We start from the raw sequence: 72,089 nt of genomic DNA on the forward strand, positions 1-72,089 counted from the left end.
TATTCTTCCATGTTATAGCAGTCTAACTTTAAGCTGTCCCACCGTAGGCAGCCTCGTTTTTACTCTCAGCTTCATTCATAAATCATCGGCGTTGTCATATATCGTATATTGCGATATTTTGGCAGGACAGTATCGTGATATAAAATTTTGGAGATCACCCCAGCCTGTTTCTGATGCCATTTAAATGATCCAATGCAGTCGTGTTAACGTATCATTTTGATTTTTTGTTGCTGTAGTTTTGTTTGCTCGTTTTGAGGTGAGAAGTCTTCATACGCTCCTTGTCTCACCTACTCACATTGATTGCATCTCTTCTTTCGATGCTTTTTAAATCATATTTTATTACCATGTGTCATTTTTTTATCACTCTGCCTCTGTGTTTTAAATGAACTCTTCTCCTCTGGTCTCCCAGGCGGTCCGGTGCGAGCTCCAGCTGTTCGTCTTACTACAGCACGTCTGCAGCCAAGGCTCAGCTCCTGTCGCAGATGAAGGACTTCACTGAGAGCAGAGAGAGGGACGAGGATGACGAGCTGACTTACAAGGTAACACACGCAACTACTATCCAACTGCGTGAACGGCAATTCGGGGATCGTGTTATTTTTTTAAACTTTTACTGTATCTTTCAGCACCCCAACTTCAGTATCTCTCAGTCAAAGTTAATAATGTTGTCGGATAGATGATGTGAGATTGACAGAAATGTGTTGCCCGCTGTTTTGTTTTTGAGGTGTGTTAACAGTTTTCCTTCTGTTGTGTAGAAGCAGCTGATGGAGAGCCTGCGTAAGAAGCTGGGGGTGCTGAGAGAAGCTCAGAGGGGCCTACAGGACGACATCAGAGCCAACACACAGCTGGGAGAGGAGGTGGGGAGACGCTTCATCTGCTAATTCAGTCATCTGTTCATTTAGTCAGTCAGTCAGTCAGTTGCTTTCACTCCTGCCATTGTGTCTCCACTTGAATTAAAGCAGATGTTACATTACGAAGGATGCAAAATGGCTGCTGTGACGCTGAGTGAAAGTGAAGGAGTCATTTCAAACCGCTCACTTCATTCACTCATGCCTTATATCATATTTATTCACTCACTCGCTCACTCATTCACTCAGTCTTTTAATCACTTGCACTATTTTGTTACCCCAATTAAATTCACATAATTTCCTTGCTATTGATGGAGAAAAACTACTTTGTCATCAAGAGAAAGCAAGGGATTCAATCATTCCCTCACTTTCTCAATCACTCACTCATTCTTTCTTGCATGCTGACTCGCCCCCACTTGCGCCATTTTGCATACCCAATTCAGTTTTAGCCGAATGTCTATTGAGGGATGCAAAATTGCCATTGGGTCATCAAGAGAAGCGTTCACTCACTCTCTCACTTTGTCACTTTCTCTTGCATGCTGACTCACTTCCACTTGCACCATTTTGTGTACCCAATTCAATTTTAAACCAAATGCTTGTCTATTGAGGGACACAAATTGCTATTTTTTCAAGTGAAAGCAAAGGATTCACTCACTCACACTCTCTTGCATGCTGACTCACTCCACTTGCACCAATTTGTGTATCCAATTAGATTTAAACCAAATGCTTTGCTACTGAGGGATGCAAAATGGTTGCTTTTTCATCAAGTGAAAGCAAAGGATTCACTCATTCACCCACTCACTTATTTGCATGATTACTCGCTTACGCTTGCGCCACTTCGTGTACCGAATTCAAATTTAACCAAGTGCTTGCTATTTAGGGATGCCAAACGTGCCGTCAAGAGGCTTCACCCATTCCCTCACTCAGTTACATCGGTCTCTCCCTTGAAGTGCGTTCGTCTCGTCTCTGACTCTGTGTGTCCGTCTGTGTCTCCAGGTGGAGAGCATGGTGGTGGCGGTGTGTAAGCCCAATGAGATGGACAAGTTCCGCATGTTCATCGGGGATCTGGACAAGGTGGTCAGCCTGCTGCTGTCGCTGTCCGGGAGGCTGCTGAGGGTGGAGACCTCGCTGGACACGCTGGACCCAGACACGGCGCACCATGAGAGGGTGAGGGACGGGGAGAGAGGGGAGGGTCGATGGGTAGGAACAAAGAAAAGACTTGAATTCTCAAACACCTTTATTTTGACCAGTCCAGCTAAAAAAACAGAGACAAATCGTGATCATGTCAAAAGAGACATTAGTCAATCAGGATAACACTGATGCAAGATGTTAAAAAAAGTAAACAACTGTACTGCACTTTAAAAGAAAAGAGAGTTAACTAAGGAATGAAGAAAAGAGGGAAGGAAGGACAGACAAGAGGAAGGGAAGGAACAAAGGAAGGATAGAGGGAGGAGGGGCAGAGGAACTTTGATTTAAATTATCATTTAAGTCCTCGCAGTCAAGTAAAAAACTCATGAACAGGTAGTTCAAAGTATCAGATGGTGCTGCATTCCCAATAGGAAGCAGTAGCACAAGACAATCAAATGGGACAAAAAAAAAGCACACACTATAATATAATAATCAGGTGTGTTCAGGCTCTGTTAAAACCCCTTGAGTGCTATTTTTGTGCCTGCATGTGCTTCCTTGTTTGAGTAGCTTGCACTTGAACATTTGAAATGACCAAAGATAAAGGAAATATAACACAAATATAGCAAAAAATCAGTAAGGGAATTTCCACTGGTGATGAATTCAGTCTGATTTTACCAATCCATTGACGTATTCGTTCAATCGGTCAACCCTACTCCCTAGATAAAGGGTGAGGAACAGGGAAGAGAGGGAAGAGCTAGGGAAGGATGGAAGAAAGGAGGGAGGGAATGAAAGAGGGAAGAAAGAAGGGAAGGAAGGAAATGGAAGAAAGAGGGAGGAAGGGAAGGAGGTAGAGAGGAGGAAAGACAGTCATGAGGGGAAAACACCGAGCAAGATATGCTGGATTCAGACACAGCGCAGCACAAGAGAGTGAGAAACAAGGAGAGGTGGGGAAGGGTGGAGGGAAGGAAGGATAGAGGATGGGAGGGGAGGGATGAAGTGATGCGAGGGTGAAGGAAGGATGGATCTCACAGGATCTGCTGAAAGAAAGAGGGAAAAGTCTGAAAGGAAGATTCAAGGAAATGAGAGGCACACAAAACAGAAACCCTTGTTTGAATGTAGTCGGAAACATCAACTCTCTCTCTCTCTCTCTCTCTCTCTCTCTCTCTTTGTTTGGCTGCAGCTCCCCCTGCTGGAGAAGAAGCGGCAGCTCATGCGGCAGCTGTCGGAGGCCCAGGACCTGAAGGACCACGTCGACCGCAGAGAGCAGGCTGTGGGACGGGTGCTGGCCCGCTGCCTCTCCCCCGAGCAGCACCGGGACTACAGGTGAGCGATGACGGTTCAGAGCAGCGCACACAGAGATCCTAGCTGTGCAGTACAGTCAGTAGATGTTTTTTCCCCACTTTTTTTTTAAAGGGAAACGACTTGAAACACATTGAATTATATTACATTACATTGAAAAATTTGGGTGTACTACAAAGATTCACAAAAATTAAGACAAAGACAACAACAAAGAAAGAAGAATCTCAACTTTTACTGGTCAAATAAGTTCGCACATACAAGGAATTTGACATAAGACAGCACAAAAACCATAAAAGGAAGTATATAGAAAACTTTAAGAACAGAAATTTAATTGAGCTAGTAAGTTTGCATCTAGAAAGAATTTGGCTCTTTTGCTCACATAGATGTAACATAATAAAAGAAATGATGAAAGTAATATATAGTATAATCTAAAAATAGAAATTTAGGAAATATATATCTTTATGATACAATATGAGAACGAAGAGTTACGAAGTTGGACTTTGTGTGGAACCCAGGATCATTAAAATATCAGTACTTGTGTCACATTGGGCTTAAGAAACACCTAAAATATCAAATCTGTAATTGTGACTTATAAAAAGTATGAATCTGCAGAGAAAAGGCTGCATTTCGCTGTTTGATACACATCTGACACACCCTGAAGTTGTATAATGACCCGTACCACGCACTGAGTTACACTTTTATTACCAGACACGTCTAATACGTTTACTGCCGTTGTTTCCCTGCAGCCACTTTGTGAAGATGAAGGCGGCCCTGCTGGTGGAGCAGAGGCAGCTGGAGGACAAGATCCGGCTGGGAGAGGAGCAGCTGCGGGGGCTGAGGGAGAGCCTGGGGCTGGGGCTGGGCCTGGGCCTGGGCATGGGCATGTCTATGGGATACGGACATTATTAAACAACAGAAGAAGAAGAAGCGGGGCTGTAGCCGAGACCACCGTCGAGTCGAGTCCAAGTCAATTCTAAGACCAGAGCAAATTGAGTCCTATTCGAGAACCAAGACCAAAAACAGTGTCCTTGTCTTTCCAAATATAAAAGTGATGCTTAAGGAGTTTCTGAAGAATCAACAGATGTAAATCTATTGGCAGGAACTCTATTCTAAACCTTTCAACATCCAACTAATCGTCGAATAGAAGTTCAAGGACCGTTACATAGTAGGTTTCTGCAGGTTTCTACCAGGTGGAGGAAAACCGTATCTTTGAAAAGTTTTAGATAGGTGGGGAAAAAGTCGAGTCAACATGCAGTAGTGGCCGAGACTGAGACAAATCCGAATCACAACGGAAGAAAGAAGAAAGTCGAGTGCAAACACACACACACACACACACACACACACTAATGATGCCTTTGCAAACACTACATTTTGAGAGACTTTGAGTTTCCTCCCAGCTCCGCTCTGAAGAGTAAAGCATGATTGTGCGCACGGACTTTATCACACCTCGGCTTTCTGATTGGACAGAGGGAGGATTGGAGAGACGGGAAAGGGGAGAGTCAGATTCAAATCGCCAAGTAGCCTACAATAAATATTCCAGAATTTGTCCTGGTGGCAAATGGTGCAGAAACACATCATCTACAAGAGAGCTGAGAGCAAGTTTAGAGTCGGGGATGGAGATGATCGATGCCCTCCTTTTGACAAAGAAGGCGGAGAAGAGGACGTTACCCCAAATTTTGGAGCGCTCGAAGTAAAAGGAACACTAAAAGACTGAAACCGGAGCGTGTCTAAGTGTTCAAATTGAAGAACTGCAGTCAATTCCTTCACTTTTCAAAAGGCTCCTAAGTTAATTAATGAGTATAACTACTTTTTTGGGGGGGGGTGGACAACTCCAATCCCCCCCCCCAGCTTCAGATTATGTTCCTGACACACGTACTGTAAAACTGCATTGATCTCTTCTATCTAAATATCAGTATCACACTACATTGCCAAAGACGACGTTGATGTGTTTTTTGATAAGTGTGTCACTTATGTTGTGTTTTGTTTTTTAATTTAAGTCTCCCGGTTCAGAGAATCTAGGAGAGTGTTTTTTTTTCGGTGCTTCACACTAAGAAACTGTATTTTCCGTTAATATCACTGAAGTCAGTATTGTGAAACGGCTGCATTCTGCAATACACACACATTATCTAGACGCTGCCATTATATCACCATACGACTCTGTATTCTCTATTACTGTAAGTGTCTATAGCTGTAACATGTTTTACTGTGTGGGAGTTTGAGACTCCGCCCACTCATTATACTGACGTGATGCCATTGTGTATAGGAGACGCTTGTGTTTATAATGTATACGTCGTGTATATAGTGATTTTTGACTTGTGAAAATGACTGGAATCGGTTGTAAAAGATGCATGGAAAGACCGGGAAGGTTTAATTTTGTATATATTTTTGAAAGGGGAGGGGGGAAACCAGTTCTGCCGTTTGTTTCCTTTAACTTTCTCCTGTAATTCCCACTTGTCATTTCAGCCATGCAGTAAACGTTTCCTGACCAATCCATTGATTACGCATTGTAAATTGCCAAAAACACACAGGTGACAGTAGAGACGCAGGATTTGAACGACGGGGCAGAGTGTTGCTGTTCAGGTTAATTATCCACCGTTACGCCCCTCCATTAAAACTGCAAGTGTCTGGGATCTTGTTTCTACTCTTACTTTACTGCCTTGATGTTGTGTGATTTGTGGCCAAAGACTCCTGAGCTTTAACTGGACTCCTAAAACAAGTTTTTTTTTAGGAGTTTGAGCACTACTTGTGTAAAGCAAGTTAAAAAAAAAAAAACCAATAAACAAAAAAAAAACTATAGCTCAAGAAGAGATGGAAGAGATTTGGATGTGTATATTTTAGCTGTTGAAATATGGAATTGCTGGAGTGTAAAGAAAATGTGTTACGAGTAGCTCTGCAAAACACACACACACACACACACACACACACACACACACAGTCAACGCCTTTCTCACTTCTTACTTTATCAGTTTCACTGGTTAACTGTTGATCAAGTAAACCTCTACTTTTACTAAAAATATCCATGAAGCCTGTACATGTTTTCATAACCAGCATACAGATCACAAACCGCAGACTAAACAGCAACAACCTGGATAAACGATTAACAAAGTTCATCAAAAGCTTCAATATTTTTATCCCAATTTTGTAAGTCTGTTTGTTCCCCAGTGACTTCTGCTGTTTTTATTTCTGTACCAAACAACCTTTGACCTTAAACCAAGACGTCCATGTATACTTTTGTTGATTTATTTTGCATTGTATATATTCAGTATATTCTTGTACTATAACAGCCATTTTTAAAACAGACTGGAATCTTATTGGCTGACAACAAAAAGCTGGCTTGGGGGACCAGTAAGAGAGTATATTTCTTCTGTTCATGTTTTCCTATGTAATGTTGATTTATTACAGAACCTTTTTTTTTAAAATGCATTACAAAAGCCTTTTTTTTTTTTTTTTTGTAACTGCAAAAACACTCGTGTGAGGAAAAAAGTACCATAAATAATAATAATAGTATTTTAAACTACCTTAACGTCTCGTGTCGTGATTTGTAGCCTCTTGGGTGAACGGTGCCTTTGTGCTGCTTTAGTGTCCGGTGCCGTAATTTATTCCCTTCTGGGGGGGGGGGGGGGGGGGGGGGGGGGGGGGGGGGGGGGGGGGGGGGGGGGGAACTGTTGTTTGAATGTGGCGGGACGGTTGAGTAAATACGGTCGAGGCCAAATTGGGGGGTGACGGATGAGGAGTGGGGTGCAGAAAGTGCCGAGTCGTTCGGCGGCTCTGCAGGGGACGGAGAGCCGGGTGAAGTGATGAAGAGACTCGTTTAAGAGTTGAAGGTCGGAGCGACTCCTTTTAGTGTTGGTGTTAATTTCCCCGAGGGCAGGGGTTCTTAAAACCTGCTGTCAAGCTCCGAGAGCAAGAGTCGTTAAAACATGCTGATGTTCCTGTCATGTGGCGACTGATCTGCAGCAGGTCAGCGACCCTTTTAAGGCCCCAAACCACAGATTAAGTAACAATAATTGTATCCCATAGCCTAAGATACAGTTTATCCATTACTCTGATATGGAGAAGTGAGGAATCGAGTCACAGTTTTAATCACTTGAGACTTGACTTGATGCATGAAGAGAAGACTTGAGACTTGACTTGACTTGGGTTCTGGTGACTTGGGACTCGACTCTGACTTGTACTCTGATGACTTGAAAAGGTTTCTAAAGTCTTGACTTGAGATCTTGTGTTTGTGTAAATGACTCAGATTGAAAGTGATGAGATTTGTTCCAGCGGACGACTGAATTTAAATTCTGTTTTCTGAATTTGTATGGAATGATTGAATTTATTGAAGTTGAAACTGATTATAGAAATCAAACTCATGATGCTCTTACCAAGTTTTTATCCTATTAAAACCATATTGCATTGAAAAGTCCTAGATATTTAGTTTTCTTTAAGATATTAAATTGATACTGGACTCTTGATTTGTTCTGACTTGACTTGCTGTTCTACATTTAGACTTGGGACTTGACTTGAGACTTGAGAAAAAACAAATAAGTGCCCGTTCCCAAGCCTCTGCTGGAGGCAAAAACACAGAATGATTGATCTGTGACACCAAATGTTGATTATATTTCCCGTTTTCATGTTATTTTACTTGATTAATTATTGGAAGGGAGCCCAGGACACTTCAAATCTGCATTATTCCATAAGAAACTGACATTTTTCATGAATATCAAAAAAATAAGACAGTTTCTGTACATTAGAGAGATATTTTTTCACATCCCAGCCTAAAACCACTTCACACACCCCCGGGGAGTGACTGTGTTTTGTTAGGACGATAACACATGTGGATCTTTCGACAGAGTGGTACTTTTAAGGGAGTCCGGAGCTCGTTTTAGAGCTGCAGCAGTTAAACAGAAAGTCGTTTATAAAATCAGATGGAGCGAACAGTCAGTTCAGCAGGCTGGGAAATGTTCAGAGTCGTGTCGGAGGGGGGAGTGTGTGTGTGTGTGTGTGTGTGTGTGTGTGTGTGTGTGTGTGTTGGGGAGGTTCAGAGAGCGGGGAGGGGGAGAAATGATAAAGAAAACAGCTGTCGTAAAAGTGAAGAATCTGCGTTTTAGAGGAGTGAGGGAGCGCATTCTTCAGCCTGACCCAGATCTGAGAACAGAGAGCTGGGAGTGTAAGGAGAGACGGGAAGAGAGAGGGATGGGAGACCAAACACGGGGGCGCGAGGAAGAGAAGAAGAAGAACAAGAACAAGGAGAAGAAGAGTTGACCCAGATCTAAGAACAGAGAGATAGGAATGTAAGGAGACATGGACAGAGAGAGCGAGAGAGAGAGAGAGAGAGAAAAAGAAAGAAAGAAAGCAAGAGAGAGTGAAAAATGTGCGAGAGAAACATGAGGGTGTGAAAAAAAAAGGATGGAGAGATTGTCCAAGAGGAGGACCAGAGGGCTAGGAAGGAAGGAAGGACGAAATAAAGAAAGAAAGAAATTGATGAATGAATGAATGAATGATCACCCAAGTATCACCCGCTCATGGGAGGTAAGGTCGACAAATATTTATGTTAGGAGGAGAGAGAGAGAGAGAGAGAGAGAGAGAGAGAGAGAGAGAGAGAGAGAGAGAGAGAGAGAGAGAGAGAGAGATGAATGGGAGGGAGGTGTGCAGAGAGAGGGATGACAGAAGGGGAAGTCAGGAGGAAGAGGAGGAAAAGAGGCGGCTAATTAATCAGAGTGACAGACATAAACCAGGAACCAGGATCCTCTAACACACACACACACACACACACACACACACACACACACACACACACTGTAAACCTGGTGGTCCTCTCTCTCTCTTTCATTTCCACATCAGACCACAAGGTGTCGCTCTTTAGCCATTTCAACTGTGAATCTGGTTCTACTCAACTTTCTGCAAATCAACAATCTTCACACTTGGAGGGTTTCTATTTTCTTAAAGGTGCAGCATGTGTAGCATTTTTAAACATCAATATATCATTATCAAATGAATTGTGATCCCTTGGTATAATTACTGTAAACAAATGAGACCATGATGGAGACGATTGGTCACCTCTATCATCATTTTCAAACATTTTTTACATTTTGTGTACTGTCCCTGCCAAATAAATCTTAAAAAAAATAAAATAATAAATTGTAAGGAAGATGATCAGCCTCTATGAGCCTCTACTCTGCATCCTCCACTGTTTCTCCACCTGGTGGATCTGGAGGGAAATCTGCTGGATCGCTGACATGCTACACATAGCACCTTTAAGATTTACCTTCAACAACAGCTTCTTCAACAGATTGTGCAGAATAATTTATGCAACAAAAAGCAGCTTTTTGGACTGTGTAACTGTATGAACGTGAAACAGATTGTTGCTGAATATACAGTATATTCAGAGTATCACACGGCCAAATCTTTTACATTATAAACTGATGACTACACTGCAGTGTAAATGGACAGAAAAGTTGATCTCTATAATAGAGGATGGCCGATAAATCGACCTGCTCCACTGACCCAGTTGGAGAGATTACCATAGCTCATGACTCGACTGATTTTCCTGGCATGGAAAACGCATCCTGCCGTTCAGCTGCGTCAATGCAGCTATACAGACCGGAGGTTAAGTGACTTTGCCTTTAAAATAAAACTGTAACGTTTGCCGCTTTAGAAAACGAGAATGATTAGCTATTATGGTACACAGAACAACAAAAGTGGTACATATAATAATACTCAGTGGACTTTTAGATTAGATATGGAATGAAGCTAAGACTGTAAAATAAACGCAAAAAATGTAGTTTTGTTAAAGATTATTTCCGTCAATACTGGTTTTATTTTGAAAGTTCTGACCGGAAGTCTCATTTTTATTCCGGCCAGCTTGACAGTGGTCTGACGTCTGCAGAATAACTGGCAACTTTACAACACAAAAACAACGCGCAGAGTGGATTACTTTACGCTATTTACCTAATGTATGTGTCCAAACAATAGTAGTTTCCATTATGGCAGGCTTTAGAATAGCTCCTGGGTTTTAAAAATCGTCGTTTCGGAGGGAGAATGACGCAGGATTTCCAAGGAGCAGTCGATGTGGAGTGAAGTTTACATTGGCTACTGTTGACATAAGCAGCCTACAGTAAGACGACGGTGAGGCAAATCCAAGTCACAAGATAAGACTTCTGCAGTGCTTAGCTAACGCCTGGACGGCTGCTTTTTCAGAGGTAACCTCGGGCCTTATTTCCTTCTTTCTCTGTGAATTGTTTTAAAATATTACTCGGTTGAACGCCAATACCGCCGTCGTAGCTTAACTAACGGTTATTTTGTGAGTTTGTTTGACAGGTATCGTCTTGCTCGCACGAGAATAATAGCTAACGACTCAAGCTAGGCTAATAATCAGCTTTCAACGGCTGCAATACGCTACGTACCTTGAAGTAGTAAGTAGGTTTTCATCTGGTGTGGATGGTTTCAGTGGTTACAACAGCGGCACTATATTAATAGCAGTTCTGCAGAATAAGAGCGGAACTAGTTGCTAAACTTCCCTGTAACTGGAGTTGAGCTGTCATTACTGTCAGAGGAGTTGGAGCTTGTTTTGGTGACTGGACCAGCTGCGGTCAGGTCTGTCCGCCGGGAGGCTGTTTCACAAGAGCCCGCTGTCATTTAACGTTACCAGAAATTATTTTCATCAATACAGGGGGAGACAACTAGTCTTTCCCTTTAGTCGCTGTTGCTGAAGCCACGCTACCTTTTGGTGACAATGTTTAAATATTGGACGAGCTTGTATCGGAAATACACGTCCGAAATTAGAGGTAACGTTACAGTAAAACCAGTGCTCAACTCCAGCCAGCTCAACCTGCTATAGAGGTAAATCCAGATGCTGCTTCACAAAATGATTCCCCTTTTACTTTGCAAACAGGATTCAGAAGGATGGACAACTCCGGATACTGCACGGGGAGTTTCGACGGCCTTCATCACCCCAGTGATGATGATGATGATGAGATGGTGGACATTGCTGGAGCCACCCTGGACTTCTCCACCACGGACGACGTCCCTCCCCTCAGCTCAGGTAAGCCAGCTGCTACCAGGTGTTTTGGGGTTCCAGTTCACTTAGCATGAGTTCAGTAAGTGGATTTGCTTAATTCAAATATTGTGGTGGAAAAAAAAACTTTTGGGATGAGCAGGTTCTCTTATCCAACCTGTGCAAACAAGTGAGTATGAATGCTGTAACGTTATGAAAAGAATTTAGAAGGATCATACTACTGAAATGTCACAGAAAAACTATCCCAGTGCCTACAGGAATAGTGTAGGAACAGTATAGTGACACCATAGGAGATAAAAAAAAATACCATATAATTGCCTTTAAGGTCATTGTAGCTTCACTATTGAGTAGCACAGACACACTGTAAGTCCCTATAGGAATATTATAGGCATTTTGTTTTCGTTGCGCTACATTTGCTTATTAAAAAAAGCATGAAAAGGCTGTCTGCAGGTTGACAGAATGTCTGCAGGTCCTTAAAAAGTCGGATAAAGTCCTAAGTTACCTAAATTTAAGGCGTAAAAAAGTATTAAAATGTATTAAATCCAGTCGTTACGGTATTATTTTTTTCACCATGCAATGACAGGTTTCTTTAAGCTGCATGTCCACTCTTAGGTTAATAGAGAACAGGGTTAGGGGTTCAATATGCATTGTATCTGTTTTGCTAACCACAATTGGACTTCATATCCATAAACAACTAATTAACAGTTGTCATTTATAGTTTCAGAACTTTCAAGCGTCCAGTGTGTCTATATATTTGTTGTTTCTAATGAAAAAGGCCTGCTTCAGGCTAGGTGTTTGTGGCGTAATTGCTAAATATAGAAATGGAGCAGGGAGTAGAAAATGATGGATTGCTGGATTGGTGGAAATTGAGTTCATTGAGCCTGTAGTTGCTTAGTTGTTGATCCCAGCTGTTCAGCATTAAGCTTCTCAAAGGATTCTGCATGCAGTGTTTTTGTGATGGACATGCACCGTTTTCATTGATGTACGTTGTGATTCACATGCAAGTGGAACAATTTACATTAATGGCAGAGAGGAAGGTGTGATAACATGTGAGAGGCGTTGAATTTCAGAGTCCAATGTGTGTCCGTTAGTTGTCAGAGGTAGCTGTCTACTGATAAGATATATCTTTACTATTGCAGGGTTCTGTGTGTGTGTGTGTGTGTCACATGCTTTCAATGAATTGCTTGCGGTCACACATCTTTGAATCATCAGTTACTCCACTCTCTCTCTCTCTTTCTCTCTCTCTCTCTCTCTCTCTTTCTTTCTTTCTTTCTCTTCCTCTCTCTTTCTTTCTTTCTTTCTTTCTTTCTCTTCCTCTCTCTCTCTCTCTCTCTCTCTCTCAGTCACACACACACACACACTGGGGGAACATACTGTATCAAACTGATTTAAAGTACTTTGGCATGACCTGACATCAAATCAGTTACTGCACTGCGACATAAAAACAACCATTAAAGTGAGTAATGGCATTAGAGAGTAGCATTTGTACGAGTAGCCTGGTAAGTTCCTCTTATGTGACATCTGTACTGGAGCTGCCCGGTTACTGCCGATGTCATTGTGATGTCACAGTGACGCTCTTGTCAAATGTCAAACTCCTAATGGCAGGAGTTTTCAGTCCATTAAAAACAGTGATGAAAATGATTTGCAGTCCCCAGAGAAGAGCCGTGTCTGACCAGTTTGTGCTTGTGTCATCATGATGTCACTGTAATACATCTTTTATTATTCCAATGAACTGCTGGACTTACAGTATATACAGACTTATATACTGTATATAGAGTGATATGTAGTCTACTACTTATGTGTTCTGCACTTGATGAGAGCCATTTCCCCTGCAAAAATTGAATTATGTCACTATGTGAGTTGTGACATATCTCCCGGCACCAAGACCAATTCCTGCATATTTGTTGTACTTGTTGTACTACCCACTTTAAGAATTCACATGTTATTTCTGTGCCCCAGGACAGTTCAGTCAGTGTTTGTGAACTTGCACCGCTCTTTCCCAAAGCTAGAAATCAGAGAGAGAAACCCTAGTTCATATTCTAGCATTGCTAACAGGTATGAACCAGAATTTAAACCTCATTTGGGTGCAAGAACTCACTCAGAAATAGTATAGGTCAACAACGTCAGTGCCCCATTCAGCCTTTGTTTTGAAAGCCGGGATGCCAGAGTTCCTGGCAAAGTAACCATTGAGTCACTGATATTGGTCAACAACCCTATTGACCCCCCACAGATATATTATGGTCATTTTGTGCTATGTGGCAATAAGAATCTTACTTATTGCCCCCTTAAGTGTTTCTGATTGCTTAATCTAAATAGGAAGTCTTTGCTAAGGCCTGAATGAAAAGAGCACAGTCTATCAGTTGATTAAAAGAACATTATTAAACTATCTTTCATTACTGCACTGCCTCGTGACAGCTATTGTATATTATATATTGTCTTAATGTAATTTTGATGCGTCTCTCTTCCCTCATCTAAACAGAAAGAGACCTCCACCAAGGCCTAATACAACAACAGAACATGTTTCCATTAGGTTTAAGCTTTTTCGGTGTCCTTAAAACATCACAAAAGTCCAAATGATTTCTTAAATGGAAGAGCTGTGTCAAATGCTACCAATAACCATGGCCTGGATACTCCTGATGTCACTAGTCTAACCAAGACATATCTGCCTCGGTTCCTGATAAGACATTACCATACTTCCACTGCATTAAAAGCGGATTGAATAAGGTTTAAATTGCAAAGGAAAAAGCAGCGTCTGATGCTGCCCAGTCATTATGACATCACTGAACTGCATCCTCTATCCTAATATGATCAAAACAACATCTCTGCCAAAACATAATAGAATTACCTCCAGGTCGATTCAGTACATTAAAAAATATGACTAAAAATGATTCGGATTTCCTAGAACGGAGCGCTGTCAGATGTTAATATGAGCTGCCTGGTTACTAGTGATGTCGCTGTGACGTCATCACCCTGATTTTCGTGTTCTGCACTAGTCTAAACAGAGAGATAAGACTCTGCCAGGAGGGAGAGTGTCTGGCGAGGGGGATTTTTCTCTCAACGGATATTGCTGCTGTCGAGTGAAAACCGTTTATTTCCACTGTGTCAGCTGTTCAGGAATAAAGAAACGCAGCCTTGTCTTTTTAAAAAAAAATTTACAACCATGTATTTTAGAAATTATACGGTGGGTTTTGAAAGGAAATCAGAAGCCCGACGGTCATGCAATTTTTTTTCATCCCACAAAGGACTGTGTAATGCTCAGTAAAAACACAAGAATCAGCACAACTGGAGGTACGAGGTTTCCACCTGACAATAGCTCTATGCTTCTTGGCCCTAGACTGATTAGATAGTTGTATGTAAACCTCAAGGGAAATCAGCAGTTGTTCAGTTGCAGTTTTACCTTCCACCCTTGCAGAGTCCACCTTTCAGATTATGAATAACGGCACAAAACCTCTGCAGTGGTTATCTGTGATGGCAGATGTTGCTTAACTCAAAAAGCTAATTTTCCTACAAGAGGTCAATGTGCATATAACTAAAATTTAGACGGGAAAATACACTTAAACTTGTGACAAGAGTTAGCAACCTTTTGTGTTCATTTAGATGAATAGACTCTTAGCTTGCAATTTATTTCCTGCCTTTTTAGCATTTCAACTTCCTCCCTTTCTATTCCTCTGTGTGTGTGTGTGTGTGTGTGGGGTGGGTGGGGGGGTGGAAAGTATTGTTGGGTCTCCTAACTGCTCATTAGCGCACGCTGACAACCACTTGAACTTGGTCAACCATGAACAAATGGAGAGTTTACAGAAGTTGCCAAGTTACCGTTCACAAGAGCCATCGTTTTACTGCAGTTGTAATCGTTTCAACTTGTATAACCTGTTGCCTGGGGACGCGGCAGCCTAATGCTTAGAGAGGAGAGTTTGTGCCTGGAGGGTTGCTGGTTCAAATACATGAAGAGTGAACAAGACTCGCCGATCCCTCCATCAGCATCTACTGTACCAACAAGGTGCTCTTGAGCAAGGCACATAACCCCCAGCTGCTCCAATGGCAGTGCTCACTTGCCAACTGAGTCCCTGTAATGTAAAATGCAACATAGGCAGCCAATTTGGCCGAAAATAATGATAAACATTACACATTTTTTATACTTTTTATTCCTATAATGGAAGGTTGAAGGTGCCACATGTAGTATTTTGTGTTTATCAAAACGAAGACCAGATTCTTCTTCAAATCCATCGCTTCCTGATGCAAAGAGCAAGTTTCTACTTGAAGGAGAAGGATAAGAATCGACATCAGCCCTTGATAACAGCAAATATGCATTCAGATTAGGTAGAATATGCAGGTAGGAGTAGTGGAACTGGAATAAAGTTGTGTATTAACTTTAAAAGCAAAAAGTGGTTCCTGCCATAAAGCAATCCCAGCAGATTTCCTGGTAAATCTGACTCAGTGGCACACAATGTAAAATGCAGTGTAGAGGCTGCCAATCTTTTTATTGATGGGCTCATTTGTTTACAGTAGTTATTCTGATGTCTCAAAATGAATGTGGTCATAGTTTATTGATGCTAAAATGCTACACGCAGCTCCTTTAAGCTATCCATGTTGATTCACCCCATCGTTAATATTGCCCAACTCATTTTCTGAAAATATTTGTATTAGTCCACATGTACAAGTGTTGGCTGTTGACACCACTTGACCCCTCTCTGTCATAACGCTCTACAGTCAAGAGGAAACCGAGAGTGACTGATAATTATCTGCAGAACTGGCCGTTGATGTTTCAGGAACTGGTTTTCTGCAAAACAAGCTGTGGAACATGCAGCACTATATGGCCCATAACTCATTCTATTTAATGCATAAAGACCGCCAGATGGAAGTCTACTAGGGCAGAAATGTTGTCTTTGCATGGAGTAAAATGTGGTTTGGAATATAGTCTAGGTTCTATGCTTTCTTGTAATTGGATACCACTTAACCCATCAACTGAAGTCCTTCTCCACCAAATAAAATGTCCTTTTAACCCTATTTGAGCCGGTTTGCAGCCTGATGCTGTTTCAACAGGGAGCTGCTCGAAGTCTAGATTGAAATCAGCATTGTCTTTCAAATCACTTCTTAAAGCTCACTTTATAAACTTGCTTTTATGTAATGATCTTTTATTAATTTCTCTTGATCTCCCTTTTTTTACAAGTTGCTTTTATGTTTCCTGGATTGCTTATACCGCTCTTTACCTTTTACTGTTTCTTTTTTATTTATCTCCTCCTTTGGAATGTGCTTTATGACTGTGGTTTGGAAAGTGCTATACAAATGAAGATGATTGTTGTTGTTACAGTTGCGATCATTCTTACTGTTGTCGGTGTTGTTTTTATTACTGTTAGACTCTCTTTAGCCTGGCTGTTGCACCTTAACTGGTGACAGCAGGATGTAATGATTGACCAGCAGTGAGTCACATAGCGTTGGGCACAGTTTGACTCTGTGGAGGATTGTTTTATACGGCCGTGTTTACTTCACGAGGTCATGTGTGGCGATTGTGTGAAACAGGAAACAGAGGAGGAAGGGATGAAAGGGGGAGGTGAGAAAATAGAAAAAGAGATGATTGAATGGACAAATGTATAAAGAGAAGGGTGACTCGAGCATGAATGAATCACAAAAGCCGATGAAAAGAGACGTTTTTCAGCGCTAGAAAGGTCAGTGGATTTGAGGGGGGTCAACGAGAAGGCCAACAAGCTGTGAATTGAACGGGGAAAATACAGTTATAACTGCTATTTCCTTGTGTGATTTTGAAAAAACGCTGGTTTGTGCAGAAATTGGGTTGAGGAAAAATCATGGAGAGACATTTTGAAAGCTGCAATATTTCATCTGTAAAATTCATCACAACAGCCGTCCATTGACTGCAACTTGGCCTTTCTAGCAATAAAAATCTTACTTTATCCAAGAGAGCAGCAGTTTTGATTTCCCCAGCTGATTAAGAGACTCAAACTGGCAACCCTGTGGCCATAATCCTGCTCACCTAACCTTTCGTCTACTGTCGCCCTCAAAGTGTGACTCAAACAAAGAATGAGTCATAGATACCGATTAAAGGTGACCTGAAACTAGTCATTGTTTTAATTATATATTCAGCCTGTGTGGTTTTGTTTCAGATAAAGCAAGTTGCATTCGCCCATTGTTATTGAGATCGATGGTGAGGCTGGAAATTACTGGGTGAGAGGCTGTGGGCGAAGTGTCAGCCTACCCAGCAAGCATTTCACAGACGGCAGGGTGTGCAGGAGTTGACCAACTGAATTCAGCATTGGTTAAAAGTCATCAAAACAGATTTGGAAAATGTTTTGAACTGGTATCAGAAAGATGCTCAGGTCCCCACTTCACAAAACGAGTACAGATGTCGACTTTTCAACGTTGGTGCATCGATGCAATGTCAAAATGTTTGCTGGGTGCGTTGCCAGTGTTATGGGTTCAATTCATCAAAAGATCTTTCATGGGAAGTGCCCATTTGATTTTTGGGCATTTTTGCCTTTATTAGACTGTATAAAGTAGAGAGAGACAGAAAAGACTGGGAGAGAGAGGAGGATGACATGCGACAAACAGCCAAGTCCCCTTTCCTCTAACATCCAAGCCAGGTAGCTATGAAGGCGCTCACGTTAGTTTTATAGCACAAAGGACAGTTACATCACATCCTGCATATTAGTAACAGACAGCAACTTTTATCTTGTCGACATCAAAGTTAATCTAATGTACTGTAGAAAGGCACATTCCTTCTTAATCCAATTTCCTCTGACTCTTTATTACCCAATAAATACAATTTAAAACGTGGGCGTGGCAAAGTAATGACAATTGGCGACTCTTGGTCTGCTCTAAATGTTCCGGAGATGCTTTGGTTGTGATCGTCAAGCCTCACCGGGGTCACACAGCCAGTTCCCATGGCAACCAGACGTCAGCGGGTCAAGGTTCAACCCCTCACCGTCTCCTCCTGGCAGGAACTGAGAAAGTGATGACGGGGACCGTGTCTGTGTGTTGGTGTGTGTGTGTGTGTTTCTGTCGTGTGTGTGTGTGTGTGTGTGTGTGTGCAAATCGTTCCACAATAGATAACATACTGTAGAACTGGCAGACGGCCCGGCGGTCATATGACGGAGGAAGCGTGTCCCAAGTTTCCAGAGTTTTCCGTAAAGGTCTTAAGGACGGTACACTGAGATCTGTTCATGTTCTGTGGAAATGTAAGATTATAGCCAGTTCTGTCCCCCCCTGGACCCACACACACACACACACACACACACTAACACACGCAGAGTTAGCGCTGAGCTCAGCAGGCCTCCTCTCTCTGATGACATCTTTTGCTGGAAACAAGCAGCGTTGTTCCAGGGATGTTGTTGACCCACTTCCTGTAGAAGTGCTTAAACCGGATCACTTTGCATATTGCATATTGAAACCTAGCTGGGGTTAAACTGCCTGAGGTTTAGACAGGCTTCTCATGCGGTCGTTCTTGTGCCGCAGGTTTTACTGCACTTCCATGTTGATGTTTAAGAGACCTGTGAGGCGTCCATTCGCTACAGTTCAATTTTGTGGCTGAACAGACAAAGAAAAGAGCGCCACCTACAGAAACTTAATCAACAGAAAATCTTAGCTCCTCCCACACTGTTTGATTGACAGGTGAACTCTGGGAAGTGCAGTGCAGAAACACCACAGCAATGAGTGCTGGGCAACAAAGATGTCACCAAAATACAAAATAAATTACCACTTAAAATGGTATTTTTTGAATTGTTGCCCTTGAGGACTACCACTAACTGACTTCATTAAGTTTGTTATGACATCCTCAAGGGTACATTTTTATTGTCTCTCGAAGTCAAATCAAAGTTAAATCAAGTCATTCTTTCTTTGTAGAAACACTGTACGCTCTCTGTAACTATTGGACTTTGTCTTTTCACAATTTTTCCAAGAAAACGGAGCCATAGGACAGAAAGTAAGGGGCAGAATAATTGCTGCTGTCTAGGCTTGCCAGTATCAGCAGTCACCACCAACTGGGAAGAAGTGGTTTTTGTAAGGGGAAAGAATTTGACTCTGGTCTAGCTCTATCTCCCCTTAAATACACAGTACTGTATATCTGACAGAAAGTCTACCCCAGCCCTTTTGTCTGACGGCTAGCAAGGTAACACAGACTCACAGGGTCAAAACCGGGTCAGCGTCAGTTCACTCAATTCAAGCAAGTAAAAATGAAGAGTTAGGCTATATTCCAAAATGCTAAGTATCATTACCTGAAGTGATAACTGATTCAGTATCTCTAAAATATGGAGGACCCAGTCTGTAAAAAATGTTTTCACTGTTTCCACCAAGGACTTAGGTTTCCTGCTATACTTAAAATGTACTTTAGTCTGTTTTAATTGTGTGCAGTCAATGATTTTGTTAGAGTGGGTGCCACTTTTTCCAAATGATAGACATCTTACTTTGGAACAAAATGCTTCAAATACAAACATTATTGTTAGTCGGCTGGTTCTCGTGCCAAGAGCTTTTCAACATTTAAAATTTGAAGGGAATTCATTTCCTGAACCGACTGAATTGAAAAGCAAATTGATCCCCAACTCTGTCATATAGTCCTGCGTATCACACCGGAAGCACAGCCTTTCTTTCTGACAGCTATCAAGGTCCCACAGGACTCGAGGGGGTCAAAGACCTCATAACCTCATAAACACACGACCTTCTTTTTTTTTTACGCAGTGTCCCGCCTCAGCCAATCCCACGCTGCCTCCACAGCAGCTCAGCCAAATATAAAAAGCCGGTTCCCCCCAGCTGAGCTAATCATCATCCACTTCCCAGACAGATTAGCCAATCGTTACTCATTTCCCCAGCGTCTCAGCCAATGAGGGGGCACTCTGCTGAGTCCACTTCCTAGGAGAGTTCAGACGAGGGAAGGGATTTCCAGTTTGAGTTGTAACACAGACTGTGGATACTCAGTGGGTGTTTGGGGCTGGGAGTGAGAGATATGGACTGGGAGTACTGGAGTAAGACGCTGGATGAGGAGGATTTGGTGGAAAATGGTGAGTTTGGGACTGGGAAAGACTGGGAGTGAGGTCACTGCTTAGACTGGGACAGTGTTTACAGTACAGAGACACAGGAGAACTTTGTTTATAGCTTTTTGCTGACTGGTAAAAATGCTGCACTCTTCTCTCCTGCTGTCTTGAATGAGTTGCAGTGAGAATTTTAAATGCAGCCACTAGACATAGCAGGCTGTTTTAGCCACATGTTTGTGACCGCAGACACTGGTCATGATTGGGAAACCAGTTTTATGCGTTTCTTTAACTTATTCACTGTAGCCACCGGTGGTTTTGGTTTTGTGCGCATGCACATGCGTATCTGCGTCTGGATTCCGGTAAAATGATTCTGGGTGTGTTTTGTGCCGATGCTCTTAACCGTGACACAATGTTGTTTACTTATTAGAGAGCGTTTACAATCCATCAAGCACTGAGTCATATGGTTAATGTTTCTGTAGTCTAATCATGTGCATGAGGGAAATAGACATTGATTTGGTGTGTGTGTGTGTGCGCACAGCTGTGTAAGTCAGTGTATTTGACACAAAGGTCACTAGCAACAGCCACACGACAAATTCCAAAACCAGTTTTATCTCTGTGTATATTGCTGTATTTCCTACTTCATGCATGTTTGGGGTCAGAGAGGCTGTTTTCCTCTATTTTTAGGTCAGATAAAGTCAAACTCATATCCTTACTTGTTAGTGTTTTGTTGTCATTTCATTGTTGTCAGTATAGAGCAGTGTGTTTAGGGTTGCAACTAACTACATTATTTTCATTATCGATTAATTGATTAATCATTTAGTCTATAAAATGTCAGAATAATGACAAATGGCCATCACAAGTTACCAGAGCCCAAAGTGAAGTCTTAAAATTGTTTCCTTAAGTCTGACCAGCAGCCAAAAAAACCCCCAAAGTATTCATTTTATAATGATATGAAACAGAGAAAAGCATCAATTTGTGAAGCTGGAACCAAGATATGTAAATGGTAGTTTTAGTTTGTAGCTTTAAACTGACAAATTCTTGTACTGATTTGTGTTTGTTTTGCTCAGTGTTTGGGTTATGTCAGCTTTAATGATTGCATTTTCTCAAGGCTTTATGGAGCCTGTGTTTTGGCTATAACTAAGAAGGTCCAAAGTTCACTTATATTCTGTTGTTTTGTTAATGGGGGAAACCTAACCTAAATTGAAATCGACACACACTAAGATTCATATGATCGTAGTCAGTTCTGTGAAGATAAATTATTTTTCAACCTATTCAGTCAGTGCAATCGGAATAAATATTTGATATGTCTAATCATTGCTCATTGACAAGAAAAAACATTGTGCAAGCGTATTTGAACCTACTTTACACTGAATGCACAAACTGCCAGGACCACCTGCTCTTTCCATGAAACAGACAGACCAGCTGGATCCAGGTGAAAGCTACAATCCCTTAGTGAGTTTGCCTTTTAAATCTACTTCAGTCAAGAAGGGGAGATGGAGATTGAGAGGAGACAGTTTAGAGGGAACTGTAACCCTTTAGACATGATTGAAGACATGGATTGTGCTAAAGGAGGGAAGGTGGTCTCAATGTTTTGTTTTTCTGAACATGAACAACTCTTTTCCAAAGCTGGACACCAGAGAACCATGGCTCTAAATACCACTAACCACCAGTCAAAAGCTGGTAAACATTGCTGTGGCTCATTTGTCTTTCTACTCTGGCAGGTAACCAACTATGATTTTGAGGGTCTATTCTAAAAATGAAGTTGGCTGGTTAAACAGTGGAAGTGGCTGGTTGATTTTGAGATTTCCCCTGCCACTCTGGCTGGTGGGAAAAAAAATAATCTTCATCCTCTGAGAGGGAGCTCCTCTATGAAAAATGAATTGGAGACTGACTTTTTTGACGTGAGCTTTTGCGTCTTGACAAGATTTGACAAAACACTATAAATCCATTTACCACTTAAAATTCATCAGACATTACTTTGAAAATACAGATTATTCTGTTGTCAAAAACCTAACAATTCTGTTAACAAAGGTCTTAAGATGACTCATAACTTCAAATCATAATGTGCTTTGCTTTCATGCCTGCAATTATTTTGTAAGAGTAGGTGTTTTTTTTTTTTTTTTTTTTTTTACCAAATGGTGGATATCTCATTTTAGAATTTTTTTTACTGTAGTGTTGACAGTACTTTACCACCCATTTTCCTGTAAAGCGACCCCGTGAACTGTAACTGTCTGCTGTGTCATTCCTCCATTAACTGTCACAGCAATGACTCAAGGATGTGTCTGCAGATGATGCTTTGAAGAGAGTGTTTGTTTCCAGCTTTGGGAGAGATATTCATTGACTGAATTATCACTGATTACAAGCATAACAGCTGTGAATATCAGTGTTGGGGTGAATTTTGGCTCTGAGCTGGAGCAGTTGGAGTAGCATAAGTGTCATATATGTGAAGTACAACGGTGCAGCTAATTGTTTTGTTCCTGTCAGTGTAATCCACTTTGTTATTAGTTGTCCTTCCAGAGTGTTCTGGTTTAGACTGCGGTCTCGTTACATTACAGGCTTCTTTACAGTCAGCTGACTCCTGCCTTGTAACCTATCCAGACGGTGATGCGTTACGTAAGATGAGCCAGAGTTTTGTAACATAAAGCTTGAATGACTTGACAGAGGAAATGAACACGCTCTGTGATCTCTGACCAGCTGCCGTTAACGTGCCTATGAGCAAGGCACTGAACCCCCAAGAACAATACAAGCCTGTGGTTGTTGTCGTTTGTGACCTTTTTTTCTGAGAGTGAGTCACTTAATACAACTGTCAAATTAGCAACATAGAACTAGCATGTTTTTCTGTATAAAACCACTAAATTATCTTAAAATAAGCATTTTTTGCCCCTGCATTTGTCCTTTTTGAGTCTTACAAACATGCAATCAGTATCGGCCTCAAAGTCAATTTGTGATATTCTATTGTATTCCAGGAGTTATTTTGTGATGAAGTGTTGTAATTTACTTTTTTGGTGTATCTGCTTTCCCCCAACCTGCTTTGTCTACTACTACAACTACTTCAGTTAGTGATTTCCTACATTTCCCAGAATTACTTCCGACAACACCCAGAGAATTAGGGAACTTGTTGCTTCCAGTCAAAGGTGGGCGTATGGGCATATAAGTAGATTTTATGTGTGATCATTCAGCTGTGGGTTGTCTATGATTGCAGCCATGCCCCTCACTCAAACCCCAACCTGTCTTGTAGCTGCAGTGCATTCTGGTCTCTCTCCTGCTCCTGTGGGTGGAGAAATTGGTCTCTCTCCTCTTCTACGATGGATTTCTCCCTGTATGATTGTTGAACGTCTCTTGGTGCAAAATGGCGGCTCTAGAAAGAAGCCCTCGCTCTTTGATTCTGAGGGACTGACACCAAAACCTGACGTTTACCGCTAATGTTTTAGATCTCTGCTGGAAATATCCCAAAGTGATATCTCAAAGTCACTGAACACTTTAAATACATTGAACCATCATCACATTATACCGTAAATTGTGTTTGAGGAAAGTCTGTTTTTGTGTGACAACCACTTTCCTTCTACACAGAGTATACATTGTCTTTCCTTGCTCGTTTGTGTGTGTCAGTGACAGAAAGAGAGCAATAGTAATTCAGTCATTTACCGAGATCATCCTTGATCATTTATTTGTAAAACCAGTCTAACTAGTCAGCTCAGGTATGCAAATCCTCCTGTCACAGAGCACACCCTGGCCATAATGAGCTTTTTGTCTTTTGTGTCTCAGAGCAACCCCCCCCCCCCCTCCAACTTAGTATAGGAGTATAGGAGTCATGTTGAGAAAGATGGCTGTTGTCTGTAGAGAGAAAGATGTAGATTTGAGCAAGCTGCTAGGAATGGAGATATAACAACAAACATTTTAGAAGTCAGTGCAAACGTTACAAATGCTCAGCTGTCCCATCTGCCATCAAGCTACCAAGCAGATGACTATAAACTGCAGAGTTGCTCAGGCATTTCAATGTACAGGGTTCCCACAAAGGTCTGGAAAATATGAAAAAGTATGGAAAATGTCATAAAAAAATATGGAAAAACACAAAAAAAATTGGACAAAGTCTGGAAACTCATGGTCACACTGCACATTGCTTTCCCCTGAGACAGACTGTGTATGATATTAAGGATTGTAATATTATCAGCCTATAGTCAGACGTATAAAACAATGAGTTATGATTCTGCGTTCTGTAAAAATCAAAGTCTTGACAAATATGGAATTTTAAAATGAAAAATGTGTAGACGCCCTGAATGGAGACGAATATAGTTATTTTCTGCTTGTATGTGAGTATTATTGTGTTGCACTCTGCATTATTGTCTCTTATTTACTGCAAACCAGTTTTCTTCTGGGACTGTAACAAAGACTAAGCTGAACTGAGCTGGCATTTTTCTTAGTGGCTGAAAGATGATATGAAACTTTGTTTAGGCTAAGTGATATCCGCCGTACCAACTGCCTTTCTCTCAGCTGTAGGACGCTGAGGCTTTGCATGCAGATCCCAGTCTGTTTCTCAGTCTGTTCTCTCTGTTCAGACTGAGCTCAGTGAATTTCTGTTTGGCCTCACAGACAGGAAGCCACCATTCAGATTCTTATTATGTCTTCCATTAAAGCCCAGATGAAAGACGTTTCACATTTCAGCTCGGACGATTGTTTGGGTCCCACGGTGGCTCCGCTCGTTTCGCTCGGGACTCTTATTGTGTGTTGCTCGCACAAAGCTTGAATCAGAAGCGGCTTCGCTTCCCGCGTCGCTTCCTGTTCCAGACGAGAGCTGCTTTTTTGATTGGTTGCTGATGTGTTTTATAGTCGCTGATCGCAGCTCAGACTTTGCCACGCACACAAGCTCTTTTGTTTTGGGCCGCCTGAGAAATGTAAATCTAAAGTCGATTTCATAGCTTTTTGTGGTTTTTCTGCCTCAGATGCTCATCAATACAGTATTGTTTAGAATAGTGTTATCAATATTACTCCATGAGGTTACAATACACATTGTTTTCTACTCCTTCTCTTCTTCTCTGGTTGGTTTCCCTACCTCTCTTTTTTGGTCAGAAACAATAGTCAGCAACAATACTGTAATTGCTAGTGCCAGCACTTTCTCAAGATGTGTGTGTGTGTGTGTGTGTGTGTGTGTGTGTGTGTGCATCTTTGTGTGGCTGGAGTCCGTTAAGATGGAGGATCTGAGAGGAGAGAGCCTCCGCTTTGCTACCACACATTTCTGCATAGACTCGCATATGTTTCTTTCCAAAATGAGATATCTGGGGAAAAAAGCAACAACCACCCACTCTTTAAATATGATTGATCAATCCTCATCCTCAAAATTATAGCAAATCATGGTACTTTTTAAAGGACACTAGGTAACATAAAATCTTGTTTGACAAATGATATCATTTTCATAAACTGGATCTTACAGTATATATTTTAAAGATGTAGATTTTCCAAACTTTTTATGTTCTCATTATGCAATTATTTAATTTTTTCTAAATCACTAGCCAAAACGTTTGTGCGTGATGTTTGTCCTGCATATAAGGAGAAAAAAAAAAAAAGTAAGGAAAATTGGCATAATGAGAACATAAAAGGTTTGGAAAACCTACTTCTTTTTGAGTGTGAACCATCTTTTTTCTATTCAAGATATTCCACTGGATCAAATGATAAACTTGAGGTTATGTTTTTTGTTTTTTTGTTTTTCCTTCAAAATGGACATAAAGTGTTTTGAATAGAACTCAACATATACTCCAAGTTAACTTTACGTTTAAGGGAAAATGTGAGTTGAAACATTAATGTTCCCTCTCATCATGAACCCTGGCTGAATTTCTGAATCCCCCACTGCGAATGTCTCTGTTTGACTGTTTGGAAACATAAACTTTAATCCCACCCCAGCTAGAGAGAAATATACCATCACACTGCTAGCCTGACTATAGTGTTTCCCATTGGATTTAGGTTATTTGGCAGCTAAGAGGTGGATAAACTACCCATAACAACAGAAAAGACAGTGTGTGTGCAAGGCTGAAGAAGCACTGTTGAAATATGTTGAAATCAGTTCTCAGAGGGCCTGACTGATATTGTTGTATGTCAAAACAAATGTATGTGTGGGAAACGCTGCAGGAGTTCTTTGGCTCGCTGTGTGTGTGTGTGTGTGTGTGTGTGTGTGTGTGTGTGTGAGTGAGTGAGTTCACATGCATGTCTTGATACATTTATTCCTTCTATTTTTCTATAATTCTATCATTACACCCAATTCAGACATGTGCACAGTATGTTCAAAAACCAGTGGGTTTATAAGAACATCTCACCTCAAAACGAACAAATAAACAAAAGAAACACACAAAAATGCCCATCACAAGTTCCCAGAGCCCAAAGTGATTGTTCAAAGTATTAATTTTATAATCATATGAAACGGAAGCAAAGGCAAACAACTCTTAGCATTTGTGAAGCTGCAACCAGCAAATGTTTGGTGTGTTTACTTGATAAATGATTAATCGATTATCAAAATTATAATATCAGCACTAAAGATGACAAACAAATCCTCTGAATTTGACACAGAATCTAAATGACAACAGAACACAACATGGTGGAAAAAGGTTCAACAAGAGGCATAAAATGTGAGCTTGTTACTGTGGGTCTCAACTGTGTGTTCTCTCTCTCCCAGGATCTTACGAGGAGTACGGTAGCAGCGCCAGACCGGCCGGTATGAACGGTAACGGGCCCAGTAAGCTGGTGGACCCGCTGGAGGACCCGGCGCCCGGAGTGGGGACCTACGAAGACTTCAACACCATAGACTGGGTCCGAGAGAAGAGCAAGGACCGAGACAGACACAGAGAGGTGAGGAGGGAAGCGTTGTGTGTTTGGGGCAAGATGGGCAGTGGTGTTAAAACCCTGGCTAAATCATAATTATTTAGCACAAAGCACTGTTTACCTTGCCGTCATACCTATAATCAAGCCAGGGAATGCCTTCTCGGGTATGAAAGCTATAATCAGCACGGCTGGGACGCGTCTTGGCTGAAACTACCTACTGTATAGATCTGAAAATGCATATTAAAATGCTTTTTGTACAGATTTGGTGAAGAAAATTGCAGGTACAACTCTAGTAAACTCCAATTTGTGGTCACCACATGGCAAACAACCAGCATTTTTAACTAGGGCTGAAAGATATTGACAAAAAATCAAATTGCAATTATTTGACAGAATATTGCAATTGCTATTTAAACTGCAATTCATATCATCAAGTTTTTCTTGTCAGAAATTTTTTTTAATTTGATTTTTTTTATAGTATGATGAAAGGTTTTCACCAATATTGTACTACCTGCAGCTCTGAAATACATTTTGGATGTCTCTCTCTCTCTCTCTCTCTCTCTCTCTCTCTCTCTCTCTCTCTCTCTCTCTCTCTCTCTCTCTCTCTCTCTCTCTCTCTCTCTGAAGAAATTAATTGCAGCCTCTGCGATTTGGAAATTGCAGAAGTTCATATTGCGATTTCGAAATTGTTCAGCTCTATTTGTAATCGTTATTTACCCACTGGGCAGCTGTACTGGAGTTTGGGATTGAAGTGCCTCGCTCTATGCTGCCTTGACAGTAGTAGTCGAAGGATCGGAAGTGTCACTCGTTCACTTTTCCCACCTGATCTGGGGATTTGAACCGACGACTTCCTGGTCAAAAGCCTGCTCAAAGCTAGTTTCTTCACTCGGTAGAAGTACACAGTACACACCTCAGCCTGGTGAGCCAATAGGATGCTCCCGTTTTACACCCAGTATGTTTGTAAATATCCATCCCTCTCTCCGTCTCTCTGTCCTCCCAGATCACCAGTAAGAGCAGACAGTCTACTGTGGCTCTGCTGCACAGCGTCAGTGATGCTTTCTCTGGATGGCTGCTCATGCTGCTGGTCGGACTCATGTCAGGTAACACACACACACACACACACACACACACTACCTCACATACGTACAAAATCATGATGGCTGCTCACATTGCCATAACATACACCAAAATGAACACCTGCCAAGTGCCAAATGCCAGTAAAATTTATCTTTGGCTGATAAATCAGTCAAGCGTCACCCACCACACTGGCTGGTAACTTTTTGAGACCCTTAACATTTGAAATCCTCTGTTTTATAGTCTTTGGTCTTTGGTCTCTCTACACAAAGCTATAGCGTCTAAACCTCTGCAGACTGTTCCTCCTCCTTTTTCTCTGCTGCCTGCATTAGTTGAAACTGAATTCCCATGTGGTGACACACAGCAGGTGCGAGGACACCTATGAGTAAGCAAGTTTTAAATTAAGACTCTAAATCTGCTCTTGTCTTCATTGAATCTTTCACACAGTGCTTGATTCTATACATGAAATGGCATTAACAACAGGTCGGGTGACGTATCTCTGTGAATTTCGGACACTGCACATAACACAACCAGGAGAGGAGGAACTGATTGATTGATTGAATTTATTTGATAATCTTAAAAACAAGTACATGAATAGGATTCAGCGAGAAGAATGTCTTTACGTACAGTTTAAAAAATCATCAAGGATCATACAATAAAGCTCACGAGCTTATTTCCATTGCGGTCCTCAACTAATTAGTGAAATCAGGTGCTGTAGTGTTTCAGATGAAAACCTGAAGACTCTTCTGTGGCACAGGACTGGACACCGTTGGCTCAGAGGGAGCGTCGGTCGTACATCTTGCTTCTTACCATCTTGACCTCCTCTCTCTCCGTCCTCCAGGTGCTCTGGCCGGCGGCATCGACATCTCGGCCCACTGGCTGACGGACATGAAGGAAGGCGTGTGTCTCATCGGCTTCTGGTTCAACCACGAGCACTGCTGCTGGACGTCCAATGAGACGACGTTTCAGGAGAGGGACAGCTGTCCGCAGTGGCAGAGCTGGGCGGAGCTCATAACGGGAACCACAGAGGTGAGAGAATAAACAGAGACGCATAACTGTACTTTTTACTTTTTCAAACGTGTATCAAGAGCCACACAAAAAACACTGCACTTTGGTGTTTTATTTCTTCTAACTTGTATCAAGGATTCATGTGGTCATTCATTTGTTGAGGAAGTTTCAATTCCTATTTCCTCGTCAATGGGCCCGTCCCTATTCAGATTCTGGCATGTGTGGCCAAATTTGCAACTAGTTAATAATCACTTAGAGTCTTTGGATTCGACTGGTTCTAGACAGTTTATATTTATTAGGGATTACCCTTATCAAGGTTAAGGGTGAACTAAGGTAGTAAGGGAGTAAGTCGGAGGGTAAAGGAAACTACCACACACACAGAGTGATACTTCTCATGTCACTAACAGCTTGGTTGATGGTGCTTTGGTTCCATCTACTGGTTGAGAACTGTCATGACACGTTACAAAACAACCCCAGTGCTTTACCAGTTTTACTGAATCTGGGATGAATGATGTTGAGATGCCACGCTATATAAATGAAACACGGATGTCAAATTGTTCTCAATACAATATCATTTGCAGCGTACAGGTACAGGCTCTTGTATTGATTAACGAGTGATTAACCCTGTATGTCTCTACTTCTTGTGTGTGTATGTGTGTGTGCGTCCCATGCAGGGTGCGTTTGCCTACATAGTGAACTACCTGATGTACATCTTCTGGGCTTTGCTCTTCTCCTTCTTGGCCGTCACGCTGGTCCGGGCCTTCGCTCCGTACGCGTGCGGCTCGGGAATACCAGAGGTAAGAAGGCCGCACTCAGAGTGAACAATGGGGGGAAAAGTATGGGGAAGTACTGAGGCGTCGAATGCCTGCGATTGTTCCTTAATCGGTCGGCATGTTAGCCTGCGGACCATTCCCGATGCATACAAGATACATTTTTTATCCCCTTTGTTCATTCTTCATTCATTCATTGGTTTCACCCTGCATTGTTCACATTGTTTGCCTTAGCGTTGCATATTTGTTCACAGACACGTACAGCTTTCTGTTCAGGTTTTGTCTTTTCTGTTATTGTTTTTGAATGTTAACCCAGGATTCAAGCCGCAGCGAAAGCTGCAGGAAGAAACAGATTGGAGATATTTGCTTCCGCTTAATGAAGTGTTGGTTGGACAGTAATACTGCTCCAACTTTGGGAATAGTATTCTAAATTGTTTCCATATTCTCCACATTTTTGTCTCTTTTGTTAGCCATGTTTTCAGTTTATGAACCCATAAAACAGATGGATCCATCTTGCTTTCTCTCCCTTCCCTTTTCTCTCTTTACATCTTCCCAGCATCCATCAATTTCTTCCTCCTTATCTACCTCCATCCAAATTTAAACTTTAATACATTAATAATAATCAATGCCATTTGGTGGACACTTTGATCCAAATGTCCTTAGTGGTCAATAGGTCTGTGCACTTCTTGACTGTTTTTAATTGAGAAAAACGTTATCCAAAATCCAGACTGGTCTCCCTCCAAGTGAAGGAAGTGAAGAAAAGCTAAAGTTTTGCTTACACTCGGGAAATGAAAAGTGGCAAACCTAACCGTTCCACCCCTTATATACACACACACACACACACACATAAACACACACCTATTCTGATCCCCCGCTACACACACAAACCCATCCACTTCTCTCCACTATTCTCTCTCCCTCTCTCTCTCTTTTTTCTTCTTCTCTCAATGGGGAAATAAAAGCTGAAGATTTGCTTATGCTCTCACACACGCATATCCAATCTGATCCATCCCTAACATATACAGACACATAAACACAAACACATCCTGATCCCCCCTACACACACAAACCGACAGACTTCCTGCACACACAAACACTGCTGCTATCCCAATAAATTCCATGGGTTTCTCTGTGATATATCACACACAGAGCTATTTCGACATATTTTTCATCATCACCCTCTTAGATGCCATAACTCTGTATTTACGAAGCGCTTTTCTCATCCGACCGGACAAGTGCTGTGATATAAAACTGCAGGTGGCCTCAGAAATGTTCACTTCATGTCCATTAGTACATACTTTCTGCCTTGTTTCTCACGGCAGGGGTTTCCAGTAACTAGATCCACATTCTCTCTCTCTGTCTCCCTCTCTCTCTCTCTCTCTGTCTCTGTCTCTCTCAGAAAATGAATCTGTTATCTATCTCTATCTCTCTCTCTCCTCGCTCTCTCCATCTCTCTCTCGCTCTCTCTTATCTCTCTCTCCTTCTCTCCTTTCTCTCTCTCTCCTCTCTCTCGCTCTCTCTCCATCTCTCTCTTTCTTTCTCTCTCTCTCCTCTCGCGCTCTCCTTCTCTCTCCTCTCTCTCTCTCCATCTCTCTCTGTCTCCCTCTCTCTCTCAATTCAATGTTTTTTCAATTCAATGTGCTTTATTGGCATGAAATACAAACGTACTTATTGCCAAAGAAAAGTCAACAAATTCAAATTCAAACAACAGTAATCAATCTTAAATATACAATTGATATGTTATAAAATATACAACTATTAATTAACTGTCAATCAATTTGTCTAAATACTTTACAGTGTCATTGTTTCTCCTGTCTGACACAATGACAATCTCTCTCTCAGATCAAGACCATCCTCAGTGGGTTCATCATCCGCGGCTACCTGGGGAAGTGGACCCTGATCATCAAGACCATCACCCTGGTGTTGGCCGTCTCCTCTGGGCTGAGTTTAGGGAAAGAGGGCCCTCTGGTCCACGTAGCCTGCTGCTGCGCCAACATACTGTGCCATCTGTTTACCAAGTACCGCAAGAACGAGGCCAAGCGGCGAGAGGTAGGCTTTGCCGAGGCGGCTGGGACGGGGTGATAATAATGAGAGACTTTATTGGGTCTTGCTTCGGGACACTTCGGCAGGATGGGTGGTTGTTGAAATGGGGCACGTCCTCCAGTTAAAAGTCATCCTGTTGCCTGATTCTTAATCCTGCTTGGATTAAGGGTCTCAGTTGTATTGTAATAAAATTTAACTTATTTCTTATTACATCGTCCCGTCTTAGGTGTTGTCAGCAGCGGCAGCAGTGGGCGTGTCCGTGGCTTTTGGCGCTCCAATAGGAGGAGTCCTGTTCAGCCTTGAGGAGGTGAGTGCAGTTATCCAATCTAGCTTACCCTTACTGCTTCAAGTATCTATACAATTACTTGAATCAGTTACTTGCCTGTTTATTTTGACCCGTCTATAAATCACATCTTGGTAAGTAGTAGTTTCAAAACAATAAAAATTGATTGTCTTTGATGTCTCTTTTAGATGCTGAAAAATATTTCAGACTTTGACACAGTGAAGCATGCAGACCAGGATCAGGAGTATTTGCGAATGATTTTTAGTGTTTGTTTTAACCTGCTTAGAGTACCAGTTGGGTGGGGTTTTCCACATCAATTACTGAAAACAAAAAGTCTGAACTGGTTTTAAAATACTTTCTTGTGCTTGTTTAATCTTTTTGGCACTTGTTCTGTCTGGCAAACCCCACCCAGATGGCACCCAAGTAGGATAAAACAAAGCCTGAAAAATGGTTTGCATATACAATTTGACCCCGGTCTGAGGAGAAATAAACCATGTCTTAGCAATGTTATACTCTGTTAATAAACTGAGAGCTTGTTGAAAATCCCAGTTAGGATACTGGTGTGAGCCAGTATCTTCTTCTATCTTTGAAACGTATATGGTGAGGAGGACCAATGCCGTCAGACTGACCTTTTCAGCTATTGACTCCCTGTTTGACATTGTGATTTGTGTTATGTAAATCCAATTTCTCTTCACTAATAACAGTGACAGAGATTCTTTCTCATCTTCAGAGGTGATACATATTCCTTCTGTCAATCTAAAGCTCTCTCTCTCTCTCCCTGTCTCCCACTCCCTTCCCCCCCCCAAAAAAAAACGTCCTCCTCCAGGTGAGTTACTACTTCCCTCTGAAGACCCTGTGGCGTTCGTTCTTCGCCGCCCTGGTCGCGGCCTTCACCCTGCGCTCCATCAACCCCTTCGGAAACAGCCGCCTGGTGCTGTTTTATGTGGAGTTCCACGCCCCCTGGCACCTGCTGGAGCTGGGCCCCTTCATACTGCTGGGGATATTCGGAGGCCTCTGGGGGGCGCTGTTCATCAGAGCCAACATCGCCTGGTGCCGGAGACGTGAGTGGACAGATTTAATGGTGACACACAGGACTGGAGAAATGTGCCGACACAGTCTGGAGTTGTTCATTTTCTTGATTGAGAGAATATATGGTGTGTCCACCCATATATATACACATGCACACACACTTGTGTGAACCTTCCATTGACAACATTCATTTCCTAAAGTCAAACCTTGGCCCTCTCAACTACATGCTTAATCTTAACCCTTACTCTAACCTAAATCTAATCCTAAACTTAACCCTAAGCCCAAGTCATGACCCTAAATTAACTCTTAATCTTAACCTTTACCCTAAACTAAACCTAATCCTAATCCCAAACCCTTTAAAAAAATGAGGACAGACCAAAATCACCTCACTTCAAAACCTCACGTTTAAAACTAAAACTTCTCACAGCGATAAAAGTACAAGAACACACACGCATACAACACATACACACATACGTGCACACACACACACACACACACACACACACACACACACAAACACACACAATAACCGTTCCCCTCTACCTTTGTTCTTCTTTATTTAACCCCTAGCAGTTACGCATGTATCTGTCTGTCTGTCTCTACTACTACTACTACTGCCAAAACAAGAAAATAATTAAAATAATAGGTATTATAACAATAAGTAATAATAATAATATGTACTCTCTGTCTCCCAGGTAAATCCACTCGTCTGGGTCACTACCCCATCATCGAGGTGCTGGTGGTCGCTGGGCTCACCGCCCTGCTCTCCTACCCAAACAGCTACACCAGGATGAGTGGAGCCGAGCTCATCTCCGAGCTCTTCAACGACTGCTCCCTGCTCGACTCCTCGCAGCTCTGCGGCTACAAACCGGTCAGCTGACAGAAATTGGATCTGTGTGTGTGTGTGTGTGTGCGTGTGTGTGTGTGTGGTGGAAGGGAGTAGATAGATTTGTTTGTGTGTGCCTGGGGCGAGAAAATGGAGAGTGTTTGTTTGTGTGTGTGTGGAGAGAGAGAGCTAGTCAACAGGTTTGTGTGTGGTTTGTCATTTCCATTCCCAGAGAGTAAGCAAATCTTAAGCTTTACACTTCCCCATTTAGAGGGGAGGAGGGGGGGGGGAGCAGCATGTTGTTGGTAATTATCTCATTTGCCTGAACTACTGTTCTGATCCAGTTGAGCCATTTCAAATGTATTCTTCCACCTTTTTTTGTTTCTCTTTTCTCTCTGTCTATCTCTCTGTGCCTCTCTCTTCCCTATTTTCTCCTTGTCTCTTTCTATCATCTCTCTTTCTCCTTGGGTCTAAAAATATTGAATGGGTGTGAAAAGTATTTTCAAATCAGAATCAAGCCTTAAAGTGTAGCCCAAGACAAATCCCTGTAAAATTAATGTTCTCTCTCTCTCTCTCTCTCTCTCTCTCTCTCTCTCTCTCTCTCTCTCTCTCTCTCTCTCTCTCTCTCTCTCTCTCTCTCTCCCTCTCCCTCTCCCTCTCCCTCTCCCCCTCTCTCCCTCTCTCCCGCTTCCAGCCAGCCAACATATCAGAAACAGGTGTTGGTAACACCCTAGCAGACCGGCCGGCAGGACCAGGCCTCTACACCGCTCTGTGGCAGCTGGCCCTGGCCCTGCTCTTCAAGATGATGATCACCGTGGTTACCTTTGGCATGAAGGTTGGTCCACACACACACACACATGCTGCTGTAGTTGTGTGCTCAGAGATGCCCTTCTGTACATCGCTGTTGTACGGAGTGGTTTGTGGCCCGCCTGAACGACTCTTGCCATTCTCCTCTTAACTTTCTCATCGATGAGACATTTCCGCCCACACGATTGCCACTGATTTTGGTTTCATTTATTGCACCGTTCTCTGGAAATCCCAGCAGAGCAGCTGTTTCTGAGATGCTGGAACCGGTTTTTGAACTGGTGTTCTAGTTCCAGTTGCTTACATTACTCATCTTGCTCATTTTAACATTCAGTCAAAGAGTTACTGAACCTCTCGACCCGTTTTGCATGCTTTATATACCGAGTCACAGACACATGACTCACTGTCATGTGGCTCGCTGGAGGAGCGAGCTGTTTGCACAAACTGGGACCTAATAAAGTGGCCACAGTGTGTACATGTGGATGAAGAGAGAGGCTGCACTCTAGCTGAGTTGCTGCTGTTGCAATACTGAAGCTTGAATCAGGAGTCGCTGCACACTCAGCCTCGATGCAGAACTTGGTTTAGAGATGCAAATTTGCACATCTGCTCTGTAAATCTGATCATTTGAATATCGACATTTTTGCATTCTGCATATATGCTCCAGCACTAGACTGTAAATTTGTAAATCTGTAAAGTGCAAACATTTAAGTGTGTCTACATTTGTTAATAGTCAACAAGGCGAGAATCCTTTCCATCCAATCGTAACTCAACAGTAGCATGATGTGGATGTTGTGTCTTTAATCTTTTTATCTATTATATTGATACCTATCGCCTAGATACCTTTATAATGAGCCAATTTCCCCTTGAGGATAAATTAAGTTCTTGTTATCTGTAATACATGAAGAGTTTTGACAGTAGACATCCTCATCTGGGTTAAACAATAACCTAAATCACAAATTTCTTGATAGCTTTTATCCCAAGTGTTAGTTGCAGCTACATAAAATAAGACCTAGGGCATTAAATCAGCTGTCTATTTATTGTATTTTCATCAATATCCTGTTCTTTTCTTCAACGACCCAATTTCCCTGTGGGGATCAGTAAAACTCATCCTAACTGTCATCATATTTGTTGTGGAAATTACTTTGTACAATATGGAAGTAATGGAATTTGCAACACTGTATAAAGCTTTATGTCCATCTCTCTGTTCTGTCCTCTCCCTCCATCCGTCCAGGTTCCCTCTGGTCTGTTCATCCCCAGCATGGCGGTCGGAGCCATAGCCGGCCGACTGCTGGGTGTCGGCATGGAGCAGCTGGCTTACTACAACCACGACTGGATCATCTTCAAAGGCTGGTGCTCACCGGGAGCAGACTGCATCACCCCGGGGCTCTACGCCATGGTGGGGGCCGCCGCATGTCTAGGTGAGGCTGCTGCTTGTGTGGCGGTGATGCCCTGGGGTTCGCCATGTAGATTCTTATATAAGTACCAGGCATTTTGGAAAATCAAAGTGTTGTGAAATTCAATTTATTCTAGTTTTCTGTCACTTTCTGAATTGCTCTGATGCAGTAAACCTCACTTCTCTGGTGCTCTAAGCAGATTAAAGGAAACACCAAAAATCATGTGACCAGAATTGTTGAAAACTAGTTCAAGTATCATGTGACCAGAATTCTAGAACATCAGGTAAATTCTCATGGGGCCAGAATTCTAGAACATTAGGTAAATTCTCATGGGGCCAGAGATTTAGAACACTAGATCAGGTATCAGGTGAAAAGAATTTTAGAACACTACTTGAGTTATCTGTTAGTTAGTTAGTTAGTTAGTTAGTTAGTCAGTCTTGAGTTAGTCTGATTATCCTAGGACTATAATTCTAGAACACTAGTCTAATTATCCTGGGACTAGAATTCTAGAACACTAGTCTGATTATCCTGGGACTAGAATTCTAGAACACTAGTCTGATTATCCTGGGACTAGAATTCTAGAACACTTGTTCAATTATCACACTGACAGAATTGTAGAACAGTGTAATTTATGTTGGGCTAAGAGTGGACAAAGGTTTGCACTAATGATTTGGAGCTGAGAAAATTTTCACCATGGTTTTTAAAAACTAGCACTAATCACTGGCAATAAGTTCAAACAGGTTTGGAACTGATGATCTAAGTGGATCAAACACCATTAATGGCTACGCCCATCAGTGTTATTAGATTATTTAGATTTAAGTTCTCCCTGAACCTTTCTACTCCTTTATTAGAGAAGCTTTCCCTCCCAATTCCTTTGTGATAGCACAGTACAGAAAATAGATAGCTGGTGTGCTTCATCATTCTCAGGGTTTGATTTGTATAAAAACAGATGGGTACTCTATTCTTGGCATTTAGTGTGGTTTACATGAGGAGAGGGTGTAAACTATACGGAGCTTACAGTTTAACATGCCATATATATCCTTCTAGCAGTTCTGTAACAAATTTCAGACAGAGATGGAAAAAGGACTGAAGCTGACAGTTTCTGGTTTCCTTCTCTCTGAAATGTGTTCCTAATCTTGCAGTATGACTCCGTAGCAATTTGGGCACATTCCTTACTTTATGATAGCCTACTGGTAAGGCTTTTAACGCCATTCAACAAAAATCACTTCCAGTGAATCACATCTGAGTTAGCAGGGGCCAAAGATCGCATTTTCATAACTGTAATTTGTCCCCCTGCTTGTAATTTCCCCACAAAAGTGTTTTCAGAAGGGGATATCATTTATGTGAGCTTACATTTCTCTGGGCTGCTATCAGTGAGAAATTACTACCAGCCGCTAGCCAAATGCTGGTAAATTGTCGCTGTGGCTGGTGAGTTTGTCTGCTCCATCAGCCTCTTTGGCAGGTAGCCAACCATGATTCACAGCTCCTATTGTATTAAGAATTGAGTTGGCTGGTGAAATAGTACAAGTGGCTGGTGAATTTTGATATAAGGGACAAAAAGGCTTCTTGCCCTAAGATAATTGGCTGTGCATGAATTTAGAGCTCATTGGTCTTCTCCGCCTTCGACAGCATATCTTACAAGAAGATGTGCTGTTCCATCGCTGAAAATCAGTTCGCCATTACTTGCATCATTTCGCATGACAAATTGAAGATTCATTCTGAAATAAGATATCCACCATTTGTAGAAATTGGACAACTTCTCTGACAGAATGCTTGATGGCTGAAACATAATATTCACTGTGGAAGTTATTAGCAATTTTCGTTCTCTTACTTACAAAATGATCTGTATCTTTTTTAAATATTGAGCAGTGAACATCAGGTAACACTTGTGAGAGCATGTAATCATCTCCATTATTGAGCAACGAACATAAGGAAAACATTTTTTTTTTTTTTTTTTTTACCAGAGTGGACATGTAGCGTTTTGGAATGAAACCCCATTGCATCCAATTGAATTACCAATTGCTTAGAGGAGGGAGGCCGCAGATGCGAGCTGTGACATGACGTTGAAAGAGGAGCATTGTTTGCTTCGCCGCAACCAAGCAAGGAGAATATCATTAGATTAAGAACGGACCCAGTGACTTCAGCCGCAAACTTTCTGTATACAATTTTGAAAACAGATGAACGTTCAGATGAAAAACTGTTGAAATACATTTTTTCTAACAGCAGCTCATGTGCAGTACTTGCAGTTGTCTAGTCAATCCAAATCATTTGTGAATTTTCCCCCCCTGTCCTCTTCTCTATATTCTCAGTTTATGTGAAGCGACCACTAAGCCAATATGTAGTCATGTCTGACCTGTTGCTGCCTTGCTCAAGAGCATAATGTCACTGTGGATTCTAACCTCTCACCTCCGCCTGTCTGCCCAGGTGGAGTGACTCGTATGACGGTGTCGCTGGTCGTCATCATGTTTGAGCTGACGGGCGGTTTGGAGTACATCGTACCCCTCATGGCTGCTACCATGACCAGCAAATGGGTGGCGGACGCATTCGGGAGAGAGGGCATCTATGAGGTGAGCGCTTGTGTGTGTGTGTGTGTGTGTGTGTGTGTGTGTGTGTGAGTGTTCTGCAGTTGCACTCACTGGCTAAGTTTATATCCACACCATTAAAACCGATTTTCCGACTATAGCAACCGTCATGTAAACGCTTTATTGTGAATATCTTGATCAGAATGAGGTCATGATCAGTGTAAGCATAAACCAGTTAACACGCCAACATTTCTGACCATTGTCTACGCTTGCATACACACAATAATGCAGCTATTTCCAGTACGCCGATTAGGTAAAAATACACCTGTCTTAGCCTAAATCACAAAGTTGGACTGCAGTAGAAAAGCGTCCCATCCTCACTGATTGAGATCAGATTTGCCCAAATGTAATTCTGGTGTTTTTCACCTTAGCCTGAATTCACTCAGGGGTTATTTGAGGTGTGACAGAGGAAGTTGACCCGGGTGTGTTATATATATTTATTTATTTTATGTGTGCATGCATGCGTGTGTAAGTTTATAAACAGTTGTGTGAAGGGGGCTGTGGAAACTATAAAATTCTGTATTTTCATGTTTCTAAACCCTCTTCTGTATACAGCTGGAAGGTTTGTATTACGGTCGACGTTGTGAAATGCTTTCTTTGTTTGCTTTCTTTCATGTTTTTGATAGCGTGCTGTAAATCTTATATGACCTGACTGGATATTTTATAGATTTGAACATCTCTATTTCCAGGCTCCCAAAAAAGACAGTTCATTTTGATGTGCTTTTGGCAAACTAGTTTTCAGTAACCTTAAATGCGATTCCCACTGGGGCCGTCCGAGCTGCAAATATGTGCACTCATTCCATGGCAAGTTAAGTTACATTGGATTTAAGCGTTCACCAGATGTAAGTATTAAGATTGATATTTTATTTGTATTTGCTCCACAGGCTCATATCAGGCTGAACGGATACCCGTTCCTGGAGCCTAAAGAGGAGTTTGACCACAACAGCCTGGCTGTGGATGTGATGAGGCCCAGGAGGTCCGACCCCGCCCTGGCTGTACTCACACAGGAGGGCATGACTGTAGGGGAGGTGGAGGTAGGGACACACACACACACACACACACACACAGCAACACAGATCTTAACACACATAGGAACGCAGAGCAGAAAATGTATGAAAGCACACAGTAATATGGAAAGCATGTGGACACAAAAAAGCAGACCATGCATGCACACACATAGATACAGATAAACACTCTTATGCAAACACATATGTTACCTTCTATTATATTATAAAGAGTGAATACAGTGTCACAAGTCACATGTTACACACTTTAATTGTTCATAAATAAAGTGACACAGTTACAGTCTCTTGGGGCGTCCAGACAGCTCAGGATTTATATTTTTATTTTGTAGGTGGGTTTGCACATATTGTATATCGTTTATTATAATTTGTACTTTTGATGAGAAGATAAAACAAAAGATAGTTAAGGCACAAACAGTGTACCTGTGACATCCTGGGTCTCTCTCTCTCTCTCTCTCTCTCTCTCTCTCTCTCCCATCTTTCCTGTCGCACTCTACTGTAAAACTGCCAAAGCAAGAAATCTTTAAGAAATGACTCTTTCTCTCTCCCGAAGTGTTCTGTGCCCTTGAGTGTTGAACGGTACAGTAACCCATACTATGCTGTCTTGTTCTTCCCCAGGCCTTGGTGGAGAGCACCCACTACAGCGGCTTCCCTGTGGTCGTCTCACAGGAGTCCCAGAGGCTGGTGGGCTTCGTACTCAGAAGAGACCTGCTCATATCAATAGGTGAGGACTCTTTTTTTTGGGCGTTTATTCGCCTTTATTTGACAGTTGAAAGTAGAAACGGAGAGGGAATGACATGCGACAAAGGTCCTGGGTCGGATTCAAAAGGTCGGATTTGAAGTATTGTTGATGTTGTAAGGTGCTTCTTTTTGTGTTTTGACTTGGTGTGTATGTGTGTGCTGCAGACCAAGCTCAGTGTTATAATTTTCGCACTTTCAATAACAAATGTTTACCCCTTTCTCTGTCCTCTTTCTCATCCCCCTGTTCGCCCTTTTCTCCTCCCTCCTCTCTGGATCCTGCTCCCCTGGATCCTCCTCATCCCTCTCTCTCGCCACTCGCTCCTCTCAGACAACGCCCGGCAGCGTCAGGAGGGCGTGGTCAGCGCCTCCCAGGTGGTCTTCACTGAGCACGCTCCGGCCCAGGCCCACGACGCCCCCCCTCCCCTCCGCCTCAGGGGCATCCTGGACCTGAGCCCCTTCACCGTCACCGACCACACTCCCATGGACATTACTGTGGATATATTCAGGAAGCTGGGGCTGCGCCAGTGTCTGGTCACACATAACGGGTGAGTACGAACACACACACACACACACACACACACACACACACACACACACACACTAGGGTTCGACCGATACGTATTTTTCAAGGCTGATACTGCTATTTTGTGGCAATATTCTTTAAATTTGAACATTTTCATGCCAAAAAATTCCCCCCAAAATAAAAGTATTCAGTATTTTTCTCCATCGGTAATGACTAGAGGTATATCTGTTGGGAGTGCCTTTCTCATGACCAGTCACACTTCTGTTCACATCACTGTGGATGATGCATTATGGGTTAGTAGGCACACACACAGCCATCTAGAGGGAGGGAGGCTTAGATGAATGGAGGATAATATCGCAGCATATAGGAGTATAATGGGTGAGTGGACACACACATACAGACATTCAACCACACACCCAGGAGATAGAGCTGGATAGATGGATAGAAACTGGAGAGAAACTAGAAATAGAGCCGTGTTGGTGGATAGAAACTGGAAATAGAGCTAGATATATGATAGAAACTGGATAGAAACTGGACATAGAGCTGGGTGGATGGATAGAAACTGGAGATAAAGATAGACAGATGGATAGAAACGAGAGATAAAGATGGACAGATGGATAGACACTGGAAAATAGAGCTAGATATATGATAGAAAAATAGAGCTAGATATATGATAGAAACTGGAGATAGAGCTGGATAGATGGATAGAAATGAGAGATAGAGCTGGATGGATGGATAGAAATGAGAGATAGAACTGGATAGATGGATAGAAACTGGATAGTAACTGGAGATGGAGCTGGACAGATGGATAGAAACTGGAAAATAGTAGGGCTGCCCCCGACCAAAGATTTCCTAGTCGACTAGTAGTCGTTAGTTCAAGCCATTAGTCGACTATTCGTCACACGTTTATGATATTAATTTAATTATTTAAATATATATTTTTTGAAAAAACACACCCAAGTACTCGCGGTCAGAAACACCGGTGAAATACACTCTGGTTCAAGGGAAAAAACACACCCAAGTCGCGGCTACTCACGGTCAGAAACACCAGTGAAATACACTCTGGTTCAAGGGAAAAAACACACCCATGTCACGGCTACTCACGGTCAGAAACACCAGTGAAATACACTCTGGTTCATGGGAAAAAACACACCCAAGTCGCGGCTACTTGCGGTCAGAAACACCAGTGAAATACACTCTGGTTCAAGGGAAAAAACACACCCAAGTCGCGGCTACTTGCGGTCAGAAACACCGGTGAAATACACTGTGGTCCACCCAAAAAAACACACAATAGGCGTAGGCTATCAGTCGCTTGCTTTGAGCCCCGCTGCTGCACAGAGTGCTGTTCGCTTGTTTATTCAAAGTTTATTAATATTGAACGTGTCGCGTGTCCAAATTGCCCCAAATCCGACACTGCACGTCCTTGGGTCCCCAGCAATACACCCACCAAGTGTGAAGTAGATCGGACGAACGGTTGTCGAGATATGCGAAGGACACACACACACACATACACACACATACATACATACAGACAGACAGACAGACAGAGATTCCTTGCTTTGTAGTTTGATGGCGTCAAAATCTCACTCCAGCAAGGTACCCAAAGTTGGCAACCCTGGTCTAATAACTTTTTAACGACAAGGCGCAGCTCCCGAATGGAGTTTTTTTTGGGGGTTTTTTTTCCTGCGACTAACTGACCAATGGTGGTCGACTAAGACTCTTCTCATCGACTACGGTTTGGTCGACTATTAGGGGGCAGCCCTAGAAAATAGAGCTAGATATATGATAGAAACTGGATAGAAACTGGAGATAGAGCTGGATCGATGGATAGAAATGAGAGATAGAGCTGGATGGATGGACAGAAATGAGAGATAGAGCTGGATGGATGGACAGAAATGAGAGATAGAACTGGATAGATGGATAGAAATGAGAGATAGAGCTGGATGGATGGATAGAAATGAGAGATAGAGCTGGATAGATGTATAGAAACTGCAAATAGAGCTAGATATATGATAGAAACTGGATAGAAACTGGAGATGGAGCTGGACAAATGGATAGAACCTGGAGACAGAGTTGGATAAAAACTAGGACTGAAGCCATATTTAATCAGTTGTTTTGAAAAGAGAGTAAAACTTTTCAGCGTCTCCATGGGATTATGAGATTTTCCACAACTCTCTCACTTTCTTCTAAATTGTCACCATCAACAAAACCCACCACCAGCTCCTCCAAGGCCAGCTTGTAACCGACCAAAGTATAACATGGTTATGATGAATTGCATTCAGACCTGATTCAGACAGACAGACTGACAGAAAGAAGAAAAGAAGATACTCCCCCTGAGAATACACACATGCACACATTGTTTTGTGTCTTTTTTCCCCATCATTTTCTCTCTCTCTCTTCCTCATACCCACAAACATGCATGCAATTCTTTTTCTGTCTCTAAATTGTGCTCGCACACACACACACACACAATTTATTGTTTAGAGGGAGCTCTGACATGTTTGGAAGTGGAAGTGTGTATATTTTATTAAGTTTACAGAAAATATGTTGCAAACAGTTCTGTCAAACACTAGCCTACAGCTTACACACACACACACACACACACACACACATAACTCTCTCTCTCACACATGGTATTTATTTTTGAGCAGGAGTGTCCATCAGCTCTAGCTGTGGCAGTTCATTGTTCAAGTCTTGGACTAACCAGCCCCTCATGTTTTGGTATGTTTTGGTCTTCGTGGAGAGATGGAAATGGCGCCAAAAAAAAAAGGATGAGAGAGGAAATTGAATACTGAGGGAGGGAAAGGAAAATGAAGAGGGGGAGAAGAAATAGAAGAAGATGATGGAAGAGATGGGGATGGACAAGAGGATGGACTCAGAAAGGATGTCGGTTTTAAAGCTGCACTGACCTTTCAGTTTTGGGACAATCTTTCTACCCCCTAGGCCAGGTGGATGGGAAGAAGAGGAGGCAGGAAAAGGGGGATTGTGAGGGGGGAAAAGACGGGTTTTTGGGGAAATGAGGAAGAGGGGATGGAGTAAGGCTGTAGAAAGGTTCGGGATTTGTGTTTTCATGCAAGGCTTTAGAGGCAGGGAATCACTCACTGTCTGGTAATGAAGATAGTTTGACACACACACGCAGAAAGAAAGACCTTGAGACCTTGTGAAGTGCAGTGTTTGAACTCTGCGGTCGTCTTGCACGATGGATACCGCTGATTTCATCACTCTGAACTGGCAACAATTGGTATTTTTCCCAGCCCGTCTCTCGTCTCTTCTCCGCCTTCTTTCGCCTTAGTTCAAGGTTGCCACATTGGCAGGAACAGTATCTGGTAAACATGCCATCATTTCATCTGGGAGCATAAACCCCCTCTCCCTCTCTTGCTTTCTTTGCTTCTTTTCCTTTGTCAGGTCAAATTTATTTATAAGTCGTTTTACAAAACAGGCTTGTCATAAGGGGCTTTACAGGGAAATAAGACACAAATTAGAGAGAGAGAGAGAGAGCACAAAGAGAAAAACATCAAGATATGAGGTCAGAGCTTGTGTCGATGTATGTGTTTCTGCTTTCTGTCACTTCTTTGGCTTTCCATGACAAACCAAACAAAGTATGACATGAAGTAATCAGCTTTTCTCTCTCTCTCTCTCTCTCGCTCTCTCTCTCTCGCTCTCTCTCTCGCTCTCTCTCTCTCTCTCTCTCTGTCTTTTTCTTTAGGAGGTTGCTGGGAATCATCACTAAAAAGGACATACTGAAACACATGGCCCAGATAGCCAACAGAGACCCCGACTCCATCCTCTTCAACTGAACATCCTCCCCTCCTCCTCCTCCTCCATCCTCCTCATCCCTCCATCTTCGCAACTCCACCCTTCATCCAGCTCTTCCTCTCCTCTGTAGACCGGGGGAATCGGACGCACCGACTCGAAGAAGACACCAGCTTGTACCACGCGAATTAAACGCACATTTTACCTCTTTAAGGAAAACTTGAACACTCCACAGACAAAAGCCAAGTCCAAGTCGAGCTCCGTTTGTACAAGCGATTGGAGATTTTTTTTCAGGATGGAGGCGGGATGTTTTCAGCATTTTTTTTTTTTTTGGCTGTCCGAAACGAAGGAGAACACAGCAGTGAAAAAAAAAAAATCTCTCAGAAACAATGACTCATCATCAATGTTGACACTGCTGGCCCCGATTTTCGTGTTAAACTCCAAGGGATGTAGGGCAGACAAACACATGAGCAATAAGTCAAATCCGAGGAATATTCAACATCTGCTCCTTCACACTTCTCTCACTCTCTTTTGAAAGTTTGGAAGGAAAGCGGCAACCGAGAAGTCGCCGACGCCGCTTTATCGGTGATTGATTTTGACATACAAGTGAGTGAATATGTAACTCAAAAGGAGTATGAATCATCTTCATTTGCTATCTCGCTTCTCCATCATAGCGGAGAGGAAAGCTTTGACAGGAGGTGGGAACTGAGAGCCGACTGTTATTGATATTGACAAAAGGAGAGGAGGAGGAGGAGGAGGAGAAAGAAGGGAACACAGCGGGTGAGAGAGAGAGAGAGGAGGGGGGATTTTTAAAGCGTTAAAAGCCCCCCCAGGCTCGGGAAGCTCCATGCCTGCACCCCCCCCCCCCCCCTCCATCAGAGAGGACAAGCCCAGGCAGAGCGCTCCTCGCTGGGCTGATGGACGCTCGGCAGCCCCCTCTCTCCCTCCACACCTCCACCGCCTCTGCTGCTTCTCTAAGATTTCCTGTGGCCCCGGGGGACAAGGATATAGGAGTGTGAGAAGAGGATCTCACACACACACACCCACACACACACACACACACACACACTGTAAAGACTTCATGACAGCTTGGGAACTATCCAGAAATGTCTTGTCATGCAGACTCTGTGATCTGCGAAATGGGAACTTTCTTTCTGATCCTCACTCACAGACACGCATGCACACACACACACACACACACACACACACACACACACACTGTAAAGACTCAATGACTCCAGCCTGGGAACTATGCAGTATTGTCTCGCCATACAGACTCTGAGAATGGCAATATGGCACTTATGTTCTCTCTCACACGTACACACACACACACACACACACACACAGACAGTGCTGCAAAAACCAAGTCATGCCTTATAGAGGGGTTTAGGGATTTCTGGGCTGCTCTGGAAGGGCTAAATAAGAGAATCGCGTCACGTAAATTAACTTATGTAATTGTACAATTGTCTGTCCCACTAAATTATTTCACTGACTTCAACTGGTGTGTGTGTGTGTGTGTGTGTCTGTTCTTCTGTGTTTCAAATCCTGGTCATATGAACTGCCCATTGACTTCCACAAAACCTTTACAGAAGCTTTGATAATCCTGTTAATTCTGTTTCCCTTGTCTTCAGTTTAGACTTGATGTCTTTTGATTAAATGTTTGATCAGGGAGAGAGAAAGGGGGAGAGATAATAAAAATGTGATTCTTTACTTTTTTCCCCTCTCCACAGGGAGGTCAGAGGTCAGATTCAGCTACAGAACAGCACCAGTAGAGCAGGTAGGGATTCAGTGTCTTGCTCAAAGACACTTTGGCAGCCGTAGAGAAAGGAAGACAGATTCTGATATTTCAGACGGGATATCGCAATTCATTTCCCCATTGAGCACAATAATATTATCCTGGACTATTTTTAGCAGTCCAGAGGCTGAACAGTTCAACTTTTCCGGGCTTTATGTGCTAACATGGACAAGAGGCTCTTAAACTTTTTCCGTCCATAAATTTTTGCCTTGGGTTTCTCATCTCTGTAGTCTTTATTTATCCAGTGAAGATTTGCTGAGCACCGATGTTCTCGTTCACACCTGGGAGCTGCCCAGTACAGCCAGTAAAAACATACCAGTGATCCTGATAAGGGAGGACCCACCAGAAATTTGGGATCCTAATTCATCGCTTCAGAGTCTTCATAGAGTCTTTGGGGATACTGATATCGACTGAAATTAACTGATACTGACAATTTGGGCGCATTAACCATACCTGATACACTTTATTAACTGGTCATGAACTCGTATCTCTACATACTGTGTGTATAAAACTAGTTAGAACGTTGTTGGGACAGTCAGATACTGAGGGGATGGGACAGGTAAGAGGCTCTGAAAAGGATGGGCGATGCAGTCTGTATTTATATTTGTATTTATATTGCACCTTTCAAAATTATTAAGTGCTTCACCAAAGAGAGAGAGAGAAAAGGTAACAGAATAAAAAAAGGAATAAATATATATATATATATATATACTGTGTATATATAAATAAATACATATAGCATAGTATTAATACTGTTGAACAATGATGGATGACCATGTGGAGTATAGGGTAACAAGTAGTTTTGGTTTGTCCATTGTAGCAAACATTTGGGAATTACTCCACAACAGGTTTCAATCATTATGGGTTTTTGAAAACCGATACTTTAGGACTGAAGTTGGCGATAGCTGATATTTTGTGCCAATATTCAATATCTCTTATTTTCATGCTAAAACATTACAAGTATTCAGTGTTTGTTTTGAAAAGAAAAAAATTCTGTTAGAGCATCATGGGACACAAACTCTCCATAGAAACCCAGACTAATGACATTGTTGTAAGGTTAGCAGCTCTTTAAGGCAGAGAGACCCACCTTCTGAATGGTAGGGGAAACTCTGGGATGCGTTCAGGTCTTTCAAATGAAGAGCCAATTTACAAAAAACAGAATTGACTTCTCAAGTGTATAAATCTGAATAGAAAATCCAATGTCACTTGAGGTTTCCCGGACTGTTTTGATGTAGCTGTGGTCAAGGAGGAAACGACTGACTTTCCGGTATCTGATATTTAATAAAAGGCCAAACGACAAAGCCGACATATCGGTCTAACCCCAGTCCACAACTCATTTTGAATGTGTGGTTGTTTTAGTGTTCTCCATTTCATCTTGTGTTTTTCTTTTTACTTGTGTCCCGCTTGACTCGCTGACTGCTGACGTCCGATCTGCGCCAGCGTATTGTCATCTCTGTTCGTCAGTGCATCTGTTTCCAGTTGACTTCCGTGATCAAAACCCGCTGTGTGAATTAGGCTCAGCTTTCAGTGTGGTTTAGCGACTTGGGGGTTACCGACTAGAGGAGTAATCCTTTTGAAGTCGCGTCCAGCAGCGTCAGATAGTTGAGTTGGTACTTGATGAGAAGAGTCTGTCCGACGGTCATTCCATTAGATTCAGTTGACCCTCAATCCATTCCAAACTAGAATAATTGCCACATACAGGTAATCTATCCTCTATAAAAAATACTTCATAATAATTCCTTCATGAATATAACTTGAAACTAGAATTCCCTTACTACATATGGAACCGTTATTCTCAAAAATGTCTTCACAGCCTGGATGCAAGAACCTTTTTGTAGTAAGTACTTTAAGTTTGGTCAAGAAAATCCACTTCTTCAGCGTGATAATCCGCGAGATTAGGCACCGACCCAACTTTACAAAAAACACTCGATGTCGACTGCGGCTAATTGCGGAAGAGGATTATCGCCACATGTCAGAACTCAAATAAATTTTTCACACGTGGCCCTAATCCTCTTCTGTAGCTAATAAACGATAGCAAAGCCTACCAAGTCCAAAACAAGCCACATCTGCATCGTGTTTTTCATCTTGGAAAGGTAAAGCCGATGTTCGCTCTTTTTCCTTTCCAGCAGCTCGCCTTCCTCTGAGCGATTTAATGTTTGTTTTTCCTCTGATGATTTTCTGTTGATGCAGTTTGAGTTTCTCTTTTCTTTGTCTGTTCAGCCATGGTGGCTATCACTGCTCATGCTAACTACCCAGTTCTTCTTCTTCTTCTTCTTCTGTTTATTACAAACAAACCCGGAGACGTAAAATGCATCACTTCCTATGTGCCAGAGGAAAGAGCGACCAGACACCCGAGTGTTTAGAACAGACAATGGGAAAGCTGTCTGGATGTAGGTTGAATCACTGTTGTATCAAGAGGCGAAAGAGAGGAGCAAAACAAACATTTATTTATAAAACGTTGCAGATTATTACTTTGATTGAATCAATTCTCCGGCTTTTACACTGAAATAAATTGAAAATACAGACTGTTCTACAACTTTTCGTGGGAAATCAAATTTGAAGATTTAGTGAAAATGAGTCTAGATGACCTCTGTGTGTGTGTGTGTGTGTGTGTGTGTGTATATATCACAGACCCTCAGGGTTAGAAGTGTCCAGCGGCCATGCTTGACTCACTGTCTCCGACATCCAGTCAGAGCTTGTTTCTGGCCACATAATCTCTGTGAGAAGGAATTCAGAGCAACTAAGACAGGGAGGAAGTGTGTGTGTGTGTGTGTGTGGGTGTGTGTGTCGGTATGTATGTGTGTGTGCGGGCGTTTGCATATGGATTCAGTTTTTGCATGTAGGTGGTTAACATCTGTGTGTGTGTCATTGAATTTACTTGTCTGTGTGTGTGTGTGGGCTGTGTTGGTATGTGTGTGGGTGACATCTGTGTGTGTGTATGTGAGTGTATATCTGAGTTGTGTGTGTGTGTGTGTGTGTGTGTGTTAGGGGAATGCGAGTACATTGTAGCCAGCTAGTAATGACTCAGGGTATTCGTTAGCTCAGTTCCTGTGGCTGTGGCTTCACATGGGGCTCGGGTTACCGACCTGCTCGTGGCTTCTACATTCTCACACCTCGAACACACACACACACACACACACACACACACACACAGGTTGTACCTTCTTTACTTACTGTGCTCCTCTTGCTTCCTTCCTCTCTGTAACTTCTGTAGCTGTGTGTCTTTCACATCCACCTCCCTGTGTGTGTGTGTGTGGGTGTGGGTGTGCAGAGATGATACATTGTGTGATCTCATTTGCTTAGGCTGTGCGTATCCAAATTCAAAAGTTCAAATTTATTCTCTCTCTCTCTCTCTCTCTCTGTCTCTCTCTCTCTCTCTCTCTCTCTCTCTCTCTCTCTCTCTCTCTCTCTCTCTCTCTCTCTCTCTCTCTCTCTCTCTCTCTCTCTCTCTCTCTCTCATATGAATCAGTCATCCAGTTCCCAGGCCTGTCATTGTCTCCGGTGCACATTACAAAGCAGCGAAAACATTTCTGTGTGGTAATAGGCCAATTCAAGGCGTCATCCTATACCCCAAAGTGTCGAATCTCTTCTCTTGCCTTACCTCTGTGTGTGTGTGTGTGTGTGTGTGTGTGTGTGTGTGTTCGCATTCCTGAGAGGGAGGGGGAGAGGAAGAAAGCATGTGAGTGGATGACATATGTGTTGTGTTGTGTGTTTGTGTGCATCATCCAGAGGGGGGGGGGGGAAGCAAGGATTTGGGAGCAAGCACTGCCTATATGGTGCTTGTGTGTGTGTGTGTGTGTGTGTGTGTGTGTGTGTGTGTGTGTTTCAAGGAATGGAATCCAATCCGCCCCTCAATGTAACGCCTCTGCCCTCTTAGCCTCACCTGAGGTTACGAGGTGGAGGTTCCCACAGGTTCAGTCGCCGCTCGCCGTCTCTGTGATTCCTGGTGTAACGGATAACGCTGTGATTCACTTGCAAACATCTGAACAAACACCTGAAGCTAGATCTTGGAAATTAGTGTTTTTCTTTGCCTACTTGGAGCACTAGAGAGCTTTACCGCATTGGGACGGCACAATTCGGATAGTGTCAGCTAAGTTGGTAATAACAGAAATGTTTTGTTCCAAAATGAGGTACAGAGGGTTTGCAGTTGTGTCACGAATCTCCTAGCAACCACGTATTAACTTTATTCACACAGCGGCCATTTTTGAACACTGGAAAACTCAACCTGGAAGACTGAGTAGGCGACAGCCCAACTCTGTCCTACTGTTGTGAACCAAGATGCACATCATACAGACACTTAGCATTTCACATATTCTCCACCGAAAAACATATTAGAAACAAATGAATCTCAATAATCCATAGGGTTGTTCACAATTTACTGTATTTGGCTCATTAGCGCTAGCTACCAGAGGCTAAGCCTAGCTAGCTAGTAGCTTACTAACTACTAACTAGTAGCTAACTTCCCTGCTAAATTCAAGTAGTTGTTGTTCCGGAAATTGCTAGCTAATTTGATAACTGTTCAGTCTCTCTGAACTCCTTGCTTATGTATTGAAGTAATGCTAGTTTTTTATATATATATAGAACACACAATATTATGTACTCGTACATCCTCGTGCACGTGCTTGAAAACCACGTGATAAGTGTTTCTGATGTTGTAAGGGGAATTTCAGCAGGTGTACTTGACAATCAACTTATAGGTAGTGGACATAAAGTACAGACTGAAACAACTCAACTGAAAATACCGAGCAGATAGTCTGTTGAAACAATTCTTGTTGACAGTCAGCTGATATACTGTTGAAAATCGACTGATACATTGTTGAGAGTCAACAGTGGACTCTCACCATGAAGTGATACTGTTGTTAACGCTTTGAACCCTCAAGCGGAGCTGCTGACACATTCTATCGGTCGAACTAAAGTTTCAAAAGGAGGTGAAAAGAGTTTGCATGCTACGAATGCAAATAGTGTGATTGGATCCAGAGATGTGTGGAGCTGGAAAGAATAGTGGAACGGGGCCAGCACATACTCTGGAAGCAAGCTAACACATATTATGCTAAACTACGATGGCATGCGATCCAAATAGACATATTTTCTGCGGTGGTCTTTGGTTTAATCTCATTACAAACACTGAGTACTGGACCCATGAGTGTTGGGATTGGTCTTCCCTTGAGTTTTGAGAAATATCACTGACCTCCCCAACACCTCTCTTGGGGTTGCACTCTGATTGGCTGCCATCCATAGCCATAATTCCCTCCCTAGATATTGGAAAATTGGTTGAGGTCATCTAGTCATATATAGCAAAGCAGCAACGTAATACTCTTTCTATGCAAGCCATCTGAACCTGCACCTCCTTGACTTATGGAACACATGCCATTTATTTAGGAACACTAAACTTGTCCCTGTTTCATTTAAACTTTCATCTTATCCCCACATGGGTTTTTTATATTGTTGGAATCTTTCCCAGAGTTAGTCGAACCATTATAAAGCTGATATCGGCCTTTTATTAAATATTGGATATCGGCCAGTCATGTGATGTCGTCCCCCTCTGATACAATGGAGGTTCCTCCCTGACTACAGACACATAAAAACATTGTCAATTTTATTTATTCATTTAATTGCTCAATAGTGGGTTTTTTTTGTAAACTATTTCTTAATTTAAAGGCCTAATGCATCCCAATTTCATTAGTCTGGGTTTCAATGGAGAGTTTTAGTGTCCCATGATGGTCTGACAAGAAGAAAATTCTGGAGGAAACCATGAAAATTGTCAAATTTGAAGATATTGAATACCTGCACAACATATTGGTATCAGTATTAGCCTACAAAAATCCATATCAGTCAACCCCTAATTTGGTCTGGAGCCAGTTCCCATCTCATCCTTAACGTTCTTTAACCTTATAATCTGAATGAAGCCTTGTTTTCTTTATATCAAACATAAGGGAGCTTTGTGTTTCTCATCACTGCCAATATCTCTGAATCCCTAAATCACATCTGACATATTTCCACTGAACATCGCGCTAACGGTCTTGAACGCGCCTCAGAGTGGATTTTTTTGGCGAGGAGTTACTCACACTTGTTAAGTCTGTCAATACTTGGAAGTGATTTGTGGGAATGAATAGGAAAGAAATAGTTACACCTGTCATTCCTTCAGTCTAGTCGAATTATTGACGAGGAATTTTAAATCATGAATCTGCTGAATGGTTAGTTCCAATTTGGCCCGGAAGTCTATCCTATAGCGCTTTGCTGTGCATCACATATTTTTTTTAACCCCGCTCAATTTTCTTCAGCTTTCTTGAACGCAGCCCAGATTCCCGTCACTCTAACCTCCAGTCGAGTATATTCCCAAACCCAGTCTAATATGGCCGACTCACTTACTACTCCACACTATAGAGAGCTTTTACTGTACGCGCGCTCCACATATTGATCTCATTCCCAACCTGGAATATTATTTAGCCTTCTCAAACACTCTGCAGATGTCTATTTCAATTTCGCCGAGGGATTATCGTGCCTGTTATTCATTTACAGAGCCAGTGTGGCTGATTCACCGTAGCACAGTACTTGGTGGTGCGTCTCATTTTCTTTAACCTTCCCCAGTTTTCCATCCTATTCATCCAAATCTTTTGATGTTTTGACTTGATGTGGTTCAGGAAAAAAACCCTTCACACTGTTTCTCCCTTTTGCCAGACAGATATCCGGATTTTGGTGTTTCTGTCTTTGCGACACATTGTAGAAAGGGTATTTTATGATTGCGTTAACCTTAAAATGACATGGGACAGAATGAAATGACCCTATAAAAACATGACTTAAAGCATAAAACCGGACATTTTCAACCTGAACCCTATTTTCCTATCTTTTCATACCAATCCATTCTGACCAAAGTCTCGTCAATTGCTTCACTATAGAGCTGCTTGCTGTGGCTCTCCAATACAGTCTTAACAAGCTTTTACTACATTAGAACTAATCATCCCTCTCTCTTCTCTTTTCATCTCTGTTCATTTCATCCCCCTCTGCTGCTTCTCTCTCATCCTTTCCTCTGGTAACCTGTGTGGGGAAAAGTCACTCTTCACGCCCGTCCCTCCGGTCTTTTTACACCTCACCTCCTCAGTGAGATTCATTCCAACCAATGATGTCACCGTGATATTTGACTCCTCTTTCTCCTCTCGCCTCGCACCAGGAAGCGACCTGTTTAATGAAAGGGGAATGGGTTATAAATAAAGGGTATATTTTTCATTCAAGGGTCCTATTCCAAAATGCTGCGTATCAATTTTGGGGAAAATATATTGCCTGAAGTTTATCATTCAATACCTCTAAGTGTTATTTTTGTCGACCGAGTTGCATAGCGTCCTTTAAAAAGTCATCAGTCATTTCGTAAGAATAGTTGTCTTCAAGTGGAACCACCGCACACTTTTGAAACCTTAGAAAGGAGCTGGAGGGGAAGACTAAACTAGTTCAAAAAGGAAGAAAGCTTCACACTATCTCCACTGCAAATTTCACATTTATTGACAAAATTGTTAAGACGTTCGTCAGAGCGTGAATCCATACCAAGTGACTACACCTGTGCAATCTGTTTCTTCATTAGGTTTTCATTTGTTTACAATGTAGAATACATACAATAATACATTACATATTTTAGAAAAGACATGCCAATACTGACAACGTACAATATTCACGTATTTATACAAACGCACTCCAAACTAACTGCTGCTTCTCTGACGAACATCAACATCTCTTTTGTCAGTAAACGTGAAATTTGCAGTGGATTTACGGTAGCTGTGCAGAAGCGTTCTTCCTTTTTGAACTAGCAGGACTAGTTCTCATGCGGGAACATATTTCATTTCAGGGAATGAAGGAACTCCTCGGGCGTGTGTGAATAAGGAACGGTCCCGAGCCACACGGCTTTCCATTTTCTCAAACCTCTATGGGCTGTTTCCTCCGGCTTCCTGCGACCGACTGTGTGAGAGCCAAGAGAGCCGCTTTAAAGACCTTATCAAAGGCTTAATGATGGTTTTTGTTTTATTGCAGGAATGAGCACATTGTTTAGGTGCCCTGCAAGGTATTCTGATCGCACCACTCCCACTGATGCCGAAATTCCCAGTTCCAATTGCCGGTAGTCGGGGCAGCAGGGTTGAAACGGTAGTATTGTTCTCCAAAAAAAGTGTATGTGTGTGTGTGTGAGAGTGTGTGTCGGGTTGAGCGCTCGTCTGGCCCCACTTCGTCTCTTCAGGAAGTTTTGGGTTTGTGTGTGTGTGTGTGTGTGCATGCTTTCCAGCTTTATAAAGCTCATTTCCTGGCTGGTTCTTAGAATAACAGAGAGCATTTTGGGTAATAATACGGGAGGCATGGAGGGAAGCCCAGCACTGTTGATATGAAGGGTGTGTGGCAGCAATATAATGGATGTGTGTGTGTGAAAGTGAGAGAAAGAGAGAGATCGCAGTATGGAGAGAATGCTGATATGGAGATAGCTGTTGGGTTAGGTGACTGGGTGGTGTGTGTGTGTGTGTGTGTGTCAGGATGGGTGGTACTGCATGGGGGGGGGGGGGGCAGGTTAAGAAAACGAATAGGTCTTTGTTAACACTCCTATGAAAACACAGGGGGGTCGGAGCAAAGCAATAGATTAAGAGAGCGAGAGAAAGAAAGAGAGCGGTTAGCTAAACATTGACCGCTGACTGCTGGTCATCTTCAATCAAAATGTCAGACAGGAGACAGGACCCGCCATGTCAACATGTCACAAACCACATTTTTATCAACATTAAAAAGTAACAAAACCCCAAACCCAAATCTGTGTTAAAAATGACAAATAAAGGTAAAAAGCATGCTGATCTTTGGTGCCAGGTGATGTCACCACCTGTTGTACACTGTGACATCACCTGGCACCAAAGATCAGCCAATAGCAGATGGCAATTTGGGGCCAGGTTGTGCTACAGTCTTAAGAAGGATGTATCACGCACAAAATGTATTAATAGCAACACGTGTTTACGAAATATATGTATTATCCGTCCGTCCTGACAATATCTTGGTCGGATTTTGACAAAACTTTGGAGAGCAATGCGTCTCACTGCTTCCCTCATTTTCAAAGTTATAGTGATTGGTTTAAGGGGGAGGGCAGCACTAGAACCTGTTTTGTCTGTATGTCACACACAATGTATTGAATGTTGCTGATTGGATTTTGACGAAACTTAAGAGAACGATGCGTCTCACTGCCCCACTTCAACATTTTCAAAATTGCACTGATTGGCCTGAAGGGGGAGCTTCAGCGTTTAATTGTCTGGACGCCATGCCTCTTTCTCTGTTGCATAAAATCGTGAGACATGAGTGAACATATTTTTTTACTTAATGCCCCACTCATCATTCATGGAGGATGACATGTTTACTGCTTACAGAGGTCACAAATCCCATCTGAGAACATTTATTGTTCCTTTGATGGCCTTCGGTTTTATTTGGTTGGATAACAAATGGTGAGACTGAAAGCAACCTGGATTTTTTTAAATCCACTTTACTAGCCCTGATGGACAGCGCTGTAAGCCAATGAGATCTCTTCCAGGCCATGAAGCTCTCGCAATCATGTTGAAGTTATGAAAATATGAATATGACATTTTAAGAGCTTTAAAACACCATATTTGTTGTTGTTGTAATGGGAATATATGTATGTGACGCTTGTTTATAACTCAATGTTCGTCTATTTATTTCCCAGGTCTTGAATGAATGAGCTTGACAGCTGAACCCAATAAAACTAAATTATGCATTGCAATATGATGTCTGTCATGTGTGTGTATGCATGTGTGTTTGTGCATTTCTGTCATGCTCATGTGCTCATACCAATTTAAAGTGATGAAGAAGAAATGCTATGAATCCACACATCACTCTTGGCCCGTCAAAATCAATCAGTTGTTTCATTACATCATGTCATTCGTATTTGCTTGAATTAACCACTGCTGTGACTGTGGTTTGTGCTAGACATCATACATCAGACCTCAGCCAAGGTGTGTTTGCAAACGGTTTTCTTTCAGCCTAAAGTTTCCAGATGGGTGGGGTTTGACACACAGGACGGCACAATGAGCGCCAGGAACTTTAAACAATCACAGGAAAATATTTGAAAGTCAATTTAGTGTACTGGTGCCGTCACTGACAGCTGATACTTTCTGAATGGTCCTGATGCATTAAACCCCACCCGTCTGCTACTACGAGAAGTCTAAAACAAACACTTACTGGCTTATTTGAAGGGTTTTATTCTGAAATACTAAAGCCTATATCAAATTCTGAAACCCCCCCCCAAAAAAAACAATGCTACCTGAATTCCCTTTGTCATTGCGTTAACCTTAAAATCTTGTTTGTATTTCAAAAATACAGATGATTCTGTCTTGAAAAATATAACTATTTCATAAGGAAAGATGTTAGTATAAAAGGTGCTGTGTGTGGCATTCTTAAACATCAATATATCAATGTCAAATTGCCGTTTTTCTCAATTGATTTGAAGGTTCATGCTCTCAAAACAGTTATCACAACCATCTAAACACTTTCATTTTGCTGACGTAAATACTGACATCAAAACTACACACGTCATCTATTGATTAGATCATATATTCAGGCTTATCCACACAGTAATACTAATGATCAGAAAGTTTCACAATCCTTTCTTCCATAATCTGGTTTTATGGAATTTTAGCCACAATTTGTTGATTAAATGTTTTCCTTTACAGCAAGCAAAACATCTGTTCCTCATAAATTTAGAAATATTATGTGCTATAATATAATGTAATAATAATTATATATATGTAATATTTCGCAGTTTCACATGTAATAGGTTTGTGTGAAGAGAAATGTGTCAAATCAAAACTGTAATTGTTAGTCTTTTCTTTACACAAAGCTTTTATTTCATTCTGATTGGCTTATAATCAAGAGGAATTGCATGTGTGTGTATATCACACACACACACACACACAAGCACACAAACTGCACACAAGATTGTGCACATGTAACTTTTGTCTGCCTATCTGTTTATCTAACCCTCACCTCACCACACACACACACACACTTCCTTTGTTCCAGATTATGTTTTAATCAGTCTTGGAATCCGGTGTTATCACCTCTGGATCTATTAGCCCGCCTGTCCGTCAATCTGAGCATTCAGCAGAGTGGACACACACACACGCACACACACACACACACACACGAACACATGCACACATGACTTAAATTACACACATTCCTCTCACTCCCTCCCCCTTACACACGGGGCAGAGATATTAAACATTCCTTTCAGTTACGAACACACACACACACACACACACACATACACACACACACACACACACACACACACACACACACACTGTCCCTTTGTCCACCAAGTCACAAGGGAATCTGCATAGGTATACAGTATCTTTGTGAACCATTTTGGGATGCATTACTTTTTTTTTTTAGCATAGGATTATCCCTTCTTCTTCTTCTTCTTTTTCTTTTACACCTCGCCACATTGTGGTATTGATTTTGACGTCTGGGTCGCCATAACACTGGGAATTGATCCTCTAACCCTGGTATTGTTAGCACCATGCTCCATCCACTGAGCTGCACAAGACCACAAGTCTGTCTTAGTCATTCTGAGTTAGGAAATAATAGTTTTTTCTTTTTCATGTGGTGTTCAGATTGCTCTTTGGCCTGGTGAGTGCTCTAAGAGCTATTTGAAACGGGAATGCATGGTTTGGTTTTATGCTATTGCCCATACAAACATCGGCAAAACATCAAATTTAGCCAGAGCTAACGGGAAATGCAGTGGTGGAAAGAGTACTACTTTGCTGATATTTTACTTAAGTAGAAGTAAAAGTACTGGTGTAGAAATCTCCTGAAGTTAAAGTAAAAAGTGTGTCATTTAAAATGTATTGATTTACTTACTGAGTTACTTTTTAGAAAAGAGAACGTTGTTAGAGGACAGCTCATGGAGACCCACAAAAATTGTAATGGATGTGATTTAAAATGTAGTAAAGTACAATACTTCAGTAAAAACATACTTAAATAAAAGTAAAAGTAAAATTACTGACTTTATAAAATACTCAAAAAAGTACACAAGCTACTCGATCACAGTAACTTAAGTAAATGTAGGCTAATTAGTTACTTCCACCCTTAGTAAAATGAATGGAAATCTTAGATGTTACCACAGTGAGCTTCAAATTTGGGCCGAAATCCTCCATAGGTTCCTAGTGAGCGATGTAAAGTGAGGGAAGCAAATTGTCACTGTACATCTGTAAAGGATAAATATAAAAGATTTTAGAAGCTGGTTGTGATTAAGTCACCTTCAGAACATTGTTTCAGGCCATGACTTTGTCCCAAATCTGAAACATACTGCAGTTGTCTCTATGATTTCTGCTCATTTTACATTACGTCATCACTTCCAGGGTTAGGACTTCCATGTGTAGCTCAGTGGGTAGAGCATATGGCACTAACACCGCCAGTTTAGGGGTTCAATTCAAACTGGGACCACCAAATAGAGTGGCGGCCATATTGGAAGTCCTCAGCTCCTGGGCAACAGTGACAGAACAGCTGGTTGTGTTTCTAAATGTACAACTTGTCCGTCTCCACAGAACAGACGGTTAATTTCTGTGCTGTTTTGATCAGGAACTGATCATTTTGCCACTGATACATCTGATCAATTTTGCGTTTAGATAATGATAGCTTGTTATGTTAGCTGACTATCACTGTCCTCTTGTTAATACATGATTTGCACACTAGCTAGCCTATGCTAGCGTTAGTCATGGCTAGTAGGCTAGTATTTTAACACTAACTTTGGTTAATTAATGTCGATGCCACTTCATCTAACCTAGACTGATAACTTTGGTCAGCTATATAAATTAGTTTAGGTGGCGTTCAGTTAACATGGTAGCTAGCGTGAGCCTGAGCCATAGCTAACGTTAGTAACGCGGCACAAAAAATGTGGTCAGGCTTGCTAACACTGATAGAACGGCTCAAGCAGACATAGCTAATGTAGCTAATTTCCTTTTAGCTACAATCTGTAAGAAAAAGAAGTAAATGATCTACTTATGCTAGGCCTGCTGTGTCTTCCACAACGCAGAACTAAAAAAAAGGAAATAGCTGCCAGTCTTTCCTAATGCCAACATGAAGCAGCCTCTTCAGCAACCTTATCAGGCCAGCAGCACTGTACTGTCCTCGTCCTCTTCTCACTTTACTCTTTTCACCAGGCCTTTCCTTGTGGCTTTTCTTTTTTTTTTTTGCCTTCTCTGACTTTCCTGATAGAAACCAAAAATCCCACTCCGTTAGAAAACATCTGTTTGCACCCCAAACAAATTCCAAAATAGAGTTATGCCGGTTTCAAGTTAGCGGTCAAAAACAATTTAAGTTCCTGATGCGTAGTTGTTTACACAACGTAAACATCACGTATTCTCCACCGGACCTCCTCGATGGCACCGGCCGTGGTTATTAGGAGATTTGTGGCACAACTGCAAATCCTCTAGGGAATGTTCTCGACTAGTGAGAATATAAATCTTCAAGTCTGTGTACTTCGCTAACATTGTTTTCCCCGCTTAACCCTGACTCATGTGCATCTACGTTTTAATTCCTTATTTATGAAGCAGAGAGGGCGAGAGTGATTCAGAGGGCGGGAGACGCAGGACGTTGACCGAGACTTTTATTGTTTGATGGAAAGTCTGCCAGTTTTTCCACATAACTTTCTGTAAGCGGTCTCTTAACGGCCTCCTTTGACTTTCATAATACCGTGAAATGCCCGAATACCAATGGCTGGCTTGGTCATATACCTGTCAGGTGATCAATGCTTTGGCTCCTGATGTATTGGGAGCAGGTGTAACCAAGGGAACCGTAAACGACTTCCCGCCAAAGGTTTTATCTCCACCTTTCGCTTTAAACCTATGTGTGTCATTCTGTGAAAATGCCAGTGCCTCTTGATGCATGAAATATTTTAACAAGCCCCTTGGGATTTTTTGTTAATCTCACCCTAACCCCTCACAATGTCTGTTCTTATTTTATTCGTGTTTTGAGTGTCAGTCTATTGATATGTTTTGAGAGGATGAGCTTTGCATGGATTTCATGGGCCTTATAGGGCCATAAAACGTAGCAGTAGAAGGGCAGCGTGAATTATTTGTGGATATTACAGAAGAAAAAAAAAAAAACAAGACATCAAAATTGTAGTTACAAGGTTTTCACATGACTGTACACAGTCTCTCTTTGTCTTCCTCTCTCAGTCTCTCACAACTGTCAACACAAATCAACATTTTCAGAATACCTATCTCCTTCCAAGTGTTGTTGGTTGCAGCAAAAAACCAAAAAAGCAGTAACTTTAAGATGGCTTTAATAAAGAGCCTCCAACTCGTGATGAATGGCTTTCTGTAGTGAGAGGTGTTTACAATATGGAGAAAATAACACATGACTTCATCACACCCTTTTAAATGACAGATGGACTGTTTAGTTAGTTAAAATGAAATTAGACTGGGAACCATAACTTGATCTTTAACCACCTGGTCAAATGTATTAAAAGCTTTCACGCTCTCTCTCTCTGTCACCCTCCATAAAAATATTTGTTTTGTTTTTTTGATCAGATTTTTGGTCTGATTGTTTAAAGTTGTTTTACCCCCTTTTCTTTCTCTTTAATGATTGTCTCTAACTGCCAAAAAAACCTTTTTTGCCCCCCCCCCCCCCCCCCCCCCCCCCCCCGCTGTATATGTATGGGTTGCGGTTGTCTTGGCCGAGGTAGATTTTGACTTTTTTATAACAAAGTATGTAAACGAAAAGGTACGTATAGTAATGTACTTGAAGAGGGAGGGGGGAGATTTATGAGGAGGTAGTGTAATGTTGTACTGGCAACTGTAAGCTCATACATATGTTCTACTAAAAAAATAAAATAAAACCGTATGGCCCTTATTTTAGCCACAAACGCCTGGTCCTTCAGCATCTATTGATTCAGGATGGACTAATCACACACGCCCCCCTATAGACAAAAAATGGCCGACAGGATCCTCCGTCAGTGTTTGATTGACAGACGCCTCCTTCAGCAGCTACTGCCGACGTGCCGCTGAGCGAGGCGTTTAACCCTCAACAACTACTGGTTTGTTCCCAGATGTGAAGGTGTGTAATTGTAGGAATGTAAGGCAGGGTGGAGCTGAGAAAGAGCATGTGTAGCAAACCTTCACTGAGTAAATTAAAGTCATGTTGAACTTTGTTGTGTAGCTTCCTGGGCATGATATAACCCCCAAATCTGTGATTCTCTGTTATCTGTTGCGAAAAACCAGTGAGTGTTTTATATATCTTGGCAGAATCTGCTTTGTCAAAGTCCTGTCTCCCACTTTTTTTCGGCTATTTACAAATATTGGTAAATGTATTATTTTCTTCGTTCCATCGGCACAAATTTCCTCAGACCGGATTTCGGTGTTAACACTTGTTCAAACTGAAAGGTTTAATAAACATAAAGAAAGAGATTCACTTAACCACACGTGAGCGACAGGACTAGTTATTTTATTTATTGCCAGAATCTGCTTTGTTCGCATTTGTTTATGTGCTAGAAGTGTGATTTTCAGACTGTTCCTCCATACAATGGCAGTGAATGGAAAGAGAAAAAAAAAACACAATTCTCCAATCATCTCAACTGGAGCAACAGATAAGAGAGAATCACCGATTTTGGGGTTTTATCATGTCCAGGAAGGTACTACCAAAGTTCAACATCACTTTAAGGTTAAAAATGATGATGAATAAATATGGAATCTGCCTGGTTTGACGTAAATACTTATTTTCAATGTGGATTAGTTCACTTTCACTATAATAAAATGCCTAAAAACGACTATTCTGACCATTTGTTTGTCCCTGTTCACCTGCTGCAGAGACAGAAAACAAAAGTCTTCTCTACGGTTGTGTCCCTGGGGTGAAACCCTTATGAAATGAGGGTCTGTGGTCCAGTTTATCTATTTGGGGGAGTCTTTGACATGAAAAGGTTTGGGGACTCCTACTCTAGAGGATGGATTGGGAGGATTGATTGACTCTCTTCCCCAGAATGAGCAACAATAAGAGCAACAGCATAAGCTTCAATTCCTACTTTTCATCACCAAACTTACAAGCAGCCAACAAGAAAGAAGCACATGGATCAACATCTGGCCCACCGGTGGATGGTCATGATTGATGAACTCTATCTTCGTGAAATCCACACATTTTAATGGTTTCTACTGTTAAAATATGAGATGGTTGAGAAACAGGCAACAGAGAGAAGAGGAGTTTGACGTGCGGCATGAGCTGGAACTTGAACTTCGATCTGAAATTCCTGTCTGGTGCGTCGTAAATGATATAAACGACCCCGAAGGCGTTGTAAAATTGTTTTTCCTCCACAGTCAGCGCCAGTGTTCCTCTGTCTTACCCATATTTTTTAACTTTTCCAGCCCATTTGTCTGGGTGCTGTGGCTTTGAGCTTCAGTTTGAGTCATTACTCATCACACAATGGGAGATATCGGTCACCACCGATCCGATTTTTGTACTGTGTTCTGGCATTTGAAAAAAAAATACACTATACATTGGACAGATGGGGACACTTTAATTAAAAGTCAAAATTTCAAACTTTGAAAGGCTATAACTGCTGCACCAATGGTCCGATTTTGATGAAACTTGACGGGATGATGCGTCTTGTTGCCGATTGGCCCGAGGGGCGCCTGCATCATTCACTGGGGCCGACATGTTTCACTTGCTCTGGACAGGAGCGACAGGCAAATGTGGTTAACGTGAATCTAAAATGCCTTTTTAAGAGTTTCTGCTCGCCTCACAGCTCCCATTAACTCCAGTTCAGGTCTAAATTTGCTTCTACAGCCCCGGTGGGAGTCTTCAGCTTCAGCCGGTGGGAGTATTTCATCACTGTAACCACTGGCAGAGGCAGGTCATGATGGGTCTGGGCACAGGAATTTGCCTGTTGTTATTTTTAATTTATGAGGCAATTTGTAATGGAGGTGATGATGTCATCTGTGAGGCTCCTGGGCACCAAGGACCCGGGTTTCAGGTCTCACTGAAACCTTTTTAGCTCATTCAAACAAACAATCATGTCATACACCTGTTTGACAATTTCTGCCGAAAAAGTGACAAATTATTTTCTTGGATTTTTTTTTTTAAATCAAAATCTCATTGCTGTTACTGCCTGGAAAACAGAAAATCTTTAGTAGTGATTTCATCGTGTACCAGGAGGCGAAAATAAAAATTTCAACCAATAAAACCATCACATATTTTTGAACAGTCCCGCCCCTCCGCCCCTCCCATCAAATCAGACTGCCTTTCTCTCCCTGACTCATGTTCCATTGGTTTACACTTTCGAATGATCCCTCCTCGTTATGTCCTGCTTCAACATCCTGTTTCATCAGGAAATACATCACATTCGGGAATGGGAGAATGGGAGAGTGCCGGCCGGAAAGAGAGCCAGAAATCTCAGCATCTGACAAAATAATCATTAAAGTTATTGGTATTGATCAACAATCCTATCAACCCCTTGAAGATGGATTACGTGTATTATTTGTGCTATTGGGCAGTAAAAATTGTACTGTCTTTAAGTTGAAGAGTTTCATTCCATTGTATTTTGGGTAAAAAAAAAAAAAAATAGTGACCTTAAATTCATCATTCAATATCTAAAAAATATAATGGTTCCAGTCTGTGAAAGTGTGATCAATTTGTCAAACAAAAGCTGAAGTTACCCTCTGTCCTTTAAATATTCAAGTACAGTCACATTTTGTGCGATCACATTTTGTTAGGTGTCACTTCTGTGTCACTTTGAAACAAAACTTCCATACTGCAAAAAATAAAAAAAAAAGGAACCACAGCGACTCTCTCTTGTTGTGATGATAATAAAAAAAGCCTTTATTGATAAGGCTACATCACAAATCTGAAAAGTGCACCAATGCGTTGCGGCATCGCTGCCTTCATCAGGCTGCGTACACTTCCATGTGGTTGAAGGCAAAGAGAGAGAGAGGCAAAAAATAACACCGGCATAATCCTCTAAGCTTTACAGGATAAAACTTCCTATAAAATTAATGAATTAACACCAACATCTGAAATCGAAACTTAGGTGATTACTGCTGTTTGCTAAACCCGTGCTCTACGAGCGGATTACACCTTTATTGGGTGTGAGAGGCCGGAAGGAAAAACACTTGCAGATGCTTTTGGTCTCATGTGTTGCCAAGGTGCGCGGCCCACACCCAGACACACACACACACACACACACACACACACACACACACAGACGCAGACACACCTAAGAACACACTGATATTATTAAGACCGGGGAAACACAGCTGTTGGTTTCATCTTTCTCTCATGGAAACTTGAGGTTGAAGTCTGACCGACAGATGTCCAAACTTCCTGGCAAAACTCTTCCATCTCTGCTGCTTCCTAAAGGTAGAAATGCAGAATCAGACTCAGAAATACTTTATTGATCCCCGAGGGGAAGTTGGGTTTCGTTGCAGGTGCTCACAGAAATATATATAGGCATGGAGAAATTATAAGAAAAATAGAAATAAGAAAATAAATATAAAAATATGTAGAATATGTGCGTTATACTACAATAAAAAAAATATGTAAAGTACCGTATGTGCATTATAAAAATATGTGCAAATAAAAATATGTAAAGTATGTGCATTATACTACAATGACTTTACAGAGAGCGTGTAAAGCCCTATTCCCCCAGGACTAATATTACCTGGGAACGTCCAGTGATTTGTAATAATTGCTGTGATCGTTAGTGATTTTTAAGTCACAATTCCAGCGCAAATTACCTTCCGTATTTTGGTGAAGACAGAGGACATTTTGACCTAGCATGTCTTAGCTGTTGCAGCTTTTACTTGTCCAACATACAACTACTAAGCAGTCAGAGCAGCGTCTTACAGACAAGTCTATAGCAAACACCTCTTATTCAGTAAGTTAATACTGTTTGTCTTGCAGACATTTGCATGGTTCCTGGTTGGAGACATGTGCATAAGCAGTTGCTAAGTCCAGCTGTTGCAGGCTCCACTTGTCTAACAGACAACTAAGCAATTCATTTGTCTGCAAGATGCTGCAGATTGCTTAGTTGTTGCTAAAATATAGAAGATCAAGTCTGTAAAAGTGGTAGCTTTTTGTCAATCAAGGGCATTTGCTTTAATTAGGTGGCAGTAATCATTTTGTTAGAGTATATTTATCTTTTTTCAAATAATATCTTCTTTTGGGATGACAGTCCCCATTTGCACCTTTACATTCTTTGTTTGACTTGAATATGGATAAAAAGCAGCTTTTTTTTTAATAGCTTTCTTAAACCGCTCAAATTCAAACCTGTTGCTTCAAAATACCTCGACGAGCTAAAAAATCCTCAACTGTCACGTTCTGTTCATCCGTCTGTCAAGCTTCGTCTTTTAAACTGAGGATGAAAACAAATTCTCAAAGTCTCAGACTCCATTTAATTTATAACTTGGATTGCAGATTGAGGCGTTCAGCAAAGTGACGATTTTAGGAAACCAATGCCAGACTTGAGCCTCAGTTTTGGATTAACCTTTTCACCTGGCAAATGGATTAAGAAAACATTTGTTATAGTAACGGCCTGGGGGAGTAGTTGTAGGCAGAGGGAGGGTCACACACACACACACACACACACACACACACACACACACACACACACACACACACACCTAGGAGCCTCCCAGTTCATTAGCAGTCTTGTTTGCGGCCACAGGAGCAACTGAAGGTGAACTGTAGGTTTGTCTTTTAAAAGACTTTAACACAAGCTGAGAGGAAAAAGGGCAATTTATGATTCATAACGCTTGTTCTCCATTAGTGGTAAATCATTTTCTTTCACAGACCCCTCCCAGCAAAACATTTTGATGTTGAGATGATGGCCTGCACCTGTGGAAATTTAGCAGCAAAAACTTTAGCAGCAAAAACTTTTGCGTTTTGTGAAACATCTTTGTCATATCAGTTCAAAACAGTTTCCAAAGCTGTTTTAATGTGATTTTTTACTGTGCCGTAATATCATATCGTGAATATTTTGTGATCGTTTGGGTTGAACTTGGCCAACATGCTTCCTTCTGTGCGACAGGAAGCTGTGGGCGTTTTGGGAAATGTGGTTTTCATTTTGAGAAACACACTAACAACTAAAACTGTCATGAAATAGAGACCAATACTTATACCAAGGTATCACAATGAATTTGACCATGATATATTGATGTTTAAAAAAGCTTCATGTAATGCCTTTAAAGGGGTTGGGTCCTTGTAATAAAAGTCTCTTAATAAAGAACTGCAGGAAAACGACAGTGGCATGGAGCCAGACTCAGTGGTAATAATAACAATAATGAAAAACACAGCTGATTTTTAATCTCAATGAGGCTTTTTCTGGTTAAATAAATAAATAAGTAAAATAAATTATATTGCTTCGGGATCCAATTCCTCTGCTGAAATGTCCAGCCCTGACTTGAAGGCTTCCTTTTGAAACAGCTTGTCTATACAGTGTGTAACTAAAGTTTACAGATAACAGTCCCTGCTGCCATTTTTTGATCCTGTTCCCACTGAGTGTCCAGATTGAAAAATGTTCAATGTGGGAACTTGCTGTCATGTTGTGAAAGTTACTGCCTCCCCTTCACTAAGTGGACTCTAAATTCCCAGTGATGGATTGCGGATTTGAATTTTTAAGGGGCGTCTCCAGCTGTCCGCGAGATATACGGCGGAGTTTCAACCAATAGTAATTCGACTTTGAATTATTTCCAGCATGCTGTATCGGTATGGGCCGTCCAGGTACATGTGGGGTACGGCTCAATTTGAGAAGCTGACGTTGCTAACGTTGCCGCAAGCTAACAAAACTACAAAATACATGTTTAAAACTGAGCTAAATCCTTTCATCTGTTAGCATGTCGCCTCCCGTTTCTCTCAAACTATCTTTCTGCATCCGAAACGTAGAAATGACAAATTGCATGTGGACAAAATAAAATGTCTTAATCTGACAGTAGGCACTTTATTTAAGCACAAAATAACACAGAGGAGCATCATTTTAAAAGGCACCAAACAATCAATTATCAGAACTTTACATGTACATTCCTCAAGTGGTATCAAATGGGTTTTAACAACAAGGGGGGGAAAATATATATATCTAACAATATCGACATTCATAGACAGTGTTTTTGAAGGAGGAGTGTGTGTTTGAAAGAGTAACGGAAATAGAAAATGTACAAAGATCTGGAGAACGTGTCGAGTCTGTAAAACTGCAGGAAACAATACAGCTGTTGTGTTGTTGTCTTTAGTGCTACAGGCAGATATTTCACACAGGTATTTAGTTGTTTCACGTGCACACACACACACACACACACACACACACACACACACAAAGATTTGGCAGAGCAAGAAAGGTCATTTGTCTTAATCTGTGTCATTTGTATCAAAATTGCAGGACTACATGCAGTGAGAAAATAAATCTTTATGTTCCTACATGATAAGATTTGCAGAAACCTAAAAGTTAGAGAGGCGGGCTTGTGACCAGAAGGTTGCTGGTTCAAATCCCTGGACCAGCTGGAAAAAACCAGATGGGGCACTGTGTGAATGTGAAGCAGGGTGTTGCTGAAAAAGAGCAAAATCCTTCACTGGCTACATCAAAATAACAACAAAAACAAACAAACTGTATCTGTCTGTTTTCTGGTACATCAACCATTGATTGTGTGTGTGTGTGTGTGTGTGTGTGTGTGTGTGTGTATTACTATACTGATGAGGATCAAACGTCCTCAAAAGGATAGAAATATGAGGAAAATACTCCCAAAGTGAGGACATTTTGCTAGTCCTTGCTTCTTTAGGGGATTATTTTAGGGTTAAAAATAACGTTAGGGTATGGGTTAAGTGTGTGTGTGTGTGTGTGTGTGTGTGTTTTTCCAGAACTTCCCGTAAAGCAGAATAAAGTTAATTCTAAAAAATAAAAGGAATTTCTGTAGCACATTTGTTTGTTGCCTTTCCACTGCGACTCTATTTACCTTCTTGTGTGTTGCCAGATTTATCTGCCAAATGTGATTCTGCTGCTGCAAACATCGTCTGTCATTCTGTCATGCTCAGGAAACAACTGGCAACACAAACGCTTTACAATCAGTGGAACAATGTCAATAATGTGTTATCCTTCTCAAAGCCAGGACAGGACATTGTTTGATAACTTGTGATCCTGCGCCAGTTGGGATTTTTGTAACCATGGCGATGTTAGGAAGGGGGCCGGCCACATGGCGCCTACAGGATGTTACAACCTGGTGTGACTGTCTGTCTATCAGAGACGACTGGTATGATCAAACTGTGTTGGCAGAGCAGGAAACTTTTTTGCTCACCAGAAACAAAACACGGTTTTACCAGCAAAAATATTTTTATAAGAGAAAGTAACCTCCACACAGCAGATTGGAGTTTCAGTTATACAAACATTTCTCAGAGGCAGAGCTGCTGCTGGAGGCAGAAATAATCTCATTGGTTGAGTTGAACCTCAGTGGGCGGAGCCAAAGGTCCACAGTATTTTGAGGTGCAAGTTAGCTAACTGTAAATTTAAATGGCAAAGAAGGAACTCTGGTCAAAATATTAATACAAAATATGAATACCAATGACTTCTCTATTTTATTCAATCATGACCACGGCATCATGATGTTGGAAGGTTGGAAGTCAGCTAGCTAACTAGCTTAGATAGCTATAGGCTAGTATGGCTAGTTTAAACTTGGAAGGACTTAGTATGATAGATTGTATTTTTTCAGTTAGCAGCAGAGCGCTAGGCTTCATATTAGCTTCCTCCTCTCTTACCTCTTGCCCCTTTTGCCCTTTTTTTTACCCCTTTTCACTGGGCTTCAGTCTAATGTTAGCCAGAAACCCTGTGGTTCTTTGGCTCCGCCCACTGAGGTTTACCTCAACCAATCAGATTATTTCTGCCTCTGAGAAACGTTTGTAGAACTCAAACTCCAATCTGCCTCAAAACGATGATTGATCACCTGACAAAGTGACTGGTAGACAAACTCACGACCACAGCTACGTTTTGACAACCACTTTACGAGCGGCTAGCTGCTGGTGATTTTCCATCCTGTGTGAAAGGCCAGAAGAGTCTAATGCAAAGAGCAACTGTTGCTTTTGGACAGCTTATCGCCGCTCTCTCAAACCGGAGCGGGGCTGGCCGGGCCGCTAGTGGTGTCCCTCCCTTGGGAACCGATCTATTTATTTACCTATTTTGTTCAGCAAGCCACACTGTAGCAGAAGGCTTTTCAGAGCATAAACCCAGCATGACTCTTGGATGAGAGCTCAAAACTGGAAACAGTTGGATTCAACGCTGATTAATATGTAGCCTCGATCACAGAGCTTCACTACAGTAACTGTTCAGTATCTCACGGCCTGATATACAGCGAATGACTGACAATGTGTTCAGCTTGTGGTCTGGCAACTGCTACTTTAATCCTACATGGAATTAAGCCTGGGATCAAAAGACACTTTGGGGAGGGTTTACATTTCTGTGCAAAACCACACACACACACACTCACACACACACACTCATACACTAGATACAATTACATACAGAATGAAGTATTTTACATACAAATGAAACACAGCCAATATGCAATAATACGAATTGAACTGCCAAGTTATACAGTAATGGGCTGTGATGTTTTCATGTCGGAGTATGTAATGAGTTGTTTTGGCCTCAGGGAGCGTTCAGCAGACCGCTAACAAAGTGTTGGTTTCAAATGTGCGTGCACACACACACACACACTCTCTCCTTCTCTCTCTTACACACACACAAAACCACAGACTGTCCAATCGGTGAGGTTTTGTTTTAATTTCCTAATGAGCCCGGTTCCTTTGAGACAGTTGGCTTGTCTGATTGATTCACTGCACAGTTAGAAGAAAAGTTTCAGAGCGGAGGATGTTGTGTTGCCAGACTCAGCTCACATTAATGTAAATTTTTAATGTACATTTTTTAAAATCTGGCTGCTGTGTACAGATTTGAGCCTATTTGGATTTTTATGTTTCACTGCTTCATTGTAGTCTAATAATTCAAAATTGGGCCGTAACCCAGAATCCACTGCTGCGCCGCTTTCTTGGACCAAGGAAGCTGAGTTGTGGAGCCGTTTCTGGTCCCACAAAGAACATTTCAAGAGGTTCTTAAGTCTTAGTTAGGTGGGTGATGGCATAAATCTGGAAAATAACCAAACCGCTTTATACATGGGTGCAGAAAGGAGTGCAGAAATGGTTCTTTAAAGAACCTCGGACTGAAAGGTTCTTTGTGGAACCAGAAATGGTTCTTCTACATGGCATCACTCAGAAGAACCATTTTCGGGCAGCTTTATTTATGTACTTGCAAGACATGATTGATAGCATGAATTAAAAGAATAGTGCTTTTTTTAAAGGATGAATGGTGACTTGAGTCCCTGGTTGACAAAATTAACTAAATGTACAAACTGGGTCCTCTGTATTTTACACGTATTAAATGATGAACTTCAGGTAGGGTGTTTATTTGTGTTTATCAGATGCATTCCGGATACAACTCTTCAGTTATTGATGTTTTTGGGCAAGCGGGACCTATTCACTGAGTTTGGCTGTATGTGTTCGGGCCAGACCAGGGACCACAGCCCTAAAACACAACCTCTACCCTGGCTTCTCCATTTGTCGTTTCCAGTGGAAAGTGACAGGCCGTTGACGGTGCTAATAGACGATGGAGCTCGCTGTGCCGGGCGCGGAAAAAGAAAAACATTTCAGCTACAGCAAGAAAAGCACAACACTTCAACAGGATTTCATTAACCCAAACAGCGTGAGTCCCAACTTCTGCTTCCTGCTACTGAGTGCTGCGAGCTTGATAAAGAAATGACTAAGGCCCAACAGCACTTGTGCCAATTAGTTTTAATAATAATGTGATACTTTATGGATCCCGAGGGATAAGGGCGGTCTCTCTACCTGTAGCCACACTGTGGATTTTCATGAAAGTTTATTTTTTCAGCGACACACTGCTACACACTACGCTAAAAGCTCAACCCAGGACAAACACAACACATACTCATTCAGTGCCAGGTTTTCTCAGCTGGTCCAGGGATTTAAGTGTTATATTATGTGTGTGTATGTTGTATATATGGTATATTATCGTCGCTGCTGGACCTGTTTAAATGAACTGGTCACTGGAGTGCAACACGGGCAAGAATAAGACAACAAAACCTGATTATTTAAGTTTACCCTGGCTAATAAACGGACCTGTGTGGTATGACGTGGTGTCACCGGGCTGAAAGAGAAGAACCCAATAGAAACGTGGTCAGGTTCGTGCCACAAGGTAAAAAAAAAAAAAAAAAATACCGGCTAAAACAGCAAACACAAAATGAAGTTTTCCTTCAATTTCGTGCCTTGCTCAGAAAAACAAACGGTGTGTCTTGTTGGTTTTCATAGTGGCTTCCCTAACCTATCCACGGTATAATG

The 72,089-nt window shown here is 41.8% G+C and overlaps 2 protein-coding genes across 2 annotated transcripts in view; both read left to right on the forward strand.

The window, feature by feature from the left end:
- Positions 1-5,761, forward strand: part of shroom4 (shroom family member 4) — a 74,193-nt gene extending 68,432 nt beyond the window's left edge. The window contains exons 8-12 of the mRNA XM_071897775.2: positions 410-539; positions 753-854; positions 1,842-2,012; positions 3,154-3,296; positions 4,019-5,761. Coding sequence (XP_071753876.2) covers positions 410-539; positions 753-854; positions 1,842-2,012; positions 3,154-3,296; positions 4,019-4,181 — 709 coding nt within the window. The 3' untranslated portion in view covers positions 4,182-5,761. The remainder of the gene's footprint in view (positions 1-409; positions 540-752; positions 855-1,841; positions 2,013-3,153; positions 3,297-4,018) is intronic.
- A 4,465-nt stretch (positions 5,762-10,226) lies between these two features.
- Positions 10,227-46,400, forward strand: clcn5b (chloride channel, voltage-sensitive 5b). Its single transcript, XM_071897774.2, has 17 exons — positions 10,227-10,456; positions 11,149-11,298; positions 26,908-27,080; positions 28,051-28,150; positions 28,966-29,153; positions 29,807-29,929; positions 31,745-31,951; positions 32,172-32,252; positions 33,055-33,289; positions 33,953-34,128; positions 34,778-34,918; positions 36,119-36,305; positions 38,706-38,848; positions 39,748-39,897; positions 40,504-40,609; positions 40,955-41,171; positions 44,856-46,400. Exons 2-17 carry the CDS (start codon positions 11,160-11,162, stop codon positions 44,944-44,946), a joined length of 2,457 nt encoding a protein of 818 aa, XP_071753875.1. The 5' UTR covers positions 10,227-10,456; positions 11,149-11,159; the 3' UTR covers positions 44,947-46,400.
- The last annotated feature ends 25,689 nt before the right edge of the window (positions 46,401-72,089 follow it).

This window comes from Centroberyx gerrardi, chromosome 23 (assembly GCF_048128805.1).
Source record: "Centroberyx gerrardi isolate f3 chromosome 23, fCenGer3.hap1.cur.20231027, whole genome shotgun sequence".
NCBI lineage: Eukaryota > Metazoa > Chordata > Actinopteri > Beryciformes > Berycidae > Centroberyx > Centroberyx gerrardi.

Bases quoted from the DNA above. Each gene is read 5' to 3' on its own strand.
- clcn5b (XM_071897774.2), top strand. From the start codon at position 11,160: ATGGACAACTCCGGATACTGCACGGGGAGTTTCGACGGCCTTCATCAC. The intron at 31,952-32,171 runs GTAGGCTTTGCC...GTCCCGTCTTAG, and splicing joins ACGAGGCCAAGCGGCGAGAG to GTGTTGTCAGCAGCGGCAGC. The intron at 40,610-40,954 runs GTGAGGACTCTT...CGCTCCTCTCAG, and splicing joins AGACCTGCTCATATCAATAG to ACAACGCCCGGCAGCGTCAG.